The sequence below is a fragment of the Thamnophis elegans genome, chromosome 4 (assembly GCF_009769535.1).
Source record: "Thamnophis elegans isolate rThaEle1 chromosome 4, rThaEle1.pri, whole genome shotgun sequence".
Classification (NCBI taxonomy): Eukaryota; Metazoa; Chordata; class Lepidosauria; order Squamata; family Colubridae; genus Thamnophis; species Thamnophis elegans.
Genome location: NC_045544.1, coordinates 38,542,867 through 38,614,955, shown reverse-complemented (window position 1 = coordinate 38,614,955; position 72,089 = coordinate 38,542,867).

Genomic DNA, 72,089 nt, shown 5'->3' with positions numbered 1-72,089 from the left:
CAATATCAAATCATATTCTTATTGTTCCTATTTTTTTAAAAAACACCATCAATTAAGGGTGAGAAAGGGAGTTTTCATTAATTTTCATATAGCTACTGGTAATGTAAATATGAGCATGGCTTCCTAAACCTTTTGCTATGAAACATACAGTATCTTTAGTGTAATCCTAATGTAAACATCACCTCTAAAAATCCCAATATCACAATGAATACAAAGTTAACAACACAAACAATATAATGAAACTTTGGGGAAAGTGGATTGATTGTAACCTTGTAACTGAAAGGTTCTTCACATGCCTCCTCTGGACGCTATCTGCCCTTCTCTAAGGGAGGTTCACCTCACAGTTTGGAAAACTCTGACCTAGAAGATCTGGGTTTAAAATTATTGGTTCATAGAATATGTTTGTTTGACAATTTGCTTGCTTTAAGAGAAATATTATGATGCTTGGCTTGTCCCAGATGGAAGTCTTTCGTGCTTCTGTTTAAATATAGTCAAATGGAGTTGCATTTTTACTCCTTCTCAGCAGTTAATTTCCCCTTAGCCTGTTTTACTCTAGTTTGTGCACTCCCCAAAGTGCAGCAGTTATGTGGATTGTCATCCCTTAATTTCTTTCAAAAACTGTAAAGGTAGTTCTCCAGTTACGACCACAACTGACTCCCAAAATGTATGTTGCTAAGTGAGTTTTGCCCATTTTACAACCTTTCTTGCCACAGTTTTTAAGTTAATCATTACAGTTGTTAAGTTAGTAACACGGTTGTTAAGTGAACCTGGCACCCTCTCTATTCAGGGGATCAGCCTGGCAACCTGGGGGCCCCTCCCCGTTCCTTCCGGGTGGGAGACTTGGTCTGGGCCAGGAGCTACTCTGGGGATCTTCCGTGGGTGCCTGCCACCGTCACCAAAATAACTGGTCCCTGTTCCTACAGGGTCCACCTACCAGATGGATGCGGCGCCATGTGGACCAACTAAGGTGCCGCCACCCTCCAGAGGCCTCGACTCAATCCGACCTGCAGAGGCCGGCCACCGTCGCCCAGCAGCCAGCCTCAGGCCCGCTGCTGCTCGCAGTCTCCATTCCACATGAGGCCTTCCTCGAGTAAGGCCTCTCCTACCCAGTTACCGTTTCCCAGCAACCTGTTGCACTTTCTCAAACCGACCTCTCATTTCCCAGTTTTGCTCCACCTAGGCCTTCTGTCTCCAGGCCTTCCCAACCCCTTTGCCGCATACTGACCAGTTTGTAATTCCCCGCCTGTTCAGGCCACGCCCCCCGCCACCCGGCCTACCTCTTCCTGGGATTCCGCCCTCCAGACTAGGCCTTTGTGACGTCACCTGGAGCTCCACTCCCTCCAGGGGGAGCTGCTACAGGGACGTCTTACCTCTCCAGTGTCGCCTCCTGAACTGAGGCATTCGGGGCATGTCCACTGCCGTCCCGCCTATCTTCGCGAGTACGCATGCTCCACATTGGTGCATGTGCCCTCGCTAGGGGGGGAAAGAAGTGTTAGTCCTCGCGCCTACGACTTGACAGCCAGCAACAGCCAGGCCGCGCCTGATTGGCTAAGGCGCAGCTGGTTGAGCGCGGGCTGTCAAACGTGCACCTATTGGCCTCCCTGTTTGACAGCTCCGTATAAATAGCTGTCAAGCAGGGCGGAGTCCTGATCTACCGCTAGCCTGTCTACTGTTCAGATCTGTTGAATAAAGAGCTGTTAACTTTACCTCAGGAACCTCCTGCCTCGTTCTTTCTCAGTCTATTTCAGTGTGTAAAGATTTTTAAAAATAATATAAAAGTAAGCACAAACTAATACAAATAAGAGAAAAGAAGTCAAAGAGAAATATAAGGAAAAGAAATGAAAAATAGAAAAAAGATGCAAAGTAGTTTCTGATTTTCTTTGCAATTATTATAAGTACAAGTATATCTTATTCCATGGTTACAACATATCTCTCTTCTTTGTATAATTTATTCTGTTTAATCATCAAAATCATAAATCATAAGTTCATTTTTTTGTTTTATCCAAAAAGTCTCAAAATACAGGTTCCTGATGATTTGACCCTCCCCGTAAAGAATTCCAGGAGTTTCATTTTATGATAATTGCTGAATATTTGCAACTGAAGTGTGTCTCTTGTCTTTTTTCCTGAACCACTGAGATCATAATTGCAGCTGTGGGTTTTAATTATCTGGTGATATCTATCATGCAATGCAAGACACTGCCTGGTTTTGTTCTGAGAATCCACAAAGCACTGAGGTAAAAAAGCAGAAAAGAAAAATGCTACTTTGTGCTTATTTTTCTACAATAAAATTATTGTTTATAGTGATTTAAAGCTGCATCCCACTTGCATTCTGATAACCTTCTTAACCCCTCTTTAAATGCTGGGTCAAACCAAACAGACAATTGAACTGAGTTGTAAAATAGGTAAGGAAGCTTAAATGCTCAGCTGAAAGAGTGTCATAATTATTACAGTACAATTAATGTATTATTTTACAATTTCAAAATATTTACTTGACTTGAAGTTATGATCCTCTTCTTTTTTCATATTTCTTCCTCTTGTGAAACAAATGCTAATTTTTACATGCTTTATTTTTAGAATCACATTGGTTTCCTTTTCATTTCTCCAAATATTCTTTTGATCATACTACCAGTGTACCTACTTCATTTTCTCTACTCTATTCTATTCCCTTATAATGCTCGCTATATTTCATGTTTTAGACCTTTTCCTCTGGGTTAGCTTTGCCATAACTCAGTATTTTAAAAAAAAGTATATCTAAGCTGGGAGGACAATCTGGTGTTTTCCATATGTTTGGACTTCAAATCACATCAGTTCCAAACAGATCATTTCATTATCTTGGATTTTCACCACTCACTGTGTTTCACTCTGGAACTACTTATTGGAACAAGGGAAGACAAACTATGGTGTTCCAGATGTTTCTGAATTTTAGTTTTCTCACTTGTTCCTATCAGCATGGGCAATGATGAGGGATAATGCAAATTTATTCAATTCTGTTTGCATTTGAGAAATGATTGGGCAATTAATTTTACAATCGAAACATGCCATTTTAATCATCAAAGCTCTTTTACTGTTTTACTTGCTTGATTTTCTCTTGAAGGAATATTGCACATTGAGTTTTACATATAATAAAAATATTGTCATGACCCCCACAGTCAAATGAGAAGTGTGGTATGTTGATAGTAAGATATATAAAGATTTTTGATTTAAAATACATAATGTGATTTGAATTATAAGCAATGACTGTGGAAGAGATGCATGAAACTTATTTGTAACCAGTCGACACACTTCTACAATATGATTAGTGATTAGTAATTTAGTAATCTTTAGAGTGATATGTTAAATAAATAATTGATAATGATAACAAGGTACACACATGTGTTGGTTTGAAGAGAGGAAACCTGATATAATTAGCGAATGAATTTCTATTAATAAATAACAATTATAATAATAACAATGAAATGACAGGGGATATACTTAACAATATATATATGTACTGGCTCAATAAAAGGTATTGGGATACAAATAGTAACTTGGAAAAGAGGATTAGAAATTTTGTTATCAATCATAATTAATTCTTACTTAGAACATGTTTTGGATATATTAGAAATAATTAATGAAATGTCATTATGTGGTTGTGTTTTTCAATTTTGGATTATTTTATGCAGAAGGACGTTAAAACAAATATAGTCAAATGAGAATTGTGGGATGTTGATAGTAAGATATATAAAGATTTTTGATTTAAAATATAAAATGTGATATGAATTATAAGTAATTCATACTGTGGAAGAGATGCATGAAAGTTATTTGTAACCAATCGACACACTTCTACAATATGTAACGAAAGATGATTTTATTTTATTTTATTGTGTTGTGTTTGTCTCTTTAACCAAAAATAAAAAAAAATCTTTTTAAAAAAAATCAGAGAATGACTCTGTGAAGAAGCTATGCATTTCAGCAAGGTCTGTGAAATGTCCATCTCAGGACATGCAAAGCAAAGGATTTCACGAGGCTGCTCACTACCTGGGCATATGAAGAAATCAGATAATGAAGTAAGGCTTCCCAGCCCCACATTTTGCAAATAGAGAGGAGAGCAGAGCAAAAATTATGTGAGGCTCCTTGCCAAGCAAGGGATTAAATCTATTAATCAAAGACAGAAAACTGCCTTCTGATTTAAGAAGCACCCCTGACCGATGATTCCTTGTTGGAAGCAACTGTCTGATCTCTGGCTCTTGTGTGATGCTTGTATGTGAAATCTGCTTGTGAAAGTTTGATTTTGATTAGCTGACAGCTCTGACCTGAATCTTGGAACTCTGAATTGGATTTGGATTACCCTGCTGTATGCTTCTCTTAAAAGAAAAGCCATTCAGGCAAGTTTCTTTCAGATATTGTATGCTATATTTTGATTTTGAGTAAACTGCTAATTCCCATAGCAAATGTGTGAATGAGTGTTCAATTGGAGCCAGAAACAGGACAAATGTCATGATTTAATACTGATTGCTTTCTTACTCCTTTTGCAGTGGTCACAGCAAAGCAATGGTAATCACAAATAGGTTCCTCTGGGAAAGCAAGTCTGTTTGGCTCCTCCCAACTTATTGCTAAATGGAATCAATTTGCTTTTGGTTGGAGGCTTGCTGCTCATTTTACCTTCTACCTTTCAGAGAGTTCCAGAGAGCACACAATTTTCAAGCAACTCTGTAAGATCTTTAGAGAGGAAAGATATGTTTCATTTCCACTAAGGGTGACTTCTTTTTTTCAATAGATTGTAATATGGCTGAGTTCATTGACGATTTCATAGGATAATTAATATTTCATGTCATGGGCAGGAAAAGCAAGTTCATACAAAGCACCCATGGCAACATTAGAGTGAAGAATTCCTATCTTTTTACTAAAGTGAATGAGATTTATCCCAAGATAGTTTAATAAATTGTTTTCTCGTTTTCCTTAAAGGACAGCACATTCATCAGAATGGATGGTGTCATTCTTACCAGAGCTAGTCATAAAATTGTTCATCATAGTTGGATGTTCTACTTTTGAATGAAACCACTGGTAGACAAATCAGGCACAAGTCTAGCCATAGCAAAATCCTATTGCCCCGGCCCTATGGAATGATCTCCCCGTAGAGATCCGGACCCTCACTACTCTTCTGGCCTTCCGTAAAGCCACTAAGACCTGGATGTTCCGGCAGGCCTGGGGCTGTTGATCAGCATCCAGCCCCATTTTAAGTGTATGTATGTTGTGTAATTTTAAAATGAATATATCTCTATTTTTAATTTTATATTCCCTTGTTTGTCTGTAAGCTGCCCAGAGTCCCCTGGGAGTGTGCGGCATACAAATACCAATAAACTTCAAACTATTGAGCCCAATTCTTATTTGCAGAATAAAACAGAATTTTGTCCAACTAAAGCTGTAACCTTCTAACCTACTGGATGTATCCTGAGAAAGGTGTGTGGTTATCCTGAACCTTCTACTCACCCCTTACTCATCCAGTCTCATCTTCCATCTATTTTGGAATTTCACAGTCTCTTAATCCAGGCTTCTTGGAAAGTTATCTGCTGCCCGAATTTTTTATCCACTGATTCTCCAGATGCACATTCCATCACAACTAAAGAGATAATGGATCTGTTAATCTTTCAGGTTTTGGGCTGAAAAGGAGGCCTGATGATATGTAAACCAAATATTTTTTTGGTAAAAAGAGCAAGTGTGAAAGAATGAAAGTTTTAAATTTAGTAGGCATCTGACTATCCCCTTTGTAAGTATATAGCTCTTATATTAATTTGAAGAATAAAAATTTTCAAAGTAATCAATGGAAATCTCCTGATTTGGTACCCAGCTGCAGCAAAAACTAAATAAGTGTCTTTTGAAATTAATTATGGAACTGGAAATTCTTGGATCTGTAGTTCAGTAACATATAAAAGGCCACAAGTTCTCCATGCTTTTTGGTGGAAAAAGTATGCTTTTTATTGGATATTAAAGACAGAATGGAGACTCCTTATCTGCATTTGTAATAGAAAACAGGTATGTGGGAAAGCTTTTTCTGTAGATGTGTTGAATCAGAATAAAAGAGATTAAGGCTATAATCCCATGCCTACTAATTGGAAGCAAATTCTATTACAATAAATGTGTTTCGCTATATTATGAATGCTTCCTTCTGAGGTAGTATAAACATATTTGCTTGCATGCTTATGTGAATTTAATGTGTGGAAGAGGGAGGTAGTTGATACAACATGAAGATAGTACGTAAGAAAGTACTTTGCATCATTTTGAAGTCTCCTTCAAAAAGCATTTATATTTTTTTCTTTCCTTAAATTCAGGGGTTTCCCTGAATTTTTTAAAGGTGTGTGAAAGGGTGTGATAGTTGAGTTGGCTAGGCCTTAATAGGGTAGCATAATTTGTGTTGTCAGGATGTAATCACAATGCTTTATGAAGGTACTTTTCAATATTTTGAATCCTCAATAAATGCTTTTAAAAGCTGTTTGTTGAAGCTTCAAACAGTTGTAACAGGAGTATCAAACTCGCGGGCCGGATACATCCTGCGCTGGCCATGACCACCCATTTTAGCGAAGGGGGAAAAAGTTGTGATACGTCACATGAAGACAATGTATCGTTCAGAGTTTGACACCCCTGAGTTATAACATTTATACCCCTCCTTTCCTAAAGTAACTCATGACTTTTCTTCTTGTTACTAGTTCATTCATCTGGTTATTGGTCCAGCACTCTGTGCAGGAGCCAGTAGAACTACCTAATGTTCCCATATTATGTATGGGAGAGTACCCAGCTCTCTGGAGAAGGTTCTAATGTTGTGAAAGATGGAAGGGAAGAGAAGAATAGGAAGACCAGTGGCAAGGTGGATAGATTACAGTGGCAATGGAAGACCTGAGAGACCATGTTAGGGAGGGATCATCATGAAGAAAATCTGTAAATGCTGACACTAAGCTCATCATCACTCACTCATGGTAAATAAAGAAAATCTTATGAACTTGATTAGTCTGAGAAATCATGACTAGCCAAAGTTATTCAGCGAGCTTCATGACTAAATGAGAATATGAAGATAAATCTGTCCACTCCTAAGCCAGTGTTTTAATATTCTACTACAGTCAATATATTGTGTTAGGCTTCCTTATTAGGAATAAGGTTCATTCTGCCATTACCATTCTAGACATTCAAATATTCCTTCATCCGTCATCATAGTTATTAAACACACACACACACACACACACATGCAATACTTAAGCATTGGCATTTGTTTTCATCTTGTTTATAACTGGGATTAGAAACCTCAGAAAAGTCCCAGAGGATTTTTTATAATAGCTGCCCTGCTGATATTTTATTGCTTAATTATTTTTTCTCCTTTCTGATATTTAAATTGAATGCATTTTTTGAAGTTTATGTTTTAATATATTTTTAATTGCTATAACTTGGGGATGGGGAGAGAGGGAAAAAACTTCTCATGTTTCCCATATTTTTTTTATATTGCACACAATGGGTTGTGAGTTACATTGCTGTTATGGAACAGCTGGATTTGAGCAGGCTACATTAAAAGGTGAATTGCCAGTATCGTAATATTCTAAAAATGTTGACAGAGCAATGGACTGCTTGAAGAATACATAGTCTTTATTCAGTGGATTTTCAAATAAGGAGGATGTTTCTTCAGGCATCAAGAGACTAGATTACTTCCCTTTCTCCACCTTTCCTTTTCCCTTCCCTTCCCTTCCTTTTGAGTACAAATATACTTGGTTTAAATTCTCCCCCATGCTCTAAAACATCTACCTGATGCTCAATGCTTTTTAAAGGAGTATGAATGTACAATAACATCAAGCGAACTGGAATTAAGTATGATTTTACTTGTCTTTGCTAGGTTTTACATATATCAGTCACAGTAAAACAGCTTCGTGAATTTAATATTTGGAGTAAAAGCTATGCGGGTGGGGAAGGCAATGTTGCCCTTTGCTTCAAGTAAATAGTTGTATTATTGCATTGATTCTGAAATGAAACAAGGTGTGCATGCTGCATTTAGGGATTTTTCTGAGTAATACCATCAATCCCTATCCCCAAGTCCTGTTCTCCCATGTGTCCACCTTTAAATATCTCTCTTCCCCCATCACTGTGTGTTTAAGGAAATTTCACATGTCTGAACAATTTTGACCTACCAGCCTTCACTGACACATTTAAACAGGATTTTACTGACTTGAAGTTCATTTTACAGCTCCATCCATAGAAGAGCAATAGGCAAATTGAAGTTTTCCAGATTAGCAAAGCCTTTCAAGGAACTGTGAGAATCCAAGAATCCAACACACCTGGAAAGGACTGGATGCAGCCTCTACTACAAAGAGATCAGTTAGAGATACTCCCCTGTAAAATGGGCTCCCAGTGATACATTTCAATTGAGTCACAATTTTATTAGCTGCTCAACAGATTGTCAGAAAGTGTTGGAGAGCCAACAGACCTTGCTTATGTATGAGTCATTCAAAGAACTCACTTTCAGAGAATTTCAGTAAATCATTTTCTTAGAGTAACATCACATTTATCCATGCCTCAAAGGAAACTCTTCAGAGTATATTGATATTTTTAAATAACTTATGTTATGTACTTGTTCTTTCTGTCATTTTGTCTGCACAGCCTAACATTTAATCTTTGTATGTTCTGCCTTCTCGACTCTGCTTTTTGTACCTTTAGAAAGGGGGAAATGGGGCTAGATAACTGAGTTTAGAAAACTTTGGAAACCAAAGTTGCTTTAAGACAATCATTTTTGACATTCTCCTTATCCATAACTCTACAGCTTCTTGCAGCATGGCAACATCTGGTAGCTATGAGACACACATATGGACAAGCAATTTTAATTTCTCACTATATATGTTGTAAACATACTACATTAAATTGGAGAAAAAGCCAAGTATTGCTGTTATGCTACAATATTTCAGAGTGGAACATCATTCTAATTTTATAATAGATAAAGATTTATTAATGATACACTCTCCAAATATTCTTGCCAGGAAAGGGGAAAATATTCCTATTTGAATTCATTCAAGAGGGTATTTGGCCCCTGCACATACGTTTTTTTCTGAATTGCACAAGTTTATGTTTGTCTTCATCAACAGATTTAAAATGGGTTTTCTCTAACAGAACTGCAGATGGGGAATCTAGCAATGTTTCTCAAATTGAATTCCCATTGCTATCATGCCACATTTTTCACTGATACCACCCACTGTTTTCTAAAAGTACTCTCTCAACAACAATCTGCCTGAATTATAGTTTGAGACAGTTTCTTCATTAACCTCTCTCTATTTTTATTTCTAGCAATTGCCTTGGTTTTCTAATTGCATTTCTTTTGCTTCTTTTCTTCATAGTGCCTGTAAAGTGAAATGCCAATTTTGTAATTACTGATATGCCGAAGTACTTATTTCTATCCCTCCTTATCCTTATTGCTTCCAAACCCATAAGTGTCCACTTCCTAAACTCTTGAGGATTCATAAATAACTACATAATTTTTAATTGTTTAACCAGAGTTCATGGGAAGCACACACATCATAACCATTAGCACAGAAAGGAGACACTTGAGTGCTCAGTTACTCATAGCTAAATTATTGTTAATAAATTTTGAATACTTCTCGGAGAATGAACGAAGTGTGGGTTTCCACACAACATGCACTTCATTTATACTCACCAAAAAAATGATGAGACCGTACTGAGACTGTACACTGAAGGATGATAAATTGAGGAAAAACTACCTTACACATAGTGATTTAGTTTTATAGATTAAAAAAAACATTAGGTATCTTTCATATTCCCTCTACTATACCATTTGGGCTTCAAAAATTTCAGCAATGGGTTCTCTGCCTGGTTGCTGGGTAGGCGTGGCCTAGCCTGCCTCCTGCACCATTGCACTTGGGGGGGGGATGTTTTCACCTTCCGAAGGCTCCGGAGGCTTTCCTCAAGCCTCTGAGAGGGTGAAAACTGCCTCCCCTGGACTACAGAGGCCTTCCAGGAGTCCTATTGTTCCCCCTCCCGGAGTCTCTGTGTGGGCCCTGCATCTACCTCACATCCAAAATGGGCTGCATGGAGACTCATGGGACGGGAGCAGTGGGCGGGGCCAGCCAGGAGTGGGATTTGGATGTTCTCCGAACCAGCCTTAACATTAGCTACGAGGTCTCCCAGACCTGGATGAACCCATAGCAGCTCACCCCTGATTAAGTCCCAGTAGGAGATATTTCCTCTCCTAGTGACTTGTAGAGTCTCACAATATCAACTGTGAAGAAATTCAGATGTGGCCTTGGAAAATATTACTCAGCCATGAAGAAGGGAAAGTGTGAGAAAACATGTAATTAAACCTGTTTTGATTGTTTTGCTGGATATGAGGCAGAGAAAAAACTCTGGGCTTGATTTTCTTATGCTATTCCAGTGAAAATTATTTTTGAAACTGTCTGGGCCTGGTTTTTTTTAACTTTGCCTACCTTGAAGGGCTAACAACATCCACATTATTATTGTGTTGATATAACAGTAACAAAGTTTATATACTCTGAGCTGTGGTTGGATGATTCTACAAAGTATTCTAAGTCATTAGTGAAGAATTGAAGGAAGGGAGCTGTATGAGTCTAGAGTGACATATCAAAAGAAGTCTCATAGCACTTTTCCTATCCCTTTTTTTAATTAAAAGGTACAAACTTTTATGAGTGGAACTCACTTCATCAAATGGCTAGAAGGGCTTAATGTAGGACTTAAATAACTTGAAGTAGGACATAAATTAGGGTGAGTTGGGGCTACTCTTTTAACAATTGTCATATGTCAAAGAACCCATTGTGTTTTTGTGGGATTGCTTGAAACCATCTGAAGTACGCAATGGTGTGCTGCTAAATGTTTAAGAACTGGGTTTGCTGCAAACACCTTTATCCATGCTTGAGAAAGTGAAGTGTTGTTGTCCAGGATGGGCTATAAAATGTGTTTGAATGGTTTGAGCTATGATTTGTGGATGAGAACCAATGATAGATCCTCTCTGAGGATAGATCTAGCTCTGTTGATTTGTCTGTTGCCCTCACTAGATGGAGAATTTGGACTGTTTAATTCCTGGTTTAATTCATTACCGAAAAAATGAACTTAGCATTGCTTGTTATATTTTGCCATACCAGAAAATCCTGCTTTTCTGATGGAATCTGTGCTGGAGAGAGAGAGAGCTCTCACTTGCTTCTTAACTGAAGAATAAACTGATTTAAAGAAGCCTTCTTTTTCACAAATATACCACAATTCTTGCACTTCTTCATCTTCCTCTGCCCCCTATTCTCAGTGTGGTTAACACAATTGAGTCAATATTTTAGTTTTTATTTTAGTTTTTATTTTCACATCCATTTTTCTCATTTTGATCCACTATAGTCATCCTACTAATAAATTTTTTAAACATCCTCACATATTTGATAATACAGGATTGCATAAATAAACGGATTAAGTAGGTGAAAATTGCTGTAGACCTAAATGTATCATATGGGGATTTTTGTATACATTAATTTCTAAATTCTTTGAACCAGACAGGAGTGGAGATAAAGAACAGTGAAAAAATAGAAAGCACTGATTATGTAAAATAATGAAGTATTGAGAAGAATGTACTACTGAGATGTAAGAAGGTAGACGGAGGCTATTATTATTAGCTATTCACTTAGGAATTTTCCTCTGGAAGCCTCAAAAGTTTATATTTTTAATTAAAGTATTTATTACATTATTATGTATATCTGTGTTCTCTCTGTGTGTATGAGTAGTTATGTTTACAGCAAAGGACTTGAAACATGCTTTAAATAAATTCTGTACCTCAAATCAGAACAAGTCATTTTAGAAACATACAGGAGTCATTGAAAAGAAAGCTCTCATGAACCACTCTGGAGAGCTCTGAATAGTTATTAGAATTTTGGAATTTTAGAATGGACTTTTCTATGAAAATTAATTCTTTTCTTCCAAGCTCTCCAGCTATGAAATCAGGAAGAGAGAGGGAAGAAGCATAAGGATATTCTCTTTGTCAAAAAAACCAAACAAACAACCTTTCTTCATAGCACCCCTAGAGGAATCCAACCCTTGTGTTTGCCTTAAGTTCCATCATTTTCTTCTGTTACTTCCAGGGATTTTGTGAAATGGAAAACTGTGGGTTTGATTGCTTAAATCATAATGCAAGAAAATAAAATTTGGAGTGTCAGGGCATATTGTAATGTTGTAAATAAAAAAAAGCTGTTTTCCTACTGAAAAAAGCTGTTTTCTATAAACCTGATATCTTTATCAGATGTTATTCACTTACAGAAAATGAAGTTTAGGAGATAACTGCAGGATTGTACTCTTCTTCCATGCTTCATTGCAAAATCATTCAGACTTTCTTATTATTTATGTGCCACGACATCAGGGAGAGAAAAGTAAAACTTGCAGATCCTGTTGCTAATAGAAGGTTGCTAAAGATTGCTGTAGGTTTAAGGAGTTTTCCACAATCTCTGTATATTAGCCAGTCTCATTGTATTCTAGAAGTAAGGTTTTTGTTATGCTCCAATAAATTAACATTAAAAATTGCTCCTCACAGGCTGTTGGCAGCTGCCTAAACCAAAAGTAAATCTTTTTTCCCAAGGACAAATCTCAGGAGCATGTTTTACAAAGATAAAAGTAGGAGTGTTAAAATGAATTCCAACAAGTGAATTATTTCTCCTTTAGAATAAAAGTATATATCTCTAGATTAGGATAGGAACTTTATGTCTTTTCTCATAGTTTTGCATGATGACAATGAGAAGTCTCAAATATGAACAATGGGGCGGGGTGTTATTCTCCAGGGTGGATTAGACAATGAACACTTGAATCTTTATTAGTCTACAAATGAACTAGCCATACTTCTTCACCATGCATCCTTTAAAAGTACGTTAGGTATTATCTGTTTCTCAAAACTGCTACAGCTTTGTCACTGGAGGAAGGTTTTTTCTTTTTTTAGCTATCTTGGTTCCATTTTTTTTAAAAAAAATTCAGTTTGTTTCTCCATCAAACCTGGAAGAAAAACATTTGCTTTCAATTGTTCGATTCAATTTGAGAATTATCTGAATTAAAATATAGATCTCATCCCCATATTTCTTAGCTTTCTTACATTATGATGCTAAGGTACCTTCAATTTTCTTACATTTTCAACATACATTTGACACACCCTTATAGATCTTTGACAATTTATCAAGTATTTAAATATCAATGATACATCATCTTATAAAGATTTTCTTTCAAATAATAAATTCAATATAAATTTTGGCCCTTTACTCATCATATTTTCCCATTGATCAAGCATAATGTTGTATTGAATATTTTCACCCATTTAATCATATAATCTTTGACATATTCATCTTCCATATTCATCTTCAATAGTAATTTATACATCTTAACAATAACATGCTTACCAGTGCTACATAAATCCAATTCAAAGTCAGGTTTCTCATTCATAAAAACAGAATTCTTCTCGTCCAGTTTAATCTCCCTGTCAACTGAGGGTAGGTAAACCATTGACAAATGTTACTATCACTTTCCAGTTCTCCTCTATTTTTAATTTAGGTTCTCCTTTCAGAGAAAATAAATCAGCATAGGTCAGCCAAGTTAGTGTAACTATCATTTCTCTTCTACAAAAGTATTCTTGGGGTGATAAGTCTAAAGGAATTTTAGGAGTCTAACTTATTTTATATTTCTTCCAAATCCTCATTGTGGCACATTCAACAAATGATTTTAAAAATCTATATCAACCTTGACTATGGCATACCATGCCATACCATAGCCATGCCATCCAAACCTCAAACCATGCCCTTCCAACTACTACAAAATTATGCTTACAGATAGCATGGCTCAAAATTATAGGCAATTCATTGATGTTTTATGTCTGATTAAGGAAGGAGATATGAAATCTTAGACTTTCTAACCAATACCCCTACAGATACAAATTCTCATTTTATGAATATACAGAACAGGATGGCCATTAGATTTACATCTGCACAAACCATGGCAGGTCCTGAGGTTTTTAAAAAAAATATAGTAATATTTTACTGTCAACTGTCTATTCATGTAAATGTTGAGAATGCTATTAAGAACTTTCATCCTGTCATAGATCTTCTGTTCTTAGGTGAATTCCAATTCCAATTTAATGAGTTAAAATGAAATTTTCAGTGTAAATAATATAATTTAACTCTTCTAGTCCCTGTTGCAAAAATCAATTTATATAAAAGTTAATGGACAAGGGAAGCAACACATGGAAGTAATTGCAAGTTCTCTTTTCCTGAATCTTAGCTTAACTTTTTCTTGGATTACAAACACAATTCTGTATTTTGGGACTCAGGCTGAATTCAGAACAAACTCCAAGCGATTGCGTGCTGTGTGTAGATAACATGCAGCTGCCAAGCTTGCTAAGTAAATCCTTCCTATCTAGAACAGCCACTAAAGAAATAGCTGATGAATATTAGTCATGTTTCCATAAAGATTATGTACACTATTTCTCAGTGGAGTTTGTATTATTGTAACTCTTCAATTTATCTATGTTAATATGATGAATTTTGTGGTTGCTAAAAGAAATATATTCATAAATCACAATTTCCTGGAATCTGATACAAGCCACGTTTTGCAGCAATTCAGTTTAAAATCCACTTTTCAATGCCACATTTCACTTCAGGACATGCAACTCAGAAAGATGATGCCCAAGAGAATTATTTTCATTAGCAACAGTTAACAATGCTCTAAACGACAAGGCCTCTTTTTCAGAAACTTAATCAGTACCCACATTCTTATATACTAAGCAAAATGAAAGCACTATAAAAAAATTCCATAATCAAGTAGATGCAATATTATCTTTAGATTTATTGAATGTAAACCAGCATTCAGAAAAGTGTCCTCTGATTTGGGACTAAAATATTGGAGGAGGTAGCTTTGTACAGGGGAAATAATGTTTAGAGATAAAGTTTTAAAAATAGAATAGAATAGAATAGAATCCTTTATTGGCCAAGTGTGATTGGACATACAAGGAATTTGTCTTTGGTGCATATGCTCTCAGTGTACATAAAGAGAATAAAAATACATTCATCAAGAATAAAAACATACAACCTTAGTGATAGTCAAGGTTACTAATAATATTCAAGGTTACTAATAATAGTCAAGGTTACTAATAATAGTCAAGGTTACTAATAAGCTATCAAATCATATTAGGAAACAATAAAAACCAATATAAATTGAAAGATACAAACAACATGATTATAGTCATAATTGGGGAGAGATAGATATTAGGAAGGAAGAGAAGAATAATAGTAACACATTCTTGGCAAATTATTGACAGTGTTGTGGGAATTAAATATTAAGCAGAGTGATGGCATTTGGGAAAAAACTGTCTTTGTGTCTAGTTGTTCTGGTGTGAAGTGCCCTATAGCGTTGTTTTGAGGGTAGAAGTTGAAACAATTTATGTCCAGGATGTGAGGGGTCTGTGGATATTTTCACAGCCCTCTTTTTGACACGTGCAGTATACAGATCCTCGATGGAAGGCAGATTAGTAGCAATTGTTTTTTCTGCAGTTCTAATTATCTGTTGAAGTCTATGAAGAATAATGTTTGTAGAAACAACTGTGGAAGCTGGTTATTATTTGAAAGAAAACAGAAAGATAATCTTTATTCATGAAGTAAACTGATAGAAAAGCTAAGTTGTATCAGTCTGTAGCTTAAAACCACATTGTGCATCCTCCAGATGTATATATAGAGAGAGTCCATACTATTGAAGAACAACTGGGAGAAATAAAAATGTGGAGTATGTCTGTTAATTGGTTTTATAGATGTAGAAAACCAAAGCACACAATGCTAAATTTTCCAACAGAAAAATAATATAATTTGCTGCTAAGTATTGACTATTCTAAACTCAACATGTCCAAGTGACACTAAAATGGGAAAAATCTATAGGATGATTTCTGTTTTGTTCTAATTTTATAGATATGTACCAAAAATAAGAGATCATGTGTGCGCACATGTGGCTTAATTCATGAGACTGTGTAGCTCCAGTTAATGAAAAGAAAAAGATTAGTCAGATTTTTCTAGGTTGAAAAAAGAGATGAGATACTATCATTTTAAAAGAAAGTTATTTTAAAAAGATCTGCAATAAGGAACCTTTGAGCTTTCTTTGAATTGCAAACAGCCAATTATGGAAACCCCGTACTGGCAAACAAAAAAGAAAAGTGATTGCAAAAAGCTGAATATTTCAAGATTGCAAGGTGGCTTTGAAATTGATCCCTCAAAATCAGTTATATAAACTCGATTTTTAAAACCTATCACTGATAAATTCATTGTATTGGAAATTGAGCACTCAGAAAACAGCTGAACTCCAAACCGTGAAATGTGCAAGATTCTTCTTGTCACTTAAGACAGATGGGATTTTTGAGGGCACATGCATGCTGTGAATCACCGTCAGTGACCATAAGGGTCAAAACTATCAGCAGAAAAACTCTCAACTCTTCCATGAAATGAAATAGAAAGGGAATTTTATATCATGCCAGGCTGTCTGTCATTTTGGCCTCCTGGCATTTCATGTACATGAGATCAAGCTGCTGTTCTTTACACTGAGCGCAATTGATTTTGAGTGCAGAAGTGGGCCTAAAAGCATACACAAATAGCTGTTAAGCCTTATGTTTCTCAGCTGGAGTCCAGTGTTACTTTCAAGAGTGAAGTGTTTCCCAGAGAGAACACGGGATGCTTGGCTCAGTATTACCAAAAAGTGGATGGTGCTAATTTCTGCTTCTTTTAAGCAAAAATATCTGAGCCTTGATCTCAACAGATCTACGTCACTGCAGACTACCTTGAACTCATGCTTCCCTATTGCCTTTGCTGAGGTCTGGCTGATGAAATGGTTCAAATCTCAGAAAACGCAGAATAAAAAACTGCACTTCTGGCAGAGAGTAACTAAGTACAAACATATCAGGCAGAGACAACTGAATTCTAGGTTCTCCCTGTTTGCAATCTTATTTCCTCCAAATAACATATTTTGTTCAAATAATACCCTTTTTTTGATGATTTTTAAAGCAAATGAATAATGGTAGAGAAATGTGGTGCACTACAGTTGGAGTGATGAAATTGTGTATCACAGTTTTGTTTTAAGAAGCTTTGTTTTCTAGAGACAACAGATATTGTATTGAAAATTTGAATTCCAATATTTTCTTACCAAAACAGTTGGGAAATATTGAGCCCACCATATGAAGTTTTATTTATTTATTTGCACAGTTATTTTTACAAAAACCAAACATTTCTTTACATTCTTAATTTTACCCAATATATATATATATACTACATTGTCTGTTATTTGAATTTTGTTTTTCAGTTTTGGCTGAAACTGCACTACAAAATTCAGAGATGTGCACAACCTGAAGAATAATTATATTTTGTTCTTTGTAAGAGTTTGGAAATGCAGATGAGATCAATCACATTGATTAAGCATCCAACCAAAGTCTCCAGCATTTCTAACTTCCCTTTCCTCATCATGCTATAAATCATCAGAGCACAGACAGTTGGAAAAGGAAGATATCAAATGCTGCTAAATGTCTAAGAGAGCAACCAGTCTTAGCAATCTAGTAAAGGGCATTTTATCAATACATTATCTGCTATTCCTGAACTGTCTGTGCCCAACTATGATTCTATTCTATATAGATTCACCTGTACCATGTGACACATCAACTCCAAATTTCAATCTTATTTTAACCTAGCAGATTGTGTGCCAGGCTTCATCAGGTACATGGGGATTCTGAATCTGAGTTGCAAAAATGTAAACAATCACTAGAAAATATTGAATTTAGTAGCTTAAATATGGTACTTTAATGTTCTATGGACAGTAGCTTTTGATTTTACTTTTATTCAGCCAATCAGAATAATACAAATTTAAAGAAAACAGCTTTGTGCGCTGTGTGAAAACAACCCTACTGTTAATTATATTTTCTTATTTATTATTTTGTCAGCATCTCATTAATTCAGTCTCTGAAATAATCCATTTTCTGGGTTTCATCAAGAAATAAGCCATGAGCTTGTTAACTCATGATAGATAGATAGATAGATAGATAGATAGATAGATAGATAGATAGATAGATAGATAGATAGATAGATGATAGATAGATAGATAGATAGATAGATAGATAGATAGATACCCTGTTTTCCTGAAAATAAGACCTCCCCAGATAATAAGCCCAATTGAATAAATAAGCCCTCCCAAAAATATTGCAACATAGTAACAGCCATGAGATGACCACGGTCGCTGCCTCCTGCACCTCAAAAATAATAACATCTCCCTGAAAATAAGGCCAAGTGTTTATTTCAGGGGTGAAAAGAAAATAGGATCCAGTTTTATTTTCAGGGAAACATAGTAGGTAGATAGACAGGCAGACATAGACATAGATATAATTGTCTATCTGACACTGATCCTAGGCAGCTGCTAACCATGAATAAAAACAGAAATATAAAAACAGGTCATACCCTTTCCACCAGACACCAGATAACTCATTCTGTGGACCCCTTGACTCAACCCCATTCTAGCCCACTGCTTTTGGAGGACAAACAGATCTTTACAGCCTTCTGGAAGGCTAAAAGGGTAGAGGATCCCTGAATCTTAATGTGGGTGGCTATTGCAAATTGACAGGGTGGTCACACCTATAGAGAAGACACACCTCCAAAGTCCAACAATATTTAAAGGAAGAGACCTGGGACATGCCCATTCTATCTGGCCTAGTAAGCACATATCTTTGAGGAGAGGTGATCCTACATGTAACTTGGCTTTATGTCATGGAGAGATTTAAAGGTAATAACTAACATCTTGAATTGTATCTGGAAAGCAAGTTAATGAATGGGCTAGATAAACTCAACACACTAAGCCACAAAAAATTGCCTCCCAAAAACAAAAAGTCATGAACTTAGTATATTACAAATATGTCTGCTAGGTCAACTACTTAATCCATTTAAGCAAATTATTGAACATAGCCAATGAGTGAACAAGCATGTATATCATTTTTTAACCCTTCAACTCACAAGATAAACATATGTAAATGGCTCAAAAGCATGCATAATGCCAATTAACATTTTAAGAAAATATATAAAACAGCTATAGCAACCAGATCTGAGTTGCAAAAATCTGGATGACCAGTAGATGAGAGCAGATACTGAAAGCTGATACTATCTTGTTTTGACTTTCTCAAAATGAAAAGAAATATGAGAATCAGAATGGAATTCAATTTCATGGAATGTGAGAGGATTATATTTCTAAATTTCAAAATAGCAAGTGGGAGAAATAATCCAGGCTCAATCACCGCATGGTAAGATGTTGCCAAGTACTTATTTTATGAATGTTTTTGCCCCTTCCCCCAAAACACCTTTTTCAGGGATAGATGCATCTATGCTAAATTTTGTGAAAGCAGCTGGTTCTTATCCTAGGCAGCTGATCCTTGTTGCTCTCTGCTCTGCTGCTTTGCACTCAAGTGCAAATCCTCATGTGAAGATCTTCCTGGTCTTCCTGGGTTACAGCCATAGCTTGCAGGACAGAGGCTATTAAGTACTGAACAGCCTGCCTCCTAGAGTCTGGGATGCTGCAATGAAGTAACTAGCCAAGGTATGACTTGGCTAGTTACTTTGCGTAATATCAGGGTTCTTGTGTATGACCTTTTTCCTTGGAGGACTATTTTGATGCAAGTAATCTTCAACATGCAGCCATTCATTTAACAACCATTTGAAGTTATGACTGCACTGAAAAAAGTGACTTACAACCAGTCCTCACATTTAAAAATACTGTGGAGTCCTTGGTGCTCTCTGATCTTAGTTATTTGTTTGCAGACATTTTGTTTTCCAACTAGATAACATCAGTGCTAATGAGTGGCTCGCTATTTGTGGGTGTTGACTCACTATTTATGTATAGTAGCTTGCCCTGTCAGTGATGGTGAGATGGAGGTTTTTTCCCATGGTAATTCTTTGATTAGCAATAGTGATAGTACTTAAACTTACATGCCATGCCATAGTGTTCTACAGCACTCTCTTGCTTCCAATAATCTGAGTCCTCACTTTGCTAACCTCAGAAGGATGGACGGCTGAGTCAACCCTGAGTTTGTCAGGATTGAACTCCAGACTGTGGGCAGAGTTACCCTGCAATACTGCATTCTAACCACTGAGCCACCAGTCTCCTTGGTACTGATTAAGGTATTGTTTTCAGTTTCATTGTTTGCCTCTTAGTAGTTTCTTGATTAAGATATTATTTTCTAATTGATTGATTGCTTTAATGGTGTTAATGCTGCTTCCTGAAGAGGATGTGTTCTGCTCTTTTTGTTTCCTTCTTAATATTTTTATTGTTGTCAACCGTACCATTGGCATAGGCAGCAAAAGAAACACCTGGGACATTATTTACCAAGAGTATAAACTTTACTGGTAATTCCATAAGGACACAGAAGAAGGATGGAAGAAGCTCTGAGGTTCTCCTGTGCACTGCTTGGAGAGTCCAAGCATGGGTTAAATTCTGCCTATTTGCCCAGGATTAGGGACCTTATTAACAAGAGTATAAACATTACTGATAATTCCATACAGGCACAGAAGAAGGATGGAAGAAGCTCTGAGGTCTTTGGATGAAAAACAGCATAGTTAATTTCCCCTTTTCCTCATTTGGGCCACCCATTGTCCATTGTCTACCAATCCCACACATCTGCACCTTCAGAAGGTTCCCATTACATGGCCTTAAAGTGTCAACATTTTCTCAGGCTGCAAATGGCTCAAATAAATTTGTCACCTTCCTCCCAGCTCCCAGTACATTCCAAGCATTCTCCTCCTCCCTCTCTTAGTTTCTGTTGTCAAGTTACGAATAGAGGTGCCTTACAAATCAGCCTTGACCACTGTCTTTTTTTAATAGTGTGCAAATGTATTTTATTTTTATGTGTCTATTGATGGCTAAAATATCTGAGTGCCAAGCTTATGTTTTTGGATTTAGCTTGATCTAGGATGCTCCCAGTTTCCCAGGGAAAGTATGGTTTAGTCTGTCCATGTATTGTGAGATGAAGGAGCTGTCATTGTGTCTTCTGACTGCTAATTGGTATTCTTGGATGCACTCTGCTAGTCTGCTAATCTTCAGCCTGTCTGTTATATACAATGGTTGTTTCAGTCTTTATCAGTGGTGGGTTCCAGATCCCGTTCCAACTGGTATAGTTGGAGCGGGCCCGGCGTTGTCCACATGGACGCGCGCAGCGTGCGCATGCATCTTACCACTTCTGTGAGCCTCCACGATGCTCCAGCTGCTCAGCAGAGCGTCGTGCAGGTGCTGTACATGTTGAAGACCTAAAAGACCGGTAAGGAGCTCGGGTGGGCGGGCAGGCCCTCTGGAGCACTGTACCGGAACGGCATCTGGTGCTCCAGGCAGGCTCCAGTACACCTGTACTGGGTTGTACAACCTGCAATCCACCACTGGTCCTTGTATGTTGTAGATGACTCATGTTTTTTCTTCTTGGGTACAGGGTCTTTGCGTTTACTTAAGATATTTTGGAGGGCTTTAACTGGTGGGTGCTATGATGATCCCATGTAGTTGCAATATTTGCCGGTTGTTTCTAAGATATTTCTGTTATTACCCTTTTCATAGCTTGAGGTAGTTCTGCTGTAATGGATTGAGTGGTCAGGCACTTTACATAAAGTTGCATCACTATTCATTTTATATAGGCTGTCTGTTTCTTCTTCTGGTGTTCTGGATCGTTGCACTGTATTTGTACACATCTGAATAATGTTCTTATATAGCTCCTCTGGTGGGAGGTTGAGCTATTACTTTGTCAATAGAACATTTGGTTAGTGTGTCATAGTGGGTCTTAAAGATAGGTAACTAAAAACTCTGAATCTGTCAGATTCAAATCCTTTCCATTTGTTCTGCCTCGGCGTTGTAGACTTGCTCGGGGCATGCAGTTAACTCCACCCTTAGGAATCTCTTTCAAATCAAGTTTATTATCAGGCATTCTTAATAGCAAAACTTACAGTTCAGTGTTAAGATATTTCTGACTTTTCATAATCTGTTCTATCACGTGGTGTAAAAAGATGATTTTACTCCCATGCTGAGCAGAGATACACACTACTATTCCGGTTCACAAAGGCATTCAAACTGACCGGTTATAAACTTTGCACGCGGGCAAATGTCCCAGTGGCCAATCAGAAACATAGATGTGATCACATGTTATAGAACTACATTTCCCATAAGGCAGTCTCTGCCTACATTTCCCATGAGGTAGTTTCTTAAAGGAGACAGTTCTTAATTCATACACCAGCTATATATTCTGCAGGGGCAGCACACCATTCCCTAAGAAAAACTGAAAAATGGTTTTAGCTTTGAAGCTGATGGATTTATTTTCTCCCCATGATACTCGAGAAGTTGGAGCTTCTGTGCCATTGAATCTCTCTGCTATCAGAATATTTTTATTAGTTGCTTATAACATTTTAATACCAAAATACAACTTGCAGGTTTATACACAAGGCATCAAAATAATTAATGGAATTCAGAGTTTTCCACAAGAAATTGTTTCGGCTTTAAAGGCAAGATGTAAATATGAGATGAGGAATCCTAGAGGTACAAGATATAATTAAATATTACAGAAACCAATTTCCTCTTTATCTTCAGTCCTCTAGATAAGGCAAACAGCTTAGAAGGAAGCCTGCAGGTCTCCGTTCAGGACCCAGTGAAATGAAAGAGATTGTCAAAAATGTCCATAATTACAGTATAGTATAGAAAGAGTTCCTGTCTTCATCATCTAAAGTGAAGAAATGTATGTCCTGGCATTACTCATATAGCTTGTGTCATCACAAGCATCATTTATGTATGTCAGCGAACAGGTAATTCTGTTCCAATAACACAGTATATGCCAGGTATTTTCAAGACTATGGCTGCATGGATATAGATGGGTCTGTCAATAAGCAAAACATTTGTAGGAGGGTATACTGTGTACTAACCAATTATTAGAAATGGAACATAATGTTTAAAATAAAACTTCCACTTTTTGTGATTTGCAATTATTTTTACAGTGGAAACAATGTTTTGCTTTTGAAGATATAATTCCACAATTTGTTTTTAACTCAGGAGGAGGGAGATGGATGGTACCTTCATATCATTGTTGATTCTTGGCAACTGTCTGGATTCCCTGTTTTCTTGGCAAAATTTTTCACAATGGCTGGTCCTTGCCTACTTCCTAGAGCTGAGAGAGAAAGAGACTGGAGAATGAAGGTAAATATACATGTCCCAGGCTAATGTTGAAGGTTCCAATCTGAGACAGTCACCATGACTAAACGTTTATTCTTCCAAGCTTTTGGGCTCATGCTGGAGCCCATTCTTAGGGAACTTTTTCTTCATAATATGAGCACTGGGCTATTCTATGCATTGTATTTATATGGGTCCTGGTTGTGTGTGTTGCAGCCTCGAAAGTCCTCAGACTTACGAATGACAGCTCGGCAGCAGCCAGGCGCGTCTTAGCCAATCAGACGCGCCTGCCGGTTGCCGGGCTGTCATATGCGAGGCAATTGGTTAAACCGTTTGACAGCCAGGTATAAAAGGCTGTCAAACGACGAAGACTTGCCGGTCTACTTACTGTTGATGTTCTCATATGTTCTTGCTTGAATAAAAGGTTACGGTTACCTCAGACGCCTCCGTTAGTTACTACCGCCGATCTAACACTGGCGACGAGCGGTGGGGGACTCCGGCTCTGAGCACAACCTGCAACCGAGAGCAAGCAACGTCTTAATAGGTGCTTAGACCGGACTTTTACCGCGCCTCATTCGCCTCAGCTGCCTCACTTGAATCGCCTCAGACAATTACTGATGGCTGGCATGCCAGCTTTTGCTCCTTTCGGAGTTGGCGGAGAGTCTTGGGAAGCTTTTTTAGAAAGATTTGAGTGCTTCCTTATAGCTAACAACAGGCAGGGCTACTCTCAAGCCAGAAAATGTGGGTTTTTCCTAACCGCCTGCGGCTCTGAGATGTTTGCTACTGCCAGATCTTTTGCTGCCCCTAGGGCCGTTTATGACCTGACCTGGCAAGAACTAACAGACGGGCTCCAAGCCTATTATGCCCCTACGCCTTCACAAATTGCTCGCCGTTTCGCATATCGCAGGCGAGTGCAGAAGCCTTCTGAAACTGTCAACCAATTTCTCCAGGCTCTGCGAGTCGCCGCGGCACAGTGCGATTTTCCTGATCTTGAAGACAACCTCGCAGAACAATTTGTTTGTGGCCTCAAGGACATCTTCCTGAGGTGCCGTTTACTGGGCAAACCAAAAGTTACCCTGGTCTACGCAATAGATGAGGCTTGGGCCGCTGAGCTAGCAGACCTTTCCTCAACCAAAATTGACCGTTACCTAGCTCAAATGGCCGTTTCTGTCAGTTTGCCTGCCTCACCTGCCTTGCCTGCACTGCCGGCTCCAGAGCCATCACCGCCTCAACAATCAACCTATATCACCAACTTGATAGATGAATTAGCTCCACTGCCCGAGCATCTCCGACCCGCTCAAGTGGATCGCCTGAGGGCTACCCCTCGCCGTCAGCCGCCTCAGCAAGCCCAGGCGCTGATCCGTTCTCCTGCCTCTACATCCGTTTGCCTAGGCTGTGGAGGCGCGCATCCCCGGTCTACTTGCCCCTTCAAAGCCACAGTCTGCCGCCGTTGCGGCAAGAAGGGCCATCTTGCTCAAGTTTGCCGGGCCGCCCTGCCACCTCTGTCTTCGCCTGAACCATCTGCTACCTACGGGCCACCTCTACTGCCCAAGAATCCTCCATCCCGCAGACCCTCGTAGCGCCAAGTGGAGTGCTACACTCTCACGGAGGCCCTTCCAACGATTCCCAAAGTTGCTGTCAACCTGGCTTCCAAGGGTACGCCGAAGATTAACATAACTATCTCCATAGAGGGGCATCCTTGTCTAATGGAGGTTGATTCCGGCTCCTCCCGCTCCCTCTTTTCTTGGGCCATTTTTTCTAAGCTTTGCCCTAACATCACACAGTCCCAGCTTTCGCCACCGGACGCTATTCTAAGGGACTATCAAGGGTCTCAAATCCCCACCCTGGGGTGTTATGCACTGCGGGTTACTTATGGGACTCACGCTGCTGTCCTTCCAGCACTGATTGTCCTTAAGCCCCTTCCCTCCATCTTAGGGTTAGACTGGTTTTCTCCCCTAGGGCTCTCCCATACTGGAGTCCACAGTATAGCGGACATGCCCCCTTCTGATGTAGCAGCAGTCCTATCGGACTATGCTGACATCTTTGATGGACAACTGGGCCAGTACAAGGGCAACCCCATCTCCCTTAACTTGGATCCCCAGGTTGCTCCAATCAGGCTGAAGGCCCGCAGGGTGCCTTTTGCCTTGAGGCCAAAGATTGACGCCGAGCTTGACAAGCTTGTGGCGCAGGGCGTGCTGGAGCCCGTCGACCATTCACGCTGGGAAACCCCCATAGTGATTCCTGTGAAGGCCGACGGTTCCATTAGGATCTGCGCCAACTACAAGTCGACGATCAACCTTGGCCTCCAGGCAAACCCCTATCCAGTCCCTGTCGTGCAGCATCTTTAGGTTTAGGTTTTATTGAACACTTATAGGCCGCCCTTTTCCCTGAGGGGACTCAGGGAGGCTTACAATAATGAGGGAGGGGAGTGCAAGACAAGACATAAAAGAAAATGTGAGTAAAAATAATTAACAATAAAAGCACAACATTCACTCGGCATTCGGGCAGGGAGAGAGTAAAGTCCTATCCCCAGGCCTGACGGGATAGCCAGATCTTAAGGGCCGTGCGGAAGGCCTGGACGGTGGTGAGGGTGCGGATCTCCACGGGGAGATTGTTCCATAGCGTTGGAGCTGCAACTGAGAAGGCCCTCCTCTGCGTAGTCGCCAGTCGGCACTGACTGGCGGATGGAATTCGGAGGAGGCCTACCCTGTGCGATCTGATGGGACGCAGGGAGGTAATTGGCAGAAGGCGGTCTCTCAAATAGCCAGATCCACTACCATGGAGCGCTTTGTGGATGGTAAGTAGGACCTTGAAGTGCACCCGGAGATCAACAGGTAGCCAGCGCAGCTCACGGAGGATCGGTGTTATGTGAGCGAACCGCGGTGCGCCCACGATCACTCGCGCGGCCGCATTCTGGACTAGCTGAAGTCGCCGGATGCTCTTCAAGGGCAGCCCCATGTAGAGCACATTGCAGTATTCCAGCCTAGAGAGCACAAGGGCTCGAGTGACTGTTGTGAGGGCCTCCCGGTTCAGGTAGGGCCGCAACTGGCGCACCAGGCGAACCTGGGCAAATGCCCCCCTGGTCACAGCTGACAAGTGATGGTCGAAACTCAGCTGTGGGTCCAGGAGGACTCCCAAGTTGCGGACCCTGTCTGAGGGGTATAAATTTTGCCCCCCCAGCCTGATTGATGGAACATTAGCCAAATTGTTGGGAGGAAAACACAACAGCCACTCAGTCTTTTCCGGGTTGAGTACCAGTTTGTTAGCTCTCATCCAGTCTTTAACAGCCTCAAGGCCCCGGTTCATCACGTCCACCGCTTCATTGAGTTGGCACGGGGCGGACAGATACAACTGTGTATCGTCCGCGTATTGATGGTATTTTATCCCGTGCCTCCGAATGATCTCGCCCAGCGGTTTCATGTATATGTTGAATAGTAGGGGGGATAAGACCGAGCCCTGCGGCACCCCATAAGTTAGGGGCCTCGGGGACGATCTCTGCCCCCCCACCAACACCGACTGCGACCTGTCCGAGAGGTAGGAGGAGAACCACTGCAAAACAGTGCCGCCCACCCCCACCGCCCGCAGTCGTCGCAGAGGGATACCATGGTCGATGGTATCGAAAGCCGCTGAGAGAGAAAGCCGCTCCACTCCTTGGGGCAGGGCTGCATTTTCTCTAAACTGGATATGGCTCAGGCCTACCAGCAGCTCCCTGTGCATGACGATGCGGTGGCTGCCCAAACCATCGTCACCCACCGGGGGGCTTTCCGTTGTCGCCGCCTCCAATTCGGCGTATCCGTTGCCCCGGGGATCTTCCAGAGCCTCATGGAGCGCTTGCTCCATGGGCTCCCTAGCGTGGTTCCCTACTTTGATGATGTCCTGATCGCTGCAAGCAGCCGCTCAGACCTCATCAAGGTTCTCTGGAAGGTCCTCGACCGTTTCAGGGGTGCGGGCTTAAAATTGAAGCGCAGCAAATGTTCCTTTGCTGTACCACAGGCGGAATTCCTGGGCTTCTTGATAGATGCCCAGGGAATTCACCCCACCCCTTCCAAAATAGCTGCCATTAGGAACGCTCCCCCCCAACCTTGAAGGCGCAACTGCAAGCATTCCTTGGTCTTTTAAATTTCTTCGCGCCATTTATTCCCCACAAGGCATCACTAGCCGAGCCGCTGCATCGGTTGCTCGACCGATCCGCGGCCTGGCGCTGGGGCAGCCGCGAAGCGCATGCGTTCGCGGCTGTCAAATCCCTGCTGACGTCAGAGGCGGTCTTAGTCCAATATAGTGACAAGCTGCCCTTGACTTTGGCATGTGATGCCTCCCCCGTGGGTTTGGGGGCAGTTCTGAGCCATGTCCTCCCCAATGGCTCAGAAGCCCCCATAGCTTTTTACTCCTGGACACTTTCCTCCGCCGAGAGGAACTACAGCCAGATTGACAAGGAGGCTCTGGCTGCGGTGTCCGTGGTTAAAAAGTTCCACGATTACCTATATGGGCGGCAATTTACCCTCTACCCCGACCACAAGCCACTTCTTGGGCTTCTGGCCGGTGATAGGCCGACCCCGCCCATTCTCTCCCCGAGGATGACCCGTTGGACGGAGTTCTTGGCGGCGTACTCCTACGCCCTATGCTACCATCCAGGCAAGCACCTAGGGCATGCAGATGCCCTCAGTCGCTGCCCCCTCCCTGGCGAGGACAACCAGTCGGTTCCTTGCCTTTCTGTCCTATCTATTGCCCAGCTGGAGTTACCCCTAACATCCACCGATGTTGCCTCACACTCTCGGTCTGACCCTGTCCTATCCCAAGTAATGACTTGGGTTCTTAGAGGCTGGCCTACAGCCACCACATCTCCAGACTGCAGGGCTTTTAAGTCCCACCAGCTGGAATTATCGCTACACTCTGGTTGCCTTCTCTGGGGCGACCGTGTGGTCATCCCATCGGTCCTCCGCCACCAAGTATTACAGCGGCTCCACGCCGATCATCCTGGGATAGCGCGCATGAAGGCGCTAGCCCGAAGTTATGTTTGGTGGCCAGGCCTAGATTCCGAAATCGAGGCCTGGGTCTCCCAATGCGTAACCTGTCAACAGTCCCATCTTCCCCATCTTCCCCCTCCTCCCCCTCCCGGGAGATGCCCCGCGGGCACTGGTCCCGTATTCACATTGATTTTGCAGGCCCTTTCCACGGCCAGGTATTCTTGGTGGTTGCAGATGCGTACTCTCGCTGGGTGGAACTGTTGCTTATGCACTCCACCACAGCCGAGAGTACTGTGCAGGCCTTGCGACGCTTGTTCGCGACCCATGGGTTGCCGGACACAGTGGTGTCTGACAACGGCCCACAATTCTCATCTACGACCTTCCAAACATTCCTGGCCGCCCAAGGGGTTCACCATGCGCTGGTTGTCCCTTACCATCCGGCCAGCAATGGCCGGGCGGAAAGGGCGGTTTGATCGGCCAAGGAGGCTTTGGGCTGCATGAACCGTGGCGATTGGCAGGCAAGGGTGGATGCGTACTTAATGGCACAGCACTCCACTCCTTGCCCCCTGACTCGGAAAAGCCCCGCGGAGCTGCTGATGGGCAAGCGCCTGCGGACCACCCTGGATAGACTGCACCCCCTCTATTCAGGGATTCAGCCTGGCAACCTGGGGTCTCCCTCCTGCTCTTTCCTTCCTGGGGACATGGTTTGGGCTAGAAGCTATGCGGGGGATCCTCGATGGGTGCCTGCCACCATCACCGAAGTAACAGGACCCGTCTCCTACAGGACAAGACTTCATGACGGCACCATCTGACGGCGGCACCTGGATCAATTGAGGAGCCGCCACAACACCGAAACGCCAACTCAATCCGACCCGCAGGGGCCAGCCGCTGACGCCTTACAGCCAGCCCCGGTTCCGCAACCTCACTCCAATATTCCACACCATCCAGCCTTTACTTATGCAGGCCAGCCTAGCCCAGCCACCGGGTATCCACCCTGGGCTGTCAGTTATGAAACCTCTCAAGCCGTGCCCGCAAACCACCAGCCCTCCTTAGTAGGCCTCCTAGGGCCTGGCCCTCCCCACTCACAGGCCGCCTACCGGCCTAATTTCAATCCACTGCCATCCTCGGCCACGCCCCCGTCGCCCAGCCTACCTTATCCATCCAGTTCTCAAGTACAAGCAGGAGGGTCTTCTGACATCACCAGGAGCTCCACTCCCCGAAGGGAGGAGCTCTTACAGGGACATCTCCTTCCAGCTCCGCCTGCAGTCCAACTGCGGCGATCGGGGCATGTCCGCCGCTTGCCTGCGTATCTAAACGACTACGCATGCGCAGTTTCTCACGCATGCGCATCGCTGGTGGGGAAGGAGTGTTGCAGCCTCGAAAGTCCTCAGATTTACGAATGACAGCTCGGCAGCAGCCAGGCGCGTCTTAGCCAATCAGACGCGCCTGCCGGTTGCCGGGCTGTCATACGCGAGGCAATTGGTTAAACCGTTTGACAGCCCGGGTATAAAAGGCTGTCAAACGACGGAGACTTGCCGGTCTACTTACTGTTGATGTTCTCATATGTTCTTGCTTGAATAAAAGGTTACGGTTACCTCAGACGCCTCCGTTAGTTACTACCGCCGATCTAACAATGTGTAGCTTTTAGTTGTTAATTAGGGTGTTGATGGCTGGCTATTAAGTTGATAATTGTTGTTTCCAGAAAGAGACTGGTTCAAGGTCACCCAGCTGGCTTTGTGTTTAAGACAGGGCTAGAACTCACAATTTCCTGGTTTCTAGCCTAATTCCTTAAACAGTTCGTCAAACTGGCAACACAACATTGAGGAACATGTATTGGTGCAATGTTAAGGTGACCAGATTTTCAGATTGGAAAAGAGGGACGCCTTTGACCGGGGGGGGGGGGGGGGGGGCTTGATTAAAAAAAAAATTTTTTGTCAAAAGGTCACCCCAGGACACTGAAACCAGCATAAATACAAATCTGTTGCCAAACAAAATTTTGATCACGTGACCATGAGGATGCTGCAACGGTTGCTAAGTGTGAAAAATGGTCGCAACGGTCGCTAAGTGTGAAAAATGGTCATCAGTCACTTTTTTCAATGCCATTGTAACTTTGGTCACTAAATGTTTTCCCCCTCCTCGAGACTTCTCACTTCTTCCTTCATTCCTCTTGCTTATCTACCTTCACCTTATCTGTCTTCTGCTCTTTCCCTCTCTTCCTTCCTTTCTCCTTCCATCCTCTCTTCTTTCCTCACTCACTCCGTTCCTCCTTTTTTCTCTTCCTTCCTCCTTCCATTCTTTCAGCTTCATTTCTTTTGCCTATCTACCTTCTCTGTCTTTCTGCTCTTTCCATTTCTCTCTTCCTCTTCGCTTCTGTTCCTTCCTCCTTCCCTCCTTTCCTATTTCTTCCTTCTTCCTTCTTTCTGCCTATCTACCTTCACCTTCTCTGTCTTTCTGCTCTTTCTCTGTCTTCCCCTTTCCTCCCTCCCTCCCTTCTTTCCTTTCTAGTTCCATCTTTTCTTCTTTCCTCTCTCCCTCTTTTTCTTTTTTCCTTCCTTCCTCCTTCCTCTTGCCTATCAACTTTTTTAATTTTTTTTTGTTACATAGACGACACATACCCACAACAATAAAAACAAAACAAAACAAAAAGAAAAAACTCATCATCACATATAGCATGTCATTTGGTTACAAGTGTTTTAACATTTATCATTCTTATACATTTATTATTTCATTTAATAGGTTATAATATACAGTTTGGGTTGCTTTGTTTACCATCCCTTCCTCCTGTTATAACACCACCTTATTTTCCCTTTCTTTTCTCCCTTCCTCCCTTCTCTACTTTCTTCCTTCCTGCTCTCCTTTCCCTTCCTTCTTCCTGTACCTTTCTCCTACTCCTGCTCTTCCTCATCCCCTTCCTACCCTCTCTCCTCCTCTTTCTCTCCTTTCCATCCTCCTCTCCTTACCTCTTTCTTTTCACCCTCTCTCCCTTCTCTACTTTCTTCCTTCCTCTTCTCCTTCCCCTTCCTTCTTCCCTTACCTCTCCTTTGCTCCTGCTCTTCCTCTTTCCCTTCCTACCCTCTCTCCTTCCTTTTCTCTCCCTTCCATCCTCCTTTCCTTTCCCTTTCCTTTCTCCCTCCCTCCCTTCTCTACTTTCCTCCTTCCTCCTCTCCTTCCCCTTCCTTCTTCCCTTACCTTTCTCCTACTCCTGCTCTTCCTCTTCCCCTTTCTACCCTCTCTCCCCCTCTTTCTCTCCTTTCCATCCTCCTCTCCTTACCTCTTTCTTCTTTCCCCCATCTTCCTTTCATTCTCTCCTCCTTTCTCCCAACTCCCTTTCTGGGAGTTGAAGTCCACACACTTTCAAGTCTCCAAGGTGGAGAAAGATTGATCTATCTAATTAATATAATTATTTCTCCCTCTCTTTTTCACTCTCTCTCCAGCGCACACACGCAAATGCATAGGGCAGCCCACCTCACACACAGGTAACTCCGGGCGGCTTACGGGAAGAGGACAGCCGACCACTCACCCACGCGGGGGGGGGGCAGGATTTCGCCAAGAAAAGTTAATTTTCCTGCGAAAGGGGCCGGCAGCCTCTCAGCTCTTCCCGGCCGGGGAGACCTCCCCCCACTTCCACTCCTGCGACCCTCCTCCCGCCTCCTCGGAGCTTCAAGCAAGCTAACTGGGAAGGCCGGGGAAGAAGAAGAAGCGGCGGCGCGAGTTCTAAACTGCCAGCATGACTTTGAAAGGGCTGGATTGCCTTCCGCGCAGGCCGACTTGGAAGGCAAGCGGCAAGCCAGCCCTTCAAACTCATGCCGGCACTTTAGTGTGCCCCTCGGCCGCCATTCAGCGAAAGATGTTTCGCTGAATGGCGGGCGAGTTCTAAACTGCCGGCATGACTTTGAAAGGGCTGGATTGCCTTCCGCGCGGGCCGACGTGGAAGGCAAGCGGCAAGCCAGCCCTTCAAACTCATGCCGGCACTTTAGCGTGCCCCTCGGCCGGCATTCAGCGAAAGATGTTTCGCTGAATGGCGGGCGAGTTCTAAACTGCCGGCATGACTTTGAAAGGGCTGGATTGCCTTCCGCGCGGGCCGACGTGGAAGGCAAGCGGCAAGCCAGCCCTTCAAACTCATGCCGGCACTTTAGCGTGCCCCTCGGCCGCCATTCAGCGAAAGATGTTTCGCTGAATGGCGGGCGAGTTCTAAACTGCCAGCATGACTTTGAAAGGGCTGGATTGCCTTCCGCGTGGGCCGACGTGGAAGGCAAGCGGCAAGCCAACACTTCAAAGTCGTGCCGGCAGGCAGGGCTGGAGCGAGCGAGCGAGCGTGCTCCGTCCCGGTGGGTGCATGAGCGGAGCACTTTTCCAGCGCTCCTGTGCCTGGAGAGCTCCCTCTGCATATGAGCCCGGGATCCGCCGTTTGCGCTCCCTTGCTCTGCCTCGCCACCCGCCTTCCCTATCTAGGGACTCCTCCAGCAGAAATAGCAGAGTCGCGTCGAGCGCCGCTCTGCCTTTCTCTGCGCTCTTCCCGCCCGGACGCCCAGAGCCTCCCAGCCCGCCCGGCCCGGGGTGAGCGATCCCGCCACCCCCCCCCGCTCACTCGCCCCGCCCGTCACTTACTCTGAGTTCGGAGAAGAAGCGGCGGCCCCAGGTGGCACTTTTCGCAGAGGTTTTCCCACAGCTTGTCCGGAAGTGGAGCTGGAAAGGCGAGCTCGCTCCCCGCTCACTCGCTACGCTACCCCACCCATGCGAGCGGCAACGGATGGGCGGGGGACTCATGCGGCATGCTAAGCGGACTCCAGCCAATCAGTGAGCTGGCTGGGATGGAAAACTTTATGCACGCCGCGTTTTCCATCCCAGCCAGCTCACTGATTGGCTGGAGTCCAGGCCAATCCAATCAGTGAGCGGCAGGCTGCGCTGGCTTAAATTTGTAGGTAGGTAGGATAGAGAACAGAACGATGAGCCAGCCCAGCAAGCTAGCACCTGATGGGCGGGAGCTGCGAGCGCCAAAAAAAGCGTGCTTTTTAAAAAAGCGTGCGGGACGCGGGAAAATGCATTAAAAAGCGGGGGGTGTCCCGCCAAAAGCGGGACGTCTGGTCATCTTATGCAATGTAGCAAATCCATTATTTTATTTACTACAGCTTAAAATATGCAATTTAAGCAACATATTTACAGAACTATTTTTGCAAATCCAATTTCTCAGCTGGTTTGGGGAACAACTTTGGATGGTTTTCAAGATTCTGTTACCTTAGCATTATTCATTCATTTCGGAAGTCAAAGTGACTTTTAACTCCTGAGTTTTCCAGTGTTAAAGGGTTTGACAACATGGAAAGAGTCATTACTTCAAAACTTTGGTCTCATGCTGTGAAGGGCTTAAGTTTTAAATGGAAAGTAATTGAGAACTATTGAAGAGCCAAAAGAGCTGATTATGTTTCTTGTATGTAACTCAGTTCTAATAAGAATTCTTACTACAATATTTAATTGGTGTTTTGGAGCATACTCAGGGTCATGTAAAATATATGGCAATCTAAAAATTATCATAGGGAGCTTATTTCTGTCTAAGTATGGCTGCATACCAGCCCTAACTGATGAAAGTTGTTTCTTGTCACTGATGCAATGTGTGCTGTAATTTCAGAAATTGATCCAGAAGCACCTCTAAGCTACATACTTAATCCTTTGGACTCTATCTTGTCTGCACTTAGCTTTAGTTTGCTATCCTTCATAACCAGGCACTGATTTATTAATTATGCATCCTCAACTTCTCACCTAATGAGACAACCTATGAGTGCCAAGGGTGAACAAGCATGTGGTGATGTTATATCAGGCCTTAACAGTGAAATTCATTTAGAGAAGTGATTAAACAATCATGGACACTTCTACTGCTGGAACTTTAGAATAAAATTATAGATAAGATTGATCAATTTTCCTTCAAAGTGTATAGCCATGAAGTGATGCAACAATCTACTTTATATCTATATCTATATTATCTATATCATCTATCTATCTATCTATCTATCTATCTATCTATCTATCTATCTATCTCTATCTATCTATCTATCTATCTATCTATCTATCTATCTATCTATCTATCATCTGTCTGTCTGTCTTGTCTGTGTCTGTATCTGTATCTCTATCTATCTATCTATCTATCATCTATCTATCTATCTATCTATCTATCTATCTATCATCTGTCTGTCTGTCTTGTCTGTGTCTGTATCTGTATCTCTATCTATCTATCTATCATCTATCTATCTATCTATCTATCTATCTATATCATCTATATCTACACACACACACACACACACACACACACACACACACACACACACACACACACACACACACACACACACATATATATATATATATATATATATATATATATATATATATATATATATATAGTTTAAAATCGGTCCTGCAACACACATAGGACAAACGAACAAGAGAATAAATGCATGCATCGCAGAACACAAGAATGCAGTAAGAAAAAAGAAAAAAAATTATTTTCCAGCACCTTAAAGCTACAGGACATGAAATTAATTTTGAAGGAACCAGATTAATCTGCAAAACTGAACACTTCAACAAGAGAATAACTATGGAAGTTATCGAAATAGAGAAACACCCCCACAACATGAATAAACGTGACGATACCTCCCGATTACCAGACATTTGGAAACCAGTCCTAGTCAACAAACGAGCCCCACCCACCACCCAGCCATTACAACAACAACAACAAAAACAACAGACACAAAGCAAGCACCAATCAGCACCAATCATGATACAGCCACACATCCAATCAATCCACTTGCTGAAACAGGGCCAGCACTCCCCTCCGATCACGCTTTAAGCCCAATACACCAGCCTGAAGATGGCGAGTGAGACCTTGCCAAAACGTTGCCAAGACAATCTCAATCTTACACGGGAAAAGACCTGAATACAACAAGACCAGCATACTACACCCGTGAAAATCTATGAAGATAGATAGATAGATGATTGATAGATAGATAGATAGATAGATAGATAGATAGATGATAGAGAGAGATATATATACAGATAGATAGATAGATAGATAGATAGATAGATAGATAGATAGATAGATAGATAGATAGATAGATGATAGATAGATAGATATAGATATAGATGATATAGATATAAAGTTTTTTATTTTCATAACATATAACTACCTGTATTCTATTACATAACCAACATCATATTGTATTATTAAATGTTTACATAAATTCATCTTACCATCAACTCCCCAAAGCAATTATTGGCTCTTCTGCTCTCCATGCACCATATTTGTACCTTATCCATTACTTTCTTCTCCCTCTCTCCTCCGCCTCCCTACCTCCTTTCTTCCCTCTGTCACCCTTCTCTTCTCTACTTCCATTCCTATCTCCTTCTCCTCTCTCCCCTTTCCACTCCTCCTTTTTCTCCTTCTCTCCCCCCCCCGCCCTCTCTCCTATCCCTCTCTTCTTCCCTTACCTCTCTCCTCTACTTCACACTCTTCATTTCATTTACTTGGTGTATTTCACCTTCTCAGCAAGCTCCATTTTATGCTGATGGTATTTATAATTCCTTTTCAGTATACATATTTAATTTTAACATATATCTTCCTCCTTTTTTTTTAGAAGAGAGAACAAAAAAGTATACATATGTAGTCAATATACTTTTAAACCCTTCCCCCCACTGCCTAATTCTGGCTGAGATGTATACCTGGTTACAATTTCCAGCTATTCTCATCATTATGTTTATATAATTATACATCCCCCCCACTTTGTAATTCTGTCTTTAAATCTCAATAGTTTCCCATTGTAAGTATATTTCATGTTCCCTCTCCATTTTTCCATATCTTGGTTTAGATTACCCTTAATTGTCTATAAATGGCAATCCTTACTGTCCATGTTCATTACAATTCCCTTAATCTACTATATAGAATAACAAGCGGTACACATCTCACTTTGTTCATCATCTTAAAAGTTCTATATATGTCCATATATGCTTAATTGTCCTTCTATTGTCATATTCAATCAATTAGCAACTCGGTTTAATTTTTATGTATAAAAGTGAATCACATACTTCTGCTTTACAATCTCTCCATATCAGTTTCATATTTGTCCATATTCCATATGTTTTAACCTTTATTTAATTATCTTTCCATTATCATATTCAGTCAGTTAGCAATTCCATTTTATTGTCATATTTAGGAATAAACCCCTTATCTTAGCTTTATATTTTCCCATATAACAATTTCTAATTGTTTGATTTTTTCCTAGTAAATCTTTTTTCCCACTTCTCTATTTCTGCTTTCTCCCTTTTCTTTGTTTTGATATGTCCACTCTTCAATTTTCCCCAAGCCTCCATCAAAAAGATCTTTTATATTTCCCTTTGTTGGGGCATAACCTCCTATTTCAATTTTCCTTATGCCACTGTCAACCTCCAAAACATCTTTTGTCTGCTTTTTATTCTCTTTTGTTGGGACAGATCCCCCCCCCTTTACAATTTTCCCTATACCACTGCCAAGTCCTATGGAGTTTTTTGTCTGCTTTTTATTTCCCACCGTTTCTACCCCTTCATTGTCTCTCCCCCCTACTTTCTTCCCTTCTTCCTTAAATACCTGCTTCCCTGAATTCAGAATTCTATTTAGGTTTGATTTTAATGATTTATGCATATTTTTTAATAATTTCACATAGTTCTTCAAATTCCCACCTTTCCATAATCTCCAGTCCCAAAGTTACAATTAGTCATACAATTCTTATTTCAGAGTTCTGGTCCACCTTAAATTTATCTACATCAGCTGCTGTGGGGAAGGGTGATGGGAGCCATCTTGGTCTTTTGTTTTTCCTTAATGTCCAGTTCCAAAATTGCAGTTAATTATACCAATCTTATTTTGAAATTCTGGCCCACCTTAAATTTAATTAATTTAACTACTGTGAAACCGGAAGAGAAGCTGGATCTATCTTGATCTTTTGCAGACAAAAAAGAAAAAAAGACTTCGTATTTCCCCAGTTGTTGATTTTGTTATTATTTTTCCTTGGTACTTACCACTTCTCGTTGGTTATAATTGCTCAAAATATATTAATTGGAACAAACTTGCATTCAGCCAAATTCATGTATGTTTCTCTTCCCTCCTGCTTTTCCAAGTTCTGATTTATGGCAGTTGGTTAATTAAAATTTCCCACAAAGGCAAGATTAGGTTATCAGTTGTCAGTAAGGAGATGGTGCTTTTTTCTTGATCTTTCTCCCTTGTTGCATTCCAGTTCTCATTAATTGGAGTTGCTTAAGATATGTTAGTTAAAAAACACTCAGATGAAGCAAATCTTCACGCTTCTAGACTCCTTTAAAAACACAATCTTTTCAAGTCCAAAACCAAATTTAGAGTTTGTGTTTAAGTGGGTTATGTTTAAGTGGGTTTGTCACTTCTCTTCTTTCTCCTTTCTATCCAAATTAGTTCAAGCAAATGGCTCTCTCTGGGGCTAGTGATTCAACCCTCCATTTTTCCCCTTCTTTCTTTTCGCAGAAATCCTGATTTGTCCATCAATATTATTTATGCTCTCAAGATTCTTTCCCTTTTCCAAATTCTGATTTATAACATGGGTTAACAGATCTTACCAAGCTTTCATCTTGCCTCTGCAGGCGAGTTCAGCTGCTTTGGCCTGGGGCTAGCTCTTGTGCAGCCATGTTGTCATGCTGCTGCCCTGGCTCCGATTCAGAGGGCAAATCTCTGACCTACGAGGGACCTGTTGCACTCCCTCTGGATCTGATGAGATGCTGCTCCTTCTTCACACACCCCCAGGGGGGTTCTGATCCAAAAACGGATCTCGGAGACAGTTTGTCAGACAGGGTTCATGTGAGATTCTTCAGAGCTCACATCCCCTATGTCTGTCCAGCTGGAGAACTTCAGGTCAACCTACTTGGATTCTATATGAGTTCTAGTTGGGTCAGATCCCAAAAAGAACCAAGCCATTTGGAGAAGCTTGGCTAAAGTTACTAAGAAGCTTGCTTTTTCAACTCCTCATGACCATAAAATAATGATGAGTTTCTACTAGTGATCAGATTTGAGATGAGGTTATCCTCCTGCATTCTAATAATCAACTACCTCTTTTAATTGCTTTCAGGCAAGAGTTTCTGTCATGGGAGAAGAAATTCCGAAATTATTGCATCAACCATCTTGGTCACCTCTGTATTCCACATGCAGCTAAATCTCCTAGAGTCCATTGGAATCATCCAGCCTCTGGAAGCAGGTCATCTTAGTAGATCTCTTTTCCTTATTATTCCTACAGAGAGGAATAATTGCTGGAAAACTAAATCTCAGCAGAACATGGTTTGATTGTAACAAGGGAAGAAATATCAGATCTGATTTTCAGCTTACTATCTTCCTACCTTACACAGGGAAACTAAATCACAGTGGGTCCTGCCACATTGAAGATTTCTCATCTTGCAGTCTGTCCTCTATAACATTCTCTATAACAATATGACATTTGTCCCCTCACAAAAACAGAGTGGATGCATAGAAATACAAGGATTTGAAAATGTATGGATTTTTCAGTCTATCTAGGTTCTCAAAATGCTGTTTCAAACACATCTGCTCAAAATACTATTTTAAATATATCCCATTGTGAACGCTAGGAAATTCAAAGTCTGATCTAGGCATTATAAAGCATCAGGTAATTTGTTGAAGATTCCCAAACTTCCCTTAGTTGTTTGAGCTTTGACATTGCAGACATTTTATATTAAATTACGAACAAAACAGGCACACAAATAAACAAATTATCTATCCATCAAGAGTTAGACTGATACCAGTGAATGTCAGGACTCTGCATTCACCAGTAACCATAGCTATTAATATGCAGACTCAGAGATTTGAAAATGCATTAGAAGAGATTCATTCTTTGTATGAACCAGAAGATTTCTTCTTAGAAACTGAGGGGCAAGAACTAAAGAAAGAAGCAGAGGGTGAGGTGGAGTATTTCAGTGATTTTAAATATCAGCAGGGAATTCAACAGGGGGAAAATTTACCTAAGTTAAATTTTCTTCTTCAGTCACTGTGGCTGACTTCACGGTGTCCTTCCCAACCCAAATAAGGCCCGGAAAGAATGTGCAAAGAGTATGCTAAGAATACATTTCAGCTTGGTTGGATAAGATTACCGTCAAGTCTGTATTTCATGTTTTCTGCCATAGACCTCAAAGAACTGTAATCATATTAAAAGAAGCGGCTAGGGCTTTGACAGCTCTTTCCAGTTCCTTTGTGCTGCCTTTGCTTTTACCCGCTTGGCTTTCTAGTTTGGAGCTGGGTGCTTAAAACTGAATAAAATAGATCAAGTCCCTGAGTGGTGCCTAGGATGCCAAATAAGCTGAGCTACAGATCTGCTGAGAGCCATGGCTATTTTTATTAGAAGCTGATACTTTAGTGTAGCTGTGAACACTGCCTTGGGAGAGGGTTAGTTTCTAGCGAAGGTGGAAAGGCAAGGCAGGGCTTTGTAGAGAAAGTAGCTCAAAAGAAGAACCCAAAGAAAGTTAGAAGTGCAGAGGACGTCCCACCTTTTAATACACCAACTCCTGCGAGAGTCAACATTGGCCCTGTCAGATCCTCTGAGCTGCTAATACAACTTGACCTTTTTTCACAGTGCATTTCTTACCATCAACATTATGACTGAGATTGCAGCAGAAGGTACTGTAATAATCTTGATGTTCTAATTGTCTGAAAAAGATTTCTACTCACTATTTTTAATAGACTCAGCCACTCAGCATGATCTATATTATATATATTTTAGGAAATCGTGGCTTTGCTGAAGGGCATGCTTGAAGGGAAGAAGCTGCTCCACTTTAGCAGCTGGAATTTGTACTAATTAATAAAACCTGATCATCAGTCACCTCTAAAAATAGCCTTGGTCATATAAAGCTTGTAAAGGCAGGCTTAGACAGAGAGGCTGCAGAAATTAAAAGGACAAAGAAATAACAATAAAGCTGGGATGGTAGATTTTAAAGCTCATCCTAGTCACTATATTGTTGTTTGGCATTTATGTACTTTTCTTCTTTCTGATTCCGTCTTATGCTTTGATTATTTTGATAAGTAACTCAAGGCAGTGAACATACTTAATACTTCTTACTCTTCCTGGTTTTTCAACAACAACCCTTGAAGTGATTTGAGCTAAGGAAGAGTGACTTGCTCAGAGTCACCTGGCCAGGTTTCATGCCTAAGGCAGGATAATTCCTATTTGATTTTTTTATTTATTTTTATCTATGTATCAAATTTAGAAACCTCCCATCTCCCTCACACAGGGTCTATGGGCTGAGTACAAGTAAACTATTAAAACATAAAAACTGTATATAGAATTTAGATAAAAGGCAAAAATAGGTGAAATTCAGAATTAAAAGGTGGAAAAGAGGGCCTTTAGGCACTATTCAGCCCCACAATTGTGTGCTTCTCTGTGACCCCCAAGCAAGATGGAGAGCAAGGTGTTTTGAAATTTCCAAAAGGCCAGGAAAGTGGGGGGCGGGGCTCACCTCTGGGGAGAGACTGTTCCAAAAAGTCGAGGTAATACCAGAAAAGGCTTCCTTTCTGAGTGCCACCAGTTGAAATTTTTTAACTGACAGGGTCTGTAACATACCAATACTGTCTGACTGGGCGGGATAAGCTGATGTAATAGTGTGAAGATGGTCCTGCAGGTAACCTGGCCCCATGCCATGTAGGGATAATTTTAATTTCTTGTTTCATACATTTTACGTTCTGCTGATTTTTGCATTATTCCACTTCACAAATTATATGAGCTCAAAACTGGCTTTCCACCAAAGGTATGCCCAACAGAATAATGGTAGAAATAATGCAATTTCAAATGCTGTTTTCCATGTTGTCACACTATATTTTAGGTTGATGTATACCTATATTTAAAATATATATATATAGTATTTGGTTTAACGTGAGCTGCTGTTTACTAAACAAATATTTCTATAGTGCATTTGCAGATCATGCCTTGAAAATATGCAAATATTTCTCTCCACAAAAAAGAAAAGTCAGGATTCTGATCTCCCCCACTGTGTTTAATTAGGGAAGTGCAGCATGGGTTGTTACAGAAGTAAAATGCAGGATTTGAACCTTGAGGCACAAATCACTTAAAGGCATGATGCAAATGTAAATGCTACACAGTATGCCTTATCAAATTAAATCTTTGAAATACATTCGGTGCTTTGTAAGACTAGATGCTATTAATCCTGAAAGTCTTCAGTAATTATATAGTTTTGGAAGCTGTATATGAGGGTTGCCTGAATGAAGGCTAGAGAGAATAAAATCTGAACTTATAAATAAAGAAATGGTTATCTTGAAAATATCAATAGTTCATGAATAATTTTAATATGTCCAGACTATTAATGTATACAAACGTTTTATTCAGTACAATGATGAAGGATTTTTTAAATGTAGGTTTTTAAATATACTGTTCAATTCTACAATGGAATCTCATAGCATTTTTTTCCATTATGAATCTTTGCATTCTACTTTCCCAAGTTTATAACCATCCTTTCTGTAACAAAAGCTCTTATTCAACAGACCAACACTGTGTCCCAAATCACTGCAGTTGTTAATGAAATATGAAAGCAAAATAAGTTTAATATAATAGAATTTGTATTGGATATTATTGGAAACTGAATCTGTTGCTTTCTATTTCTGGGATGCTTAATATTCATGTTGAGTGGTATGTTTGTGAAGAACAGGCACAAAGCCAATATAGCTGTCTACTTTGATCAGAGTTTGGGTAGATGTAATGAAGTATTTGAAGAAGAACATGTTGAAGCTGGACAAGATCAGGTTCATACAAAACACCAAAATTCTTTAAAAGGTAACAATCTACTTCCTGGCTCAAAAGGTTGAAACCAGTGACCAACACAATATAAAACTTGAACAGGTTAAGGGATGTAATATTAAATGGATGCTAAATTTTGGACCAATTTTGGCACTGGAAAAAATGTGGACTAAAATTTACTCTGCTCAACAATTTAAGAGACTATCTTTATAAAATTATATATTGATGTCATTTGTCACCTATGAAACAAAAAATGTATAAAAATATTTCAAGTAAAGTTTTGCAATATGGAAAAGTGGATGGAACCTATTATCATATGCAATGGAATTAAGAAGTGACCAAAATTTTTGGTTGATGATCCCCAGGACATTGGAGAAAATAATGGGAATCCCTTTTTAGATGATACCAGACCTTTACTTATTAGAGTCAATGGAAGAAGAACTGAGTAAAAAGTATGAGTCTTATTGTTGCACATTGTTACAGCAGCAAGATTATTATATCCATAGAAATGGAAAACTAAAGAAGCTTCAAACAATGAAGAGTATCAGTATTTAAATAGTGAAGGCTATTTAAAGTTACAGACTTGTCAGAGATGGACAAAACTTACTTGTCTAACGAGAGAAATCTACAGAGATTTTATTAAAAATTGGAGTTACATTACAAATGTAGAGAAAAATAGTTTTATGATAAAGATTTTTATAGATTAAACAAGGGGAGATCATGGGAAATGTAAATAGTGATTAAAACATTATAAGAAATGGTTAATGGATGCCTGAAGAAAGTAAAGGATGGAAATAGACTATGGAATTTTTTTTACTTACATTAGATGGTTTGTTTTGTATTTGTATGCTTTTGTATGTGTTCTTATGTCCATTTTATATGTAGAATTTTAATAAAGTTTATATAGAAAATTCTCAAGATTTAAGAATAACTGAGTAGCTGATGTAACTAAGAATTCTTTTTTCTGAGAAGAGTTATGGGGAGTTTTTCTACTATATAATTTATTTGATGTAAACATCTGCATTATTATTGTGCAGATGCTTACATCTTGAGTCTTGCAATTATTAAATGTAAAGCTCACTTGGAATGTTCCAGTAGAGGGGTAAAATATAAAAGATAGGAAATTTAAAAAAAAAGAAAAAAAAAGTTTTGTTTGGATTTTAGCATCCCAGAAGATCATGGTAGCTTATAGATAACAAAAAATAACTTTCAAAGGAAAGCAAGGTCTTTGACAGATAGTTGGGGCAGTTGTACAGCGGTTCTTTTTTGTAGTTATATATTTTGATAATATATAATTGTATCAAAATTTTAAAAATAAAGATTACAAGTGAAAAAGAAATGAAAGCAAAAGCTAAACATGCAAGAAAGAGAAAAGAAAAATAGAAAAGAAAGAAAAAATATAAAGACATCTCCAACCTTCTTTACAACAATTATCCAATCTAATAAAACAATATGCGTGGGTATAGATATAGATCCATAGAACAATCATTACCTAAAACATTGCATAACTATTATTTAAAAAACATTAAAATCTATAAAAATAAATTAATAAAACAATAAAAGAAAATAATAGATGTAGGGATGTGAATAATAGTGGTGCCACTCATAGTTTCACAAATCCTCTGGTTTGGGTTAAAAAAATCCATTTATCATGCTTTATATCAAGATCAATCTTTCTTAAATACTACTATTAATTTATCAGTAATTTAAGCTAGTATTTGGTAATGGTTTCTTTTTTTTTATAAATAACAAATGAATGAAGGCAAATGTACGTGTTGCAGGATCTAATCTCAGTTTGTCACGGGGAACAGATGTTCAGTCTTCTGAGCTTTTGGGCTCATGCTGGAGCCCATCCACATTCTGATGAGAGAAAAGTTCCATGAGGATAGACTCCAGTATGAGTCTAAAAACTTGGAAGACTGAATCTCTGGTCCCAGTGATTGTATCCTGTAATAACAATAGATTTTTTTTTAAAAAAAAAACCATAACTGTATTGAGCAACAAATGAGGTTTTTTTGTCTTCTTCTTCATATGCTGAAAACGGTTTTAAGTGAAAATAAGCAAATAAACAAATGAAGATTTTTTTTTACCAGGGTTTAAAAATTACATTTAATTAGCATACATTTATGTAAGATAACTTCCATTATTATCCACAGCAGTGATTCTTTGAGGTTGCTTTCTATATAAAATCTCATTAATAATATGTTCCTCTTCAAATTACATTTGGCATATTTGTATTTGTCAACTTGTGTATGGTAAACAGCAAAAGCTGATGAAGTCTTCAATATATAATGTCGTAAACAAATGGAATGATGGAGAGATTTCTATTTCTGTTGTTAACTATTTAGTTAAAGGGAACTTTTCCAGCATTTCCATTTGAATATGAGCAAAACATTCCTAACATTCAAGAGATTCTGTTTTTTTTGATATCCTTGATTCTATAGAGATTCTGTTGAAAGTAACCTTCTGTGCCTCATTTTTCTGCTCAACACGGGAAGTCAGAGACTGAGGCCATGGTGTTAGCATTTGCACAATCAGTTGTCAGAAAAGGCAAACCTCTAGGAATGCTTAAAGAGCCAATACAATACAATATAATGGTAAGGCATGGAAAAGTTAAGAAACTTAAACAAAGGGTATTAAAAAGTAAAGCCACACTTTTAAATATGTTTCAAAACAATCAAGGCCTTTTTGATATATCCCATGGTAGATTAATAAGACAAGAACCATTACATTTAAAGTGAAATAAGAGCTGTAGTGGCATAGTGATTAGAATGCACTATTGCAGGCTAACTTTGTCGACTGCCTGGAATTTGATCCTGACCGGCTCAAGGTTAACTCAGCCTTCCATCCTTCCAAGGTTGGTAAAATGAGGACTAAGATTGTTGGGATCATTATGCTAATGCTGTAAACTGCATAGTGAGGGCTATGAAGCACTAGAGAAGCACTATAAAACAGTATATAAGTCTAAGTACCATTGCTAAATTGTTAATGATTCTCTCTCTCTCTCTCTCTCTCTCTCTCTCTCTCTCTCTCTCTCTCTCTATCTATCTATCTATCTATCTATCTATCTATCTATCTATATATATATATATATATATATATATATACATACATACATACACATACAGAGAGAGAGAGAGAGAGAGAGAGAGAGAGAGAGAGAGAGAGAGAGAGAGAGAATTATCTGTCAAATACTTAATTTTAACTGATACTTTCTGGGCAAATCTGTATTTTATTCTGATTTGTTAGTTTGAACTTTTCTTCAGAGGTGACTGGTTGGCTTCTGTAAGAAACAAAATGTTGAAATATGACATGATGAGAGAAGAATTATTCTTATAATCTTGTGAACATCCTAAGCAAATTTTGTCTGGACAATAACCACATTACCTTCTGGCTTACTGGGAGACCAAAATTGTTTTTGTTTATTCTAGAATGTTTTGGGTTCTATCCCCGTCCAAAATCTATAATGGTTACACTCAAGCTAATGAGATGCAGGTTCCCCTGCTATCAAGTATTACAATAAAATGCACCTTCTAAAATATTCTTATACATTGAAAATGTAAAATTCATTTTGTTGGGACTCATTCTTTCCTGCATGAAATCTATTCAATAATTAGCATACAGAAACAATATCAAAAAGAATAGTTGGCCAGTTATTGTTCCTTCTGGGTTTTACCATCTCTGCAGAAATGACTATACCAAGGTGTTTGTGAAACTGCAGGTGACAAAGTATACCCAATGAGGAAAAAAAAACAGTCAAGTCAGCTCTTTTGTTCTCCCAAGAGAGCTCAATCTGCAATCTGAACTTTTGCACCTTTATCTCTTTGCATTAATTTAAAATAGAAATGTTTGTGTGGGACCACATAATGCATTCACAATATGCAAAAGAATTTTGACAGGATCAACAATGCTGTCTTATTTTTTAAAAATCTAACCCCTTTTTGTATTTGAATAATGCTGAAATGCATAAAAGCAATTTTAAAAAATGCCAATAATAGGAATAAAGAAGAGGGGGGAATCATATGGTTTATATAGGAACTATATTCTTTACCATATACATTCACAGTAACTCAGGATGTTTTCAGCATTCTAATCTAAAAGTACCATGACATTACTTTTAAATTTTAAAGAAAAAATATACTTCAGTATCACCTTATTTTTCTATCTTGAAAAAGTTTACAATTATCTGTATGTGTGGTCTAAATAGATATGTTGCTTTGAACTTAAGAGACTTCCATTTTCTCTCATAGTACTCTCAAGGTATTCTTGTGTGTACTTTCTGGAAATATTGAGTCTTTTCTATGTTATGTTAGGTTAGGTGTTATATTATGTTATGTTATGTTATGTTATGTTATTTACTAGAGAGACCATCACATTCCACTGGGATTGGCATATCTCACCTGTGCTGTTAAAGGAGGCATGCCGTGAGCACTGTCAACCTGAATATTCTGGTGGGTGAGGTCCAGGACCAGAGCCTTCTCTATAGTTGCACCTATCCTCTGGAACATCGCCCCTCTCCCGATATGTGGTCAGCCCCAACCCTCCTGATTTTCTGCAAGAGCCTAAAAACCTGGCTCTGCCAGCTAGCTTGGGGCTTCAGTGGGGGGACATCAGTGGGGGAACAACAACCACCTCCATCACAGTGGAGGTGGTTGTTTAACAACAGATCTCACCTCTCCCCCATCCTACCCCCACTCTCACCATCATTAATTGGATTATAGCATTGGGTTTGTTTTAGCTTATTAATGTATATTTATCTTTTATGATTGTAAACCACCTCAAGTTACCTTATGGTAAGATGGGTGGCCAATAAATTTTATAAATAAATAACTCAAAGGTCATCAAATTATCTTGCCTTCATTTGTGTTGCTTACTAGGATGCTAGAATCCATCATGGAAAATCAGAAGGAAACACATGCCATCTTATGCTTAGAATTAAGGAAATAAGAGAGTTGTTCTACCTTAGAATTGCTATGCTTTATTTACTGAAATTCATCTATAGGTAAATTAGATCCAGAGGATGTCAACTTACATTTAACATCTCTTTTCTCCCATTATATCTTACATAAGGCAAGTAATCAGTAGCTTTCCAGATGTTTTGAACTAACTCAAACAATTATTTTCCATCAGATTATTAGTTCTGCCTTCTTTTTATTTAATTCTTGATCAAATGAAGTAGACCTGATCAAATGAAGTAGATTTGTGAATTGAAGTAGAGACACCATTTGAGTGTATTAAATCAAATCATGTGATAACTGAAACATGTGAAAATTGGTTTTGCCTGAAAAATCCACCAGCCTAGCTATTTTAATCTCATTCTGTAAAATATAAAATAGAAGCTTTCATATTATAGATTATGGATAAATATTTTATGAATTAAATTATTAAATCAGTTTCCCCTTAGAACTTATTAAAGGACAAATTGATTTGTATTTTCTTGAATCTTAAATTTCCAGTTTGAATGGATCAGTTTGATTTGCGCAAGATCTTTTAATTGGGAATCTACTTGTTTGGAAACATTTGAGATGACCCTGAGCAGAGGTGGTATTCAGCCAGTTCTAACAGGTTCTGGAGAACCAGTAGCTGAAATTTTGAGAGTGGGGAGGGAATGGAGAGTTTGCAGTATCCTTCCCCTGCCATGCCCACAAAGTCACGCCACAGAATCAATAGTAAAAATGTTTGAATCCCACCACTGGCCTTGAGGCACCAATAATTTCTTTCCAGCTTCTAATCTTTTCATCATTTCTTGTCTTCTTCATTGCCAGACTTGAAGTATATAGTTAGATAGAAGGAAGCAAATGCACTTTTTTATTGTTGCTATTGACAATTATTAGAATCAGAAACCATAACAAATATAGACATGCCTCATTCAGATACCTCCTGAACAATGAATGAGAAATGCTAGAAAAAAGTACTAGCCTTATGATTAATTTCAATTATTAATGTGAAAAATCTATGAGAACACAACTATATTTTACAACACTACCTTCTTCTTATGAAGTACATTTGGATTTATATCTTTCTTTTTTTAAAAAAATTCAAATTTTCCAGGTGTTTTGTTCTTAGTTAAAAGCAATAATAACCTTCACAATAGATTGATGTGGAAATTATTATACCACAAAGACAGGTTTTAACCCCAAATAGATGTAAGCAGCAGGAGGGGAAGAACTCTGTTAAAGAGATACTTTATATCCATATTAATTCATTTTTAAAATATAAAAGACAGAAGCAATAACAGGTCACATACCGTTTTAAGGAATATTTTCTGTATCCCTTAAAAGCAGTCCTGAAATTGATTTTGTTGTAGATTTTTCTCATTCAAAACTCATTTTCTCGTTCAAAACTCATTTTCTCATTCAAACTTCTGCTACACATTTTCATATAGAAAATGTGTTTGTACATAATTTTGTTTGGTATGTTTATATTAATCCAATTTTTATAGAATAATTATCTCTTCTAGAAGAGATGAAATATGTATAGTATAGTACTTGAATATGGAACCATCTAGAAAAGTCAAATCACTTATGCAGAAAAGGTTATTTAGGTTTTTGAGTGCAAATCTTGCCCAGTGCAGAAGGTAAAAGAATACTATAGTGTCTGCTAAAATGCACTGGAAAAGTACCGTATTTTTCACACTATAAGACACCCCCCCCAAATGTGGGTGGAAATATCTGTGCGTCTTACAGAGTGAATGTTGCCGAAGCCCCGCCCACCTGCTGGCCCCCACCCATTCTCTGGCCTCTGAGCACCCCAATTTTGGCCTCCGTGCATCCTGTGTTTGGCCTGTTCCAGGCAGCAGAGATCGTTGCTGCCTATCGCCATTGTTATGGCTCACCAACACTGCTTGCTGCTGCTGTTTACCACTGGTGATATGGAACAGGCCGAAAACAGGATGCGCAATGGCCAAAAATGGGGTATCCAGAAGCCGAAAACACAACGTGCAGAAGCCAAAAATGGGACGGGTGGAGGCCAAAAACGGGACATGCAGAGGCAGAAAATGGGATGCATGGAGACTGAAAATGGGATACATGAAGGTGGCATTATGCGGTGGCGGCAATGGGCGGCAGCAATCTCCGCAGCCTGGAGCAGCCGATTGGTGGTATTTCGGGAAGCCAATCAAACCACTAATCAGCTGCTCGTGCTAAATTAGGCTGGAAAACATGCTGAAGCTGAGCAGGCTCTTTGCTACTTGCTGCAAGGATGCTAGCCAGATGACTACCGATGGATGCTGGAAACCAGAGGCAGATTTTGTTTTCTTGTCCCCCCCCCCCCCGGAAAGCTAGGTGTGTTTTATGATCCGGAGCACAAAAAACAAACAAAATGTCTCTATTCCTTCTTTTCTTCTGAAAATGAATGACCTCAGGATCTAAGACATGCTAAAATGGTCATAAATGTGAAAAATAGTCATAAGTCACTTTTTCAGTGGCCTTGTAACTTTGAACAGTCATTAAATGAACTGGTGTAAATCGAGAACTAGCTGTAATTTTTAGCACTGAGTAATACTCCATTTTCAGTATTTAGCAGCAGAACTTTTTGGAGAACTCAGAAATATATCATTTTACCTACACTATTTTTCTTCAAAATATTTCTAATGCTAGTCATCACATTTTTGAACTAAAACAGAGAACTACAAAATGAGATAAATACATATAACTCAATCTGCATATTAGTCCAGGTGCTGCAGTACAGGTGAACTTGAATTAGAGTTTGCAATCCTTATGCAAAGATTTTTCAAAATGGGGTAAAGGAATCAGGATGACTTCAGAAATATGTTTTCCCTTTGATTTTCCAGTATGTAAATCAACTGTTGCTCATGACAATTTTCAGGTCTCTGGGCAGGAAGTTCTTTTGTAGTATAATGCCTTTCCAGATAGCTGTTACCTTTGTTAAGTGTTATATAATAATAGTCATCATGAAAGAATGTGTTTAAGCAGCATCACCTGTTGCAATCATACAACTATTCCACTTTTGATGGAACACATAATGCTACTGATTTGGAATTTGGCATTTTGTAGTAGAGCTTTGTTACTTGGCACACTTTATCTCCTGGAGAAATTTGACGGAACCAAAATTATGCCTTGGAAAGTGGAAAAAGTGTTGCCTTTTAACATGTAAAAATATTTTTAAAAGCATACAGATTGCATCTATGTATATGAGTGTACTAAGTTGAATACATCATTCATCAATAACACCCATTTCATACAGGTGGCAAAAGCTATGCCAATTTTGTTCAGCTTACATGACATTTCAAGGTAGAAATCATAAGTTTCAAACAAATCACTTGATCAGCAGAAGAATGTTTGAAAAGAATGCAAATGAAAAGAAGACAAAGAACAAGGAAAATTGTGTACAATGCAAAATGGATAAAATTGTCCTGCTGATAAGGAAGCCATTTAGAATTATGTCTGTCGACTTTGAAAAGCATTAGAATCTTTTCTAGCAAAGCTGGGAGATTGTATTATCATCATGAATGATTGTAAGGACACATCTGAACGACTCTAATTCTGAAAATTGGAGGAACTGTTTCAAAATCTCAGTCACCACATTTAAATCTGCAAAGATTTCACTCTGCCTAAAATCTGCAGCAAAATAACTTAAACAAGCATTGATTATCATATTGACGTGGGAAGTTATTACACTCATTTGGGAATCATGGCAGAAGTACACTTTCTTTCCTTAGATATTGTTTATCACTTCAGATTATATGTCATTGTGTAAACCTAAAATAATGTACACTTAGTTTTTTAATGCATTAAATTATAATCAAATTTTACCACATTGGTAAATGTTATGATTTACACTGAAATGATAAATTAAAGTTACATTGTACAGAAAATCAAATTATTTCTATTATGATTTAGTAGAGTTGTTTAATGCTTGATATCTTATCTGATATAAAAATAAACATTAGGAATAAGGTACAAATTTCTGTACAGAATAAATAATTTGTATAGAAACTCTTAATGAAGTTACTTGTGAGACATCAGGTAGAGTTTATTCCTGTTCTCATATGGCAATCTTACTTTATATATGTTGCCCAAATAAAGTTTAGGTCATTGAGACAAGCCACTCAAAATGAGGGCAATGCCAATTTGCCAATTTTAGAATCATTGCCTTCAGTTATATAAACTTATAGGCAAAATTTATTCTCTGGATAATTGAATCATATGTTATTTAAGTGCCATCCTTAGGCTGCTTACTGGAATGCTGTTGTTATTTATAGGAACATATTCCTATAAATCACCAAGAATCCAATTTGTCTCAAAAATGACTTTTGACTGTAAATATTCTCCATACTTTTTAAAAATCTGTTGCATAATATAATGCATTTAACTGTCAAAATAGAAGTCTGCTAGGTAATCTTGTACTTAGGATATAACTTTCATTGGATCAACAGACAAGTTGTAACAACAAATTAATTTTCACCTTAAACTTGGCTTATTATTTCTGGAAGATGCTTGATAATAGGCTTATCTATGTGGACAACTAAAATAGGGTTAAACAGAAAGCAACTTACAAATAACAAGAGTAATGAAAGCCAAGGTACAATTGAAGGCAAACGGCAATCAAATTTATAATCCCAAACCACAGCAAGATGGAAATTATGGTTTGGTAGTACTGAAAAATAGTTACAACAGCTATAAAACATTTCTTTAGTGTACAGTATTATTCCTTAAAGAAAGCTTCTGGATTCTTTATTTTTAAAACCTCTTACAGTAGAGTTAAGTGTTCACTATAAATAAAAGAAAAACAATTTCAAATGTAAATTTGAATAAAAACCATTATACATTTGCCTTTATAAAATATGAATATAAAGAACAGCAAGAAGCTAAAACATTTAAGGGTTCATTTTACTGTAGAATATACTTATAATGAAAGAGAGAAATTGGGGCCCATTCTACAGGGATCTTTCAAAAGCTTGCTGTTTCCTTTCCCTTGGTCCTGTGGATGTTGTCTTTGACTTTTTTTTAATTCTGTGCTTTTTCTTTACTTCTTTTCATATTCTCTTCTCCTTTTCCCTATATTTCTCCTAAGAATGATGGTTGGTTGCCAACTGTCTTAGGAATTCCTTTCCTTTTGGCTACTTCCCCTGTCAATCTTTGCTGCATTGAATGCTTCACTTCCTGCATTCTCTTCTCTTTTTCCTCTTTCTGTTTTAGTGGAAATGCAGAGTAATGGTGGAAATGCAGTGTCAAGACACTGTGCACTGATTTAATTTATTTTACTTGTTGTTAGGACACGTGTCCACAACGACTGTCATAGACAACAAGAATGGATCAGTTCCTGTGCCGCATATGAAAATGTCCAAGAGATCAGTATCAGAAGATTTTGCAACAACCTTCAGTTCACCTGCAGCATGGCTCCTTGTAGTTGCTCTTATCATTACCTGGTCAGCAGTGGCTATTGTCATGTTTGACTTAGTGGATTACAGAACCTTGGCAGGTAATATTCATATTCATATATGCTGTAAAATATAAGGTATTCATGCATGCAGCAGAATCTGGTGAGAAGTGTTATGTGGGAACTTACCAAATTCATTGTTCTCCACAAATTAACAGAGTTATGAATCAACATAAACCGTTAACATTAATTTCAGTTTTAAAATATCTGGGATATCTAGTTATGCTACCTTATTTCTTTTTAATTATTTATCAAATTCATATATTATTGTCCACCCTAGATAGTTCAAGATTTTGTTTACAATCTTTAGCTGAATAAAATTCTATCCTTTCAGACCTACCTCAGAAACACAAAGAAATGCGGAGGTGGAACTGAAGCACATGTGTCTGTTAATCTCAAAATATTCTTTTTGTGTAGAACTGAAAGATCTTAAAAGTTGTTTAGCACTTTCATTTAATTTATAGAAGCTTGCATAACAAATAGTACAATGGGAAAGTTCTTCTGTAGAATGTTTTCATTTGCTTGACTTGGGGCTACAATATAAATCAAGCTTTTTAAAGCTAAAAAAAATTGCTAAAATACTTTGACTAAGGCCAAAGAAGTGAGGAACAAGGAAGAACATTCCTTGTTTGAATTCAGTGTAAATGTAATTTACATTTAATTCAACTAATGTGATTTGTTTCTTTCCATATGACAATTTTCTCTCCTGTGAAATTAAAAATTACAGTTTGACATAAGCTTTTGGAAGGATTCTGGGATGTAGTCTGCTGTAATCTTTTAGTATGATTTCTTAAGAACTAGCAATAGGCAATGCTATAATACTGGTATCATTATTGTATTGCCCATTGCTGGTACTGTAGAAATAAGAAGTTATTATCTAGTCATATGTTAAATCCAATCCATGGGCCAAAACATTGCACGAACATCCCTTTCCTTCTTCTCTGTCCTGTTATCTAAATTTCATCCCAATCTGTGCCTGAGATAGTTTAAGGTTATCCTTGGCTTCTTTGTATTTCCATCTTCTACTGACAATTTTGCCGTGGTTAAAATCTAGTATCTTCATTGACAAATTGGTTGCTGACATGGTCAGACCTTGAAATTTGCTCAGCCCTTTCAAGATTGCTTTCAGTTTCTGAACTTATTATACCAAGAAATCTTGATGCTCTTTCATTGTGTGATAGAGGATAATTTTTTTCTGAATATACAAATTTCCAAAGAATTCTGAAATCTGCAAAATTCAGCTGAGCTCTAATTATCATTGTTTTATATTAACTGACTCACAGATTTGTCTGGGCAAATTTCATTTAGCTTTCCAATCTTAACGAGACCATTGAGGATTAAACTTTGGTCTCCAGTTCATTTCTGTGCTTGCTAAATAATTACAAATCATATTTTAATGGTTTGAATAGACTGCACAAAGATTTGTTTAGTATTTTTTCAATTATATGTGAGTGGGGTAATATATTTAATGCAATAAAATAACTGCAAATGAGAGTAATTTATGCAGGCAGGATAGATATCTTCTTTGCTAATAATGGCAAACTGTTACTGTATATGTGTGTATTCTCTTAAATTATTTTTTCCCGGATATTGAAAATAGGAAACACTTTCATTAAATCATATTTAGCATCTGTGAGCAGCAGCTGATGCAAAATGCAGCAGCCCATGCATGTGCCTCAGTGTGTGCATGTTGCACATTAGCTAAATGAGCTTCATTGGTTGTTGTCTCTAACCAATGGCAGCCCATTTTCCCCTGAGCTTCAATTGGCCCTAAATCTACTGACCCTTCTAAAAGCCCTTAAGACTGATCATGTTCCAGGCATGGGAAACATCATTTTAGTGACAATATGTGACATGCTACATTGTTTAGATTGGTTTAGTCTCTTGATTGTTTGGGGTGTAGCTGTGTTTTATAATATGTTTTGTATTGTTTTTGCTGCTGTAAGCTGCACATAGCTGCTATAACTGAGATGGGCAGTTATATAAATCAAAGAAATAAGGAATGATAAGGAGAGTGAAATCATTGCACACTGCTGTAGTTGTGTATTTGCATCTCATGTACTCTCCTGACACTCCTATTTTCATTCTTTCTGACCCCCTCCTTTTTTCTTTGAACTGCTGTTTTCTGATTTCTCCTCCTTTTTCTCTGTATTTTCTACCTGGTTAGAAGAAGCAGCTCAGCCTTTCCAAAGATCTATTTTTCCCCGCTCTCGTAGGTTTTTAAAAAAATTAGATTAAGAGTTGTATTATATTAGGCAGAGGTTCAAAAGAAGCTGCGGAGCTTCACATAACTTCCCCCTGCTTTTAAAGAAGTGTATACATCCTCCATTTGGCTTATGTGCATGTGGCTGGAGATATAGTTTGTGACTAAAAGCACATTACTTGTCTTCTCCAAACATTGTCTAATAGGGTTGGGGAATTTCTCAGAGCTGTATCTATAATTCAAGAGTGGCCTGCTACTTTGATTCCTCCAACGAAATGAGTCTATATGGGGCTTTTGTCTTTTAGATGAAAGATAGAGAAATTATGAAAGAGAACTCAGAGGTATATTAAAAAAGGAGAGAGCTTCTGATAATTATAAAACAACACAGATAGTTCCCCAATGTCTTATAAATAATAATAAAATATAGAGTGCAATAAAAGTAGTGTGCTTCATCTTCTAACAAATCATCGTACAATTTAACAGCTTATTTCAATCCATCCTTAAAATCATCAGATTGATTCAGTAAGCCCCATTGGTTGCCATAAAGTCATTGCTTGAAGTTTAGTATGTATACAGTAGGTTTACCTAGAAGCCCAGAATTTGTTATCATTATCGGTGGGTAAAGGTTTTTGTTGTAAATGAATTCTTTAAATTTGAAAAGTAGAATTAGATACACAATTTTGGAGTAGGTCAAAGTGCTTTCCTGAATTGTGCTACTAAGAAGTGCTTTTGCCAAAAGGTTTTAGATCTCTGACTTCCTCTGTGGTTGGGGCTTTGATTCTCACAGTTTCTGCAACATTTACTTGCTTGAGTGATGATCATTAGCACAGAAATTTATATACTGTATATACTTGAGTATAAGCCTAGTTTTTCAGCCCACTTTTTGGGCTGAAAAAAGCCGCCTCGGCTTATACTCGAGTCAGTGAAAAATTTGCCCGAAATGGAGGAGAAAAAGGGGCGGGGCCATGCCGCTGGGTGACACTCGTGAATGGCCCAGTGCCCCTGTGAGTTTCCCCTCCCTCTGTGTCAGTTTGCCGTGCAGCGCGCACCGCACCATCCCCCCTCCTCACGTTCTAATGTAATGCAGGGCTGTCTTACGATTCCCCTTCCTCCCCCTCCTGCCGCTCTGCAACGATGTCCCACCTCCTCCTTGTTATGGCAAGCAGCCACATAGCGATGTCCCACCTCCTCTGGTACAGTGATCCAATGATAGGAATCACTGTGCCGTGTGTCATAGGAGGCGGGACATCGCTCCCGCGGCTGCACGGGACATCATCATCACAGCGGGACATCAGCATCATGAGGTGAGTGAAGTATTTCATTGAATACACCGCTAGTTTACTGTTTTTCTTTGAAATAAATATTCAAAAACATTATTGGTATCTATTTTTATTTTTGAAATTTACCGGTAGCTGCTGCATTTCCCACCCTAGGCTTATACTCGAGTCAATAACTTTTCCAGTTTTTTGTGGTAAAATTAAGTGCCTCGGCTTATATTCGGGTCGGCCTATACTCGAGTATATACGGTACTCATGCACTGTGGTCTGGATACTGATATTTAATGGAACAGTAATCACTGAGGCTAATTCATGGAGACTGCACAGTATGGGCAACCTTGATGTCACATGATGCATTTTAATATATTTGAATTTCCCAGGTTTATTCAGATAATTTGAATTCATTAGAATCTTCCTTGTAGAGGTAACCCATGTTCTTCATTGAAACAAATAACTACTCATGCATCATCTTGTAAGGTTCTTAATACCAATACAAAGTTGATTTAAGACAAAAATGTAAAACAGCAATATGGGAAGTCTACAACCAAGCTGTTCAGATATGTTTCTAGCAACAGATGTATTTTGATTTCAAAGTTAGAACTCCTGAAATGCAGCTTTTACTTTAACTAGTAACTATAAATTACTCTAAAATGCGGTCTTAAAAATACAAAGGAATATCCCTTAACTAAAGACGGAAGGGTTTACCCTAGTGAATATTTTAGATGTTCATGCTCACAGAAAAAAAATTGAGAGCCAAAGAAAATGCTAAATTAGAAAGGTGTTGTTTCATCATGTGGTTGATTTTACTAACTATGAAAAAACAAGTTTCCTTTCATATTTTAAACTGAAGTGAAGTTTTTGCAACAATGATATAGAGAAGCTACAAAGAAGTTTGATTATAAAAAAGTTTGATAATTAAAGCTCACTAAATGTGATTATCAAAGAAAATCAAAGCTAATTCAGATTTTATTGCATGAAATGGGCAAAATAAACTCTAGAATAATAGTTTTAGTTTTTTAATAATTTTGTTAGGGATAGCTCAGATATTTAATTACACACACACACACACACACACACACATTATTTGACTTAATCTATTTATTGGATAATTTCTAATATTAAATTGTTGAAACTCTTTTATAAAACAGCCTAAACTAAATCAGATTAGAAAGATATATAGTCCCAAACTAGTTGCAAAAATGAAGATTCAAGCCTATCTAAATCTGAATTACATACAAGTTTTTTTTTTGTTTTTTTTATTTTATTTCCGTATTTCTTTTTTCTTTATTATTAAATGTTTTTTAGTTTTAGTTTAAAACGGGTACAGCATCTTTCTTAATATATCAATCAATTACAGATAAGTTTTGGTACATCTCCTCCACAGTCAACCAACATAACTCATATTAACTCAAGCATTATTATATATCCATTTTCATTTAACTGTAATTATTATTTAGTAATATTGGTAGGAGTAATAATCTTAAACAATACCTACCCACACCGATGAGAAGGGAGAAAAATCAAAAAAGAAAAAAAAAAAGAAAAAAGGGCAAATAGAAATTAAAAATTAAAATAAAGGATAGTAGATAATACAAAAAAAGACAAAAACGACAATCAGGAAAACAAAACAAAACACAGGTGTCTATTATGAAAAAAAAAGAAGTATATCAACTGGTTACAACATGTTTTGGTGCTTCTCTTCCGTTAGTTCATATTAATTCAGATATCTTAACTCGAATATTTACCATATCAACATCATTATACCTCCAGTTTTAATTATTATGGTTATTTAAACATCCTTCATCCTTAGCTATGCTAAGGAATTAGTCCATAACACATGCTGGCAGTTCATTTACTTATTTATAAAATCCTCTATTATCATCAAATCCTCATATCCTATTTTAGCTAAACATCCATAATATTCAATTATATCATATATCATAACATTTTCCCAGTATTGATTAACATTTGATTGTATGAATTTTATTTAGTTTTTTAATAGTGCTAATTATTATAGTTAATAGTCTTTATGTATAATCTAAAGGTGTTTTCTCATATCCAATTGTTAGTTATCATATCAACTCCACATTATATACATTACTATCAATATCAATTATTATTCAGCAATACCTGTTACAAGAAAAAGCAATTAGGTTTAACTAGTTTTCAATTGTATTCATCAATCTATCAGCCAGTTCCAAATTATATATATTGCTATCCATATCAGTCATTATTCAGCTATATCTATTACAAATTGAAGTAATCCGATCTAGCTAATTTTAGGTTGTATTGTCCCATCTGTCAGCCTGTGTCCCTCCAACAACGAGATTTCCTCCGTCCAATAGCCATTCGTTGGATAAATTTACCAAATGTTTCCATAAGCAAATCCAAACAAAAATATTTCGGCACCTTTGGATTCTGAATGTTGGTGATGAAATAATAATGTTGTCCTAGGCTTATAAAATTTCCCAAATTAACTTTAATTCTCAAGGGTGGATTCTCCATTCCTCCTGCACACTGTCTCTTTAAATGAGTCGTCTTTATAGCTTCCCCCCTCCTTTCTTCCTCTGAGATAGACCAGACACCATTTCTCACATTTTCCATTTGTGTTTCAGGAACATTTAAGCATTCAATGATCTCAGTTTTAACTTCGTATTTTAGAATCAGTTGATCCAGTTTTCTTTCCAGTTTTTGGTAAGAATCAAAGAGTCCTCTACACGCAGAGAAAAGAGTCTGAAATGAAATCTTAGAGGTATTTTGGGACGCCATGATGTGTCGTAGTTAAAAATTAGAAGCTCTCTTTTTTTTTCCCCCACAGGCTTTAAAGCATTTTTTTTTTAGTCTCTTACAGGCTGTCAATCTTATCTAGTTGTAAACAGAACTAGGTAGTAAAGTAATAAAAATGTCGAATCGTGACGGGCTAATTAGTAGGAGATAAGTTTTACGATCCACTTAGGGAGATTCAGAGGGGGGAGGATGTCGCGGAGTTTCTTGAAGCATTTAAGAAGTAAAGTAACCACCAGTCATAAATCCATTAGAAAGAGCCAATTCGCCGCTAAATCTTCCTGTTCTTTGGATTCAGTTAGCTTAATTTTTTAACACGAACAGTCTCTCTTGGATAATAAAATCAGCTTACCAGATGACATCACTTCTTCCATTCTTAGGGGAAACCTGCAGTTTCAGTTAGCATGCAGCTAATCCAAAAAGGAATTGGCACGAGGAGTTAATACCCCCCCCCCAGAGATTTGCGGATATCTCTGGGGTCCTGGGTCCCTCCCCACCTTCACTGTCGTCTCCGGGACAGCTAGAGTTCAAAGAACCCGTCCAAAAATCCTTTGGTATAGAGGAATTTCAGGAGTAGCCTGAAACTCCATCTTCTCACTGCTAAGCCCCGCCTTCTTCCTGAATTACATACAAGTTTTAATTACTACATAGCTTAAGAACTCTAGTGAGAAAAATCTATGAAGCTGTAATTCAAATACAAGAAAATCTATGTACAGTTTATAAAAACAACAATAGAAATTAAAAAAATCTAACTGATAAGATACAAACATGAAAGTACCAAAAAGTATCCCAAACTTTCTGGTTATTCTTTGAAGACGTTTCTCCATAGACATCATAAAATATGATACATATTCAATAGCTGAAGAAGCTGTCAGAAAAAAGAGTTAAAACCACATCAGGGAGACAAAAATGCCACTCTTGAAAAACATTGACCTAGCCCTGAAAGTCACTAATAAAGGCATCTAGTAAATTCAGAAGTTTCCTTTCTCAGGGTTAAGGTCTCCTTAGTGGCAGTTCAGGAAGAAGGGCTTTGAAAATCCCCCAAGGATAAAGATTGAGAAATAACCAAGAACCGGAGGATCTTGAGACAGAGATGTTAGCTGTATCAGCAACCTACAAGCAGCTCAGTTCAGGCCATGGAATGCAAAGTAAAGTGTTTTTTGAAATGTGGAGCAGGGGAGAATACGTGCATTATGGAACTGTAGCCTCATGCTGACAGCAATCAACTGCTTAATATGGTTTCAAAGTACAAATGTATTTTGCTAGAATAGGACCAGGATCAGGTAAATATATGGCTGCTTTAAAGAGTTGCAGAAAAATGCTACACTTCTGCCTCTGAGACCTCTAATGCATTTTAGTATGGATCTTAGGGTTCCTTAGGTAATTAGTTCTTACACCAAGTAGAAAAAGTAGCCTCTTGAACTGCACCACAGACAAACTGATATTTGTTTAAGGGAAAAATAGAATTGGTATAAATAAATAGATAAATAAGAGAGATAATAGATAAATAATAAATATAGGAGACCCGGTGGTAGAATAATTAGAATGCAGACTAACTCTGTCCATCGTCTAGAGTTTGATCTTGACGGAGTCCAGGTTGACATAACTTTTCTGAGGTCAGTAAAATGAGGACCCAGATTGTTGGGAGCAATATGCTGACATTGTAAAATGCTCAGAGAATGTTGTAAAGTGCTATTGCTATAAATAAATAAAGGCAAAAGGCTTTAATACAAGGTTACCATATAAAGGAGTTTAGCATTGCAAAGCAGGAATGAATAACAATGTAAATACTTGTTTGAAATTTTATCACAAATATCTAACTGGAGCAAGTTTGTAATTCTACAGGTAGTCCTCATTTAAGCAACCACAATTGGAACTGGCAACTTGGTCCTTAAGCAAAGTGGTTGCTAGTGAACCCATGCTGTAGTTTATAATTTCATTTCAGCTACCCTTTGCTTAGAGATCTGCAAAAGTTATAAATGTAAGGATTGATTGCAAAGTTTTTTTTTCCATTACCACTGTAACTGTAAATGGTTGCTGTATGATAGAATCACTGAGCAAGGACTACCTATAATTCAGGGATTTTTTTCCCTACTATTCAGTCACATCGGATTCTTGGAACCTGTCTGGAGATGTCCTTGCAGTTTTCTTGGCAAGATTTTTTTCAGAAAGATTTTTTCCGAAAGCTGAGAGAAAGCAACTGGCCCAAGGTCACCCAAGGTGGTACTAGAACTCATGGTCTCCCAGTTTTTACCCTGATGCTTTAAACACTACACCAAACTGGCTCTCTATTTCAGTTTGTATCCCATATCAATTTTTGTTGACCCATATTTCTATCCTTGATCTTGTTTCCAAGATCTAGCATGATAATTAAAAATGGTAGTTGTTGACCAGTTTGAAATATAGCAGCCTGGGAAGCAGGATTAAAAAAAAATCCATAGTTCAGTGACCAGCTGTTGGTGGGATGAATCCTGTGGCTATTTGGAACTGAGATTGTCACTAAATAGAATAAAGCATTGCAGACCAATATCCTGAAGGGCTTAAGATGGTTCGGGTAAAAAAGAAAAACCTGAAGAACAGCTGGAAAAAATAAGTATGGAATATACTAGGCATGGATTTAAGATGACATCATCTGTTCCTATTATTCAAGAAACAGTGGGTGGCCTATATTGCTGGTGGGACAAGCAGAGAATGCAATCTGCCCTAAATGTTCATGTTTGAAGTTTTTAATAACTTCCTTATGGCTAAAATATCTATTAGATCAATTTTCTACTCGATCATTTTTAGAGGTATCCCTGCTACCATCACCTTTCCTGAGTTGTATTCAGACATTATGTTTAGTTATAGTTTGCTGACTACGCCATCATATCCTGATTCATATATCATACTACCCCAAACTAAACAGACCACAGTATAGTTTAGCACAATCTCCCCATTGATGCACTTTAGATTATATTTAATTTCTACAATTGGTAATGACCATGCTTTCTGAGAGATGTTTGGAAGATGTAGTTTATCTTGATATGAGAATGTACCTTATTACTTGTAACAGTAATGATAGGAAATAACTTCTTTCCCCAAATGAATCTATGAAGAGTGAGAGAATTAGTTTTTTAAATTTATATTTTTTTTCTGTGCTGGCAGAAATGCTAATCTGACAAGCTAATCTGAAATATCAAGGTTAGAATAACTATTCTTATTTTAACTTGGGTGATTTGAACAACAGAGATGGGTTTGTGAAGGTTTGTACATCATATGTATAGGTGTCCATTTCTAACCACAGCAATGACAAAATGGCAATGTATGTATTAGGATGTTGTGATGCAAGCTGTATGCTTTAATATTTGCATCATGATGTTGCACAAAATGCATGAGAAGCAGAGTTTGAATTGACATGTCCTGACAAACTTTTTATCTCTTTATCACTATTCAGCTCCACCAGTACTTATAATCCCACAGTGACTTGCCTGCCTAATGCAAAGTTAGCAGATCTTACATTATTTTACATTGTTTAAATAAACAGACAAACAGTGTGATGGATAAGGCAATGATCCTGGGTCTCCTTTGACACAAGTAATCTAGGAAAATGCAGTTAGCCTGTCCTGAAAAATCAAATTCAGGCTGCTAGATAACAAATCGAAGCCTAGAAATTAGAAAGTTCATTACATTCTTAGACTGCTACCTGCTCTACTCACAGGAACAACTAGAAGGGCAGAGCTCAAGGCTATCAATGTCTTGATGAAATGTAGTACCCAGTGGAAAGATTCACATTTGACAGGCCTTGGGGAACATTTCTGGACAAACAGAATTGGAGGGATGGACTCTCCTTGACCTGAAGTGGAATCAAACTGCTGACACTTAACATCAGCACACTGCCAAAGCAACTTTGCAGTAATCCCCTGGGGGGAAGTTAACAGGGTCTAAGCAGTGTCAAGTTTGGAAGGGTGAGAGGTTTCAGAAAATAATATAAGGCAATATATTGTTGGTAGATGTCACCAGAAAAACTGTCTAGAATGTTCAAATTTCTGTTGTAAAAAAGCTAGACCGTTTCAGACTCAATCACATATAATAATTGAGAAAATAATAAAAATTTAAAGATTAGTACACAACTTAAACCAGAGAGTTTAAGGGACTGATGGATAAGTAGATGGGGGAAAATATGGAAGTTTGTTTTTATATGCGACAAATGCATATATTTACTCTGAGCAGTAAACTAGCGTATATCTGGGCTTGTCTGCTGAAATTAAGCTAACTGCTTGTGTTTGCCTGTAACTCTCCTGCCTTGTGTTTACTTGGAAGAACCACCTGTTGTTATTGTATATTTATTCATCTATTCTTATGTATATAAAGAAGTTAATGAATCCTGCTGCATCAGTTATCTGTGTGTGCTTCTGGATTTGAATTTATGCAACAAACTCTGACAATGTTACTTTTTACTGAGTAAAGTTATAAAACCTAGTCTATTATGAAGATTGGTCTCCTCATTGGATTCCTGTACAAGATCTTTAGCCAGAAATATAAATTAGATCTAGAGATACATTATCAACCACTAGATCAAAATGGTCAAGTCATGCAAGAAACTGTTTATCTTTATGACATGATTGAAAAAAGCAAATTTCTTGATTCACTAAAATGAATGTACTTTAGAATACTATAAAAGGAAAATATTCCAAAATGAATGGATGGATGAAAAAGAAATTGAAAGAAAAAGTAAACATAACCAATTCCTTGATAGTGTGTGTGTTTTTTTTAAAAAAGTAGACTTAATTGAGACTCAGCAAGAAAAATGGATAGTCCTCAACTTTGGACCACAATTGAGCCTAAAATTTATGTTGCTAAGTGAGACATTTGTTAAGTTTTACTCTGTTATGACCTTTCTTGCCACAGTTGTTAAGTGAATCACTGTAGTTGTTAATTTGGTAACATGGTTGTTAAGAGAATTTGGCTACCCCATTGACTTTGCCTGTAAGAAGGTCATCACATGACCCAAGGACACTACAGCCATCATAAATATGAGTCAGTTGCTAAGTATCTGAATTTTCATCACATAACCATGGGGATGCTGCAACGATCATGTGAAAAATGGTCATAAGTCACTTGTTTTAATCATAATTGTAACTTTGAACAGTCACTAAATGAATTATTGTAAGTCGAGAACTACCAGTATCACATTGTAAGAAAGGATCAGCAAATCTAGGAAGCTAACCAACATAGATTGATTGTAGTGTCCAGGAAACTCTAAAAGTAGAAAGGCTTTTTTCAGGAAATAAAAAAAGTTGTTACTTATATGTATCATCATTAGAAGCACAAACTCTTAGAAAAAGTAAATAATAATTAGTAAATATGCACTGTGGGAAATGTATATTGAAATAGACAATTAGCTAGAACACCAAGAGAGAATCAGGACATTTTAGCCTTGTCAGTTTAATGCTTTTTCTGAATGAAACAGTAATTATACAAGAAGAGGGAGAAGAAAGTGATGGATAAAGTACAAATATGGTGTATAGAGAGAAGAAGAGCCAATAATCGGTTTTTGGGAGTTGTTGGTAAGATGAATTGATGTAAACATTTAATAATACAATATGATGTTGGTTATGTAACAGTATACACATGATTCTATGTTATGAAAATGAAAAAAATAAAAAACTTTAATTAAAAAAAAGAAACACTAATTATATAAGCAGTAATTAAGTGTATGGAAGGGTAAGTTCTGCTGAAGGAAAATGAGTATGGATTTTTCAAAAATAAATCCTGCTTCATCCACCAATCTTCTAGAGCTGTTTGAAAGAATCAACAGGCTCTTGGATGAAGGTAAACCCCAAAAGCGACTGTGAAGAATTGAAAAATGTTCTCTTTAAATTGGGTGAATGGTGAACCGAAAGATCCAACAGGGCTCCTCTAATGCTGTAGTCTCATTATAACTTATATCAAGGCTAACTCCTTAGAAGAAGTATTCTTTTAAAGGGGTTATAAATCAGTTAATTAACTCAACATTAATCAGTTTTTACAATATTTCTTCCTTCCTCTTATCTTTCTATTTTGTATTTAGGACAGTCTATAAACAAACTCACCACGGATCCATTGAGAATCATGCATGGTGCTGTGGAAGAGAGCACCAATTCCATTTATGGCTTTCTTTCTTTACTGTCTGACCTCATATTTGAAGATGACGATGAGAATGGAAAAGGTAAGTTTAATTTAGTCTGTTGATTTGATTTATCTTGCTGCACAATTTTTAAGCAAAAAATGAATATGAAATGTGACTCTTAAACCACTAAAGTTTACAAAATGGCCAGCATAGTTCTTTTTCTTATTTTTGTAAAATAAATCCATGCGCTATTAAGGGAAGAACACCAGAATTAAAACGTTAGCAGTATTTTCAGCCTTTCTCTAAAATATATAAAAATGATAGAACTACAGGACAAACATGCTGCCAAGGAATTAGCTTCAGCAGTACTATTCATAAGCCTTACATTTTAATTTTGTGTGAGAGAGGAATATTTGAGCAACAGCAGTTCTAAATGGACATTGGATGCTTTCAAATCTAAGGGTGTTCACTTGCCCTACCTCACATTTTGTATTAATCAGTAGGTGTCAGAGCTGCTGGCATCAACAATAACATTTCAGTCCAACTGAAAGAAAATCTGAATGCTAATATGCTACCTGTGGCCTTGTCAACATATACATTGGCAGTAATTTGGGGAAACTGCATAACTAAGTCCAACAACTCAGAGGCTTTTGATTGTTTTGTCTAAACAACAGCTCATGTTATGGGCTTGGGGAGCTTGGGATGTAATGGGGACTTTCCGTCCCTTTTAAAGCAATTTAAAAATTGGTTATGTGCCAATCCTTGTGAACTTCTAATGAAACTCACAAATAAATGGCTTAACAGCTCAGAATTAGCTTCTTTTTAAATGAATTCACCAAACCAGATTTTTTTTCTATGGCATGGTAGGAATTATTGTTTAGACATAATAATAAAACAGTACATATTTGAGGCTCATGTTTGTGTAGTTGATAATTTCTAGGCAAAATGATAGCTGTGACAATGAGGGGTCTGTAGTGGGTAGGTTCTTGAGTGATAATGGAAATTTTTGTGTATGCATATATATGTATGCTGGTCTTGTTGTATTCGGGTCTTTTCCTGTGTAAGATTGAGATTGTCTTGGCAACATTTCGGCGAGGTCAATAGATAGATAGATAGATAGATAGATAGATAGATAGATAGATAGATAGATAGATAGATAGATAGATAGATAGATAGATAGATAGATAGATAGATAGATAGATAGATAGATAGATAGATAGATAGATAATCCGGGCCACACAAACAAGTAAAACCCCATTCACGGGATGCATGCAACACATGAAACCACACCTCCTCCAGCCTGCAGAAAACCTCTCTCCACATAACCAGACCCTGGTTGGGGACCTCTGAAGTACAGGTAGTCCTCGATGTACGACCTTAATTGAGTCAAGAATTCATATTGCTAAGTGAGAAATATGTTAAGTAAGTTTTGCCCCATTTTACAACTTTTCTTTCTAGTTTTGTTAAATGAATCATTGCAGTTGTTAAATTAATAACACAGTTGTTAAGTGACTCTGGACTCCTAACTGACTTTGCTTGTCAAAATATCGCAAAAGATGATCAAATAATCCTGGGACACTGCAACCGTCATAAATTTAAACCAGTTGTCAAGCATCCAAATGTAAATCACATGATCATGGGGATACTGCTATGGTCGTAGGTGTAAAAAATGGTCATAAGTAACTGTTTTCAATGCTGTTGTAACTTTGAACAGTCACTAAATGAACTGTTGTAAGTCAAGGACTCCCTGTAAGCAATGATTTCATGATTGCGATGTTTCTTTATAGCCCAAATCACATGTCTTTTTAACTATATTGTAATTAAAATTCAGCTGGAACAAAAACCCCACTCCTGACAAAGGACATTTGACAGCTTGAAGTAGCACCTAATTTCAGCCACTGCGGGATCTTCGATTAGTAGCACCTGCAAATACTAACCATTATGTTGTTTTACCACTGAGTCCCATTTCTTGATAGAGTGTCAGACCATTTACCCATGTTTACTGAAGCAGAAATGCAGCTCTCTAGTCCTTTCTAAACAAGAATTGTCACATAAGAGTTTTTCAATTGTGACAATAAAAGTGTAAAACTGTAATAACAAAACATAGAGTTACTGAGAGAATTTCAGTTGCTATTTACATCCTATATTTTATTTAAAAAAGAATTTAACGAATTATATTCTTTCTCAAACGCAGCAATACTTTCAAAAGTCCGTAATTTCTAATTAAAAATGTGTACATTATAGTAATAATGTTCATAAGAGCTCAAAACAAAGGCAGATTAGAATTTTAGAGTTTGAAGATTCTTTGATGTTTTTAGAAACCATGAACTGCATACACCAATTAGAAACTCCAAAAGAGGGAAGATACTAGAAGTTTTCCTATTTTTAAGGCTTGATTGAAAGATATTTTTCTTTTAAATAGAAGAACTGCCATTGTCATTATTAGGAACAGACAAAACTTTGCTTTCCAAAACATGAGGAAATACAAACATAGCACCTCTCAGATATTTTTAATGCTGCTTCATCTTTTTCCAGGATCATGACAATTGCAGAGGATAGTTACATAATCCCAGAAAATGTTTTTATACATTTATAAAATGAATTCATTTATTACTTTAGTCTATACACACACACACACACACACACACACACACAAACAACTTGCAATTGCAGACAGATGCTATGTTACTGCTTCCTTACACATTGAAGTACCATTTAGGAATTACATTTGAAGTAGCCCTGGTAATGATAGCAACCTTTAGCAATCTGATACACTCGTTATATTAGGTTGCAATTCATGAACATCTGGGAATTATGAAAAAATATCATTCAGCTTATCTGAAAGATCAAAGGTCCCAGACGGGAAGTAGTTGACTTCAATGATAATTTGTTAAAATTAATTGTAGTCAATGAATGTCAAAATCTCAAAGTTAAGGGATTTTTAGAGGCTTTTTATTTAATTAGAGCTTTCCAAACTGCCCAAACAATTGTAGGACATATAGGGGCAACCCAGGGCTGGGATCAAGGAAAAAGCCCTAGCTTTCCCAAATAATAAAAAAGAGCCAAAACATTGCCACCATATCATCTGAGGCTATCAGGACAAATAAAAAAGACGACAGAAAAAGAGATGTGAGCATGAGTTTAGGGAGTGAAACCAGATTTGGCACAATAGATGCTATTGGAATGAAAAATACTGAAATTGCAATGAAAAAAAATCTGTTTGGTGCTTGGACTACTTGAATTCCATGTATAAAGTCATATTTGTCCATTTCTATCTCATATCACAATCATTTCCATAAATCCTCATATGCTCATAAAAAATAACAGTACAAAAATCTCAAAATGGAGCTTCTCTCTCTTTTTTCTATTTACCAGTCATAATGTTTGAATGCATTTAAACGTGACAATAATCTAGCATGTAATAAGAATGCAACTAGATTATTATTATTATTATTATTATTATTCAAGATCTGTGGTGGCGCAGTGGTTAGAGTGCAGTACTACAGGCTACCTCCGCTGACTGCTGGTGTCTGCAATTTGGCAATTTGAATCTCACCAGGCTAAAGGTTGACTCAGCCTTTTATCCTTCCAAAGTGGGTAAAATGAGGATCCAGATTGTTGGGGGCAATATGCTGATTCTGTAAGCCACTTAAAGGGATGTGTAAAGTACTGTAAAGTGGTATATAAGTCTAAGTGCTATCACTATTGCAATTGCTGTTCATTTTATTCTGCTTATTATTTTCTCTCTTGTCTTAGGTGAAGGAGAGCCATCTCTGAAAATAAAAGGTTTGTTGATTTTTTAAATAAAGAATCACATGCTTTGTGCAATTAAATGGGTATTAGGGCAGAAACAATTCAGCTTTGTACTGTAAGGACTTTGCTAATTATGCACCTTCCTGCTAATTGCACGTTCCTTCTCTGGATAAATGGATAAATATCATTTGAAAGCCATGCAGAATAGTCAGCTTCTGGAAAGCATGTTGCATGCCTGAATAACTAAAGGTGTTCTGCAGTAAAGGTAAAAGCCTAAGTAAGTTGCTACTGCCCTAAATGGTTTGTTTTAATTTTTGGTAAATTTCCTGTGTCTTTAACAGCTGTGTGATATTTAAATAGAAGGAGACATTTTCCAAACAATTTTTATATTTGGAAAAATTGAATATGAATTCTTTAAAAACCAGGGAAAGTGGCTGCTTGCCCATATTTAAATAATATTATATCAGAGGATCATTGATCTAGGAAAACTGACTTTTTAAAGATTCCTTGTATAGAAATCTAGTTGATCAAGTTGACTTTCCCCAAATGAGGAAGTCTTTTTCATTAGATTTTGTCTTAACTCCTATAAGTACCCTACAAAGAACTGAACAGAGACTGAAATGGCATGGAGCTTAGCACATTTATCTACATTGTAATGCTTTTGCAACTAGGGCCTCTTCTTAAGCTTGTGCAGTTCTACCAAAGTTAATGCAGAAAATGGAAAAGAAGCAAATAAGGCTGCCCATTCAGTGGAGCCGATGGCTTTGTCTGAATGTAGTGCTTTCATTTTAAACTCTATAGGCCAGCTAGCTGAAAGATACTGTACAAATTAATGACATTGCATTTTGCATAAGAGATGCAAGTACTGTCAGAGTATTAATGATGGACAAGGATTTATTACTTGAAAATATTCTTCCTTATTAACTGTGAAAAAACAACTGATATTTGTCCCTCACTCAGGAACAAATTATTTAGTATAGTGGTGGGTTGCTCCCGGTTCGGCCCAGTTCGGCTGAACCGGTAATACCGGCGGCGGGAGGCCCCACCCACCTGCATTGCGCATGGGAGCTAGCCCAAACTGGTAGTAAAAATATTTGCAACCCACCACTGGATCTCTGGCCCTGATGGAATCAGTTCTCTATGGAGGAGAAACTTAGCAGCTTTCAGTTCATGTCCTCCAAAATGGAGAAAAGTGCTCTGATATCCAGTTCTTACCATATCCAATGAAATAGCTTTTGTCCAACAGGATGGCCTGTATGAACAAGAGGGAAAAGGAACATTTAAATGGAATTTATCAGGTTTAGCTATAAAGTAGGATCAGTGAAATTCTTCAGACTCATAAACTGGTGAAGATAGTGAATCAGCAAGAACCCGTATATGCCATTGTACTTAAATTTATAGTGCTTCATCACTGGAGGCTTTTAAGAAGAGACTGTACAGCCACTTGTCTGATTTCCAGAATGATGTCTTATTGAAGACTGTGAGTCAGCATTAAAGAAGCCAGTTTAGTCTAGTTGTTAAGGCATCAGGCCAGAAACTGGAAGACTGTGAGTTCTAGTCCCTCCTTAGCCATGAAAGCCAGCTAGATGACTTCAGGCCAATTCTTCTCCTTCTCAGTCGAACCCATCTCACAGGGTTGTGGTTGTGGGGAAAAGAGGAAGGAGGAAAATTAGGGAAGATCATTGCCTTGAGTTGTTTATAAAAAACAATACAGTAGAGACTAAAAATAACATATAGAATCAGTTACTTCAAAGCTCATCCTATTCAGACAGAAGTTAGGCCCTTCGTTAATTTTGTCAGAATTTCTTTCTTTTTTAATTGTTTAAGACTGCAGAAGAATGCCTTTCAAATTCACTAGTAACTTTGTGTTTTTTTTCTCCCATGCAGAAGAAATTCAACCACCAGTCAAAAAGAAAGGTGAGCAAATTTAAGAACAAATTAGGTTTCATCTTTTATCTTAACATTGGATGGCAGCTTTCTGTTGATTTACTTTATGGGTCACAAAACAGTGGAAGAATAGAGAAAACGATGAAACGGAGTGGGTGGAATAAAAGTAATAACTACCTTTGACAAGTAAAAGAGCTTTTGGAAGAAAGAGGATTTTAAGAATTCTCTGCCCTGTTAATTTCTCACCTTGAGAATAAAAAATTAGAAGAAGCTGAACTTCCTTGCAGATAGTGTATTAGTGGAGATTCTGATAAGAACACAGATAAGGGTTCAGCTATGTTAAGACAAATTTGTTCACAGCTCCCTAAAGATACAAATATCTTAGCTTATAGAAGACAGAGAAAACGGGGCTTACCTGTTCATTCATATCCTGCCTCTTTCTGATTCATTTCCATTGATAAGCACCTGAACACTTTGTTGATTTTCCTTCTGTAGTATTTTCACAATTGCTAAAATTGCCTGTCCTACAGATTTCACAACTACAGTAATTTCTTTTCGGCTTCTCAAGAAGCTCAAAAAAGCTCAGGACATCTGCCAAAGAGAAGGAAAAAGGATGATGCTGCAGGATGTAGAAGATTAGAAAAGCAAGACAAAAGGGACTTTGATGGAAATCACTGAGTTATGTCCTAGATTTTATTATACATTTGAGACATATGATGCCTGGAAAGCCATTAAAAAAGGTCTGGACCAATAGAAGTGAAGTTGGGAAAAGGCAAGACTCTGAAATGTTATACTAATATGAGAACCTGAAAAGACAGGCAGAGAGAACAAACAAAACAAGGGAATTTTTTAAAAGTGTGTGTGTCTGTGTGTGTGTGTGCGTGCGCGCACGTGCGTGTGCTATGTAGGCCATTTGAAGCACCTGAGGAGTGGTGGGGGAGATAAATGTAAGAGTGAGATTCTGTCATTGTTAATCATGACTTCCTCTTAAAATTTAAGTACTGTTTAAAATTTGTGACAAAATATTACAATAGAAAGCTTTTCATGCCATCTAATTAAGCTTAGTCTTACATTAAGGAGTGTGTCTCAATAAGATTAAAGAGAGTTTATAAATGTGCTGTGCTGTAAATAAGGAATCTTTTTAGTTGTTCAGTATGAAGGTATAAACTAAGGAACTTTAAAATATAAATGATAAAATATAAAGGTAGCATATATTGTACAGAGATATATTGTACAGAGCCCCGATAACAGAGATCACATACATCACACACACGCACACACACACGCACACACACAAACACACAAACAGAGAGAGAGAGGGAGGGAGGGAGGGAGGGAGAGAGGGTGGGAGAGAGTCTTTTCCAGTACATCTCCCTAAACTTTTCTTATGCCTATAAAGGTCAAGATAATATGTTGTAAGAACTGAGTCATTATGGCTGGAATATCATGGTTTATGACTTCATGTTATACCCAGTCACCCAAGTGTGATTTATTTACAAACCATGACTTGGTATGCTATGTGAAGCCGTAAATCACCATGCTTTCCGCCTTTCTTTTAACCATAGTGATTGTAAACAATACTGAGATTTCCATCTTTTTAATGACATGGTTAAAACAAGCAATGAAAAATAGGAAACAAGACATGTTTTAAGCTGCAGAACAATTTAAAATACAGGCCATAGAACAGCTTGATTCTCTCCTGAAAACCTGTGGACTTACTTGATAGAGTTTGCCAGTATGGCAGATATTGGCACCAGTTGGCTA